At 41.3% G+C, this 72,089-nt stretch overlaps 1 long non-coding RNA gene across 1 annotated transcript; it reads right to left on the bottom strand.

The window, feature by feature from the left end:
- Positions 1-46,465: 46,465 nt before the first annotated feature.
- Positions 46,466-70,171, bottom strand: LOC135980864 (uncharacterized). Its single transcript, XR_010597769.1, has 3 exons — positions 67,871-70,171; positions 53,053-53,298; positions 46,466-50,668 (listed from the first exon to the last, which is right to left on the bottom strand). It is a non-coding gene; the product is annotated as an uncharacterized LOC135980864 (long non-coding RNA).
- Between the last annotated feature and the right edge of the window lie 1,918 nt (positions 70,172-72,089).

The following is a 72,089-nucleotide window of genomic DNA, read 5'->3' as shown; positions in this document are numbered from 1 at the left end:
AAGGTGGTCAGGGAAAGTGTGGGACCCTTACTGAATGGGGGAGGTAACCTAGTGACAGATGATGTGGAAAAAGCTGAAGTACTCAATGATTTTATTGCCTCAGTCTTCACAGACAAGGTCAGCTCCCAGACTCCTGCACTAGGCAGCACAGTATGGGGAGGAGATGAGCAGCCCTCAGTGGTTAAGGACTGGTTAAGGACTATTTAGAAAAGCTGGACATGCACAAGTTCATGGGGCCAAATGCAATGCATCTGAGGGTGCTGAGGGAGTTGACTGTTATGATTGCAGAGCCATTGGTCATTATCTTTGAAAACTCATGGCAATCGGGAGGTCCTGAATGATTGGAGAAAGGTAAATATAGTGCCTATCTTTTAAAAAGGGAAGAAGGAGAATCCAGGGCACTACAGACCAGTCAGCATCACCTTAGTCCCCGGAAAAAATCATGGAGCAGGTCCTCAAGGAATCAATTTTGAAGCATTTGGAGGAGAGGAAGGTGATCAGGAACAGTCAACATGGACTGTTGGTCAAGTCATGCCTGACCAACATGATTGCCTTCTATCATGAGATAACTGTCCCTGTGGATATAGGGAAAGCGATGATATACCTTGAATTTAGCAAAGTTTTTGATATGGTCTCCCATGGTATTCTTGCCAGCAAGTTAAAGAAGTAAGGATTGGATGAATGGACTATAAGGTGAATAAAAATTTGGCTAGATCATCGGGCTCAATGGGTCGTGATCACCAGCTCGATGTCTAGTTGGCAGCCAGTATCAAGCGGAGGGCCCGAGGGGTTGGTCCTGGGGCAGGTTTTGTTCAACATCTTCATTAATGATCTGGATGATGGGATGGATTGCACCCTCAACAAGTTTGCAGATGACACTAAGCTGGGGGGAGAGGTAGATATGCTGGAGGGTAGTGATAGGGTCCAGAGTGACCTAGACAAATTGGAGGATTGGGCCAAAGAAATCTGATGAGGTTCAACAAGGACAAGTGCAGAGTCCTGCCCTTAGGACAGAAGAATCCCCTGTACTGCTATAGCTGGGGACTGACTGGCTAAGCAGCAGTTCTGCAGAAAAGAACCTATGGGTTACATTGGACGAGAAGTTGGATACGAGTCAGCAGTGTGTCCTTGTTGCCAAGAAGGCTAACAGCATATTGGGCTGCATTAGTAGGAGCATTGCCAGCAGATTGAGGGAAGTTATTATTCCCCTCTATTCGACACTGGTGAGGCCACATCTGGAGTATTGAATCCAATTTTGGGCCCCCCAGTACAGAAAAGATGTGGACAAATAGGAAAGAGTCCAGCAGAGGGCAACGAAAATTATTAGGGGTCTGGGGCACGTGACTTATGAGGAGAGGCTGAGGGAACTGGACTTATTTAGTCTGCAGAAAAGAAGAGAGAGGGGGATATGATTGCAGCCTTCAACAAGGCTTTTTTTTTTTTAAAACAACTAACAAAATCATCCAAAGCCCAAGATTTGGTGGTGATGGGGGACTTCAACTATCTGGATATATGTTGGGAAAATAACACAGCAGGGCACAGTCTATCCAACAAATTCTTGGACTGCATTGCAGACAATTTTTTATTTCAGAAGGTTGAAAAAGCTACTGGGGGGAAGCTGTTCTAGACTTGATTTTAACAAATAGGGAGGAACTCGTTGAGAATTTGAAAGTAGAAGGCAGCTTGGGTGAAAGTGATCATGAAATCATAGAGTTTGCAATTCTAAGGAAGGGTAGAAGGGAGAACAGCAAAATAGAGACAATGGATTTCAGGAAGGCAGATTTTGGTAAGCTCAGAGAGCTGATAGGAAGGTCCCATGGGAATCAAGACTGAGGGGAAAAACAACTGAGGAGAGTTGGCAGTTTTTCAAAGGGACACTATTAAGGGCCCAAAAGCAAGCTATTCCACTGGTTAGGAAAGATAGAAAATGTGGCAAAAGACCACCTTGGCTTAACCACGAGATCTTTCATGATCTAAAAAATAAAAAGGAGTCATATAAAAAATGGAAACTAGGACAGATTACAAAGGATGAATATAGGCAAACAACACAGGAATGCAGGGGCAAGATTAGAAAAGCAAAGGCACAAAATGAGCTCAAACTAGCTACGGGAATAAAGGGAAACAAGAAGACTTTTTATCAATACATTAGAAGCAAGAGGAAGACCAAAGACAGGGTAGGCCCACTGCTTAGTGAAGAGGGAGAAACAGTAATAGGAAACTTGGAAATGGAAGAGATGCTTAATGACTTCTTTGTTTCGGTCTTCACTGAGAAGTCTGAAGGAATGCCTAACATAGTGAATGCTAATGGGAAGGGGATAGGTTTAGCAGATAAAATAAAAAAAGAACAAGTTAAAAATCACTTAGAAAAGTTAGATGCCTGCAAGTCACCAGGGCCTGATGAAATGCATCCTAGAATACTCAAGGAGCTAATAGAGGAGGTATCTGAGCCTTTAGCTATTATCTTTGGAAAATCATGGGAGACAGGAGAGATTCCAGAAGACTGGAAAAGGGCAAATATAGTGCCCATCTATAAAAAGGGAAATTAAAAACAACCCAGGAAACTACAGACCAGTTAGTTTAACTTCTGTACCAGGGAAGATAATGGAGCAAGTAATTAAGGAAATCATCTGCAAACACTTGGAAGATGGTAAGGTGATAGGGAACAGCCAAGATGGATTTGTGAAGAACAAATCATGTCAACCAATCTGATAGCTTTCTTCGATAGGATAACGAGTCTTGTGGATAAGGGAGAAGCTGTGGATGTGGTATACCTAGACTTTAGTAAGGCATTTGATACGGTTTCACATGATATTCTTATCGATAAACTAGGCAAATACAATTTAGATGGGGTTACTATAAGGTGGGTGCATAACTGGCTGGATAACCATACTCAGAGAGTTGTTATTAATGGTTCCCAATCCTGCTGGAAAGGCATAACGAGTGGGGTTCCGCAGGGGTCTGTTTTGGGACCGGCTCTGTTCAATATCTTCATTAACGACTTAGATATTGGCATAGAAAGTACGCTTATTAAGTTTGCGGAGGATACCAAACTGGGAGGGATTGCAACTGCTTTGGAGGACAGGGTCATAATTCAAAATGATCTGGACAAATTGGAGAAATGGTCTGAGTTAAACAGGATGAAGTTTAACAAAGACAAATGGAAAGTGCTCCACTTAGGAAGAAAAAAATCAGTTTCACATATACAGAATGGGAAGAGACTGTCTAGGAAGGAGTACGGCAGAAAGGGATCTAGGGTTTATAGTGGACCACAAGCTAAATATGAGTCAACAGTGTAATGCTGTTGCAAAAAAAGCAAACATGATTCTGGGATGTATTAACAGGTGTGTTGTGAGCAAGACACGAGAAGTCATTCTTCCGCTCTACTCTGCTCTGGTTAGGCCTTAGCTGTAGTATTGTGTCCAGTTCTGGAAACCGCATTTCAAGAAAGATGTGGAGAAATTGGAAAGGGTCCGGAGAAGAGCAACAAGAATGATTAAAGGTCTTGAGAACATGACCTATGAAGGAAGGCTGAAAGAATTGGGTTTTTTTAGTTTGGAAAAGAGAAGACTGCGAGGGGACATGATAGCAGTTTTCAGGTATCTAAAAGGGTGTCATAAGGAGGAGGGAGAAAACTTGTTCACCTTAGCCTCTAAGGATAGAACAAGAAGCAATGGGCTTAAACTGCAGCAAGGGAGGTCTAGGTTGGACATTAGGAAAAAGTTCCTAACTGTCAGGGTGGTTAAACACTGGAATAAATTGCCTAGGGAGGTTGTGGAATCTCCATCTCTGGGGATATTTAAGAGTAGGTTAAATAAATGTCTATCAGGGATGGTCTAGACAGTATTTGGTACTGCCATGCGGGTAGGGGACTGGACTCGATGACCTCTCAAGGTCCCTTCCAGTCCTAGAACCTATGAAACAACCTTAAGGGGGGGAAGAGTTGCAAAGAGGATGAAGCCTGGGTGTTCTCAGTGGTGGCAGATGACAGAAGAAGGAGCAATGGTCTCAAGTTCAGGTTGGATATTAGGAGGTCCAGGTTGGATATTAGGAAAAACGATTTCACTTGGAGGGTGGTGAAGCACTGGAATGGGTTACCTAGGGAGGTGGTGGAATCTCCATCATTAGAGGTTTTTAAGGTCCAGCTTGACAAACTTTTGGGATGATTTAGTTGGGGTTGGTCCTGCTTTGAGCAGGGGCTTGGACTAAATGATCTCCTGAGGTCTCTTCCAACCCTAATCTTCTATGATTGTATGAACTCCAGCATGGCAGTTTGACAGGGATGTACAAGTGTGAGAATGGGTGCACGACGGTCCCAGAGAAATGTACATGACTTTCCTTGTGCCTAGCTGGATGAGGTTTACAAAACCTGGTCTGCACATTGTTTTTCTGTCAACCAAGAGAGATTTTTGTTGCAGGAAAAGTACTTTTTAGCTATGACAATTTTAGACACAATACCAGACATTTCATATCTAAATCAGAACAGCACAAAAGGCTGAAATTTGCCTGGTTTCCTTCAGCAACGAGAAATGGATATAGCTCTAGTAACACTTCCACTGTATCAGGTTTTGCAGTGCCTTGTAATGTGGAGAGTTTAAGGGTAGTTAAGCTCTGGAATAGTCTTCCAAGGGAGGTTGTGGAATCCACATAATTGAAGATATTAAGCATGTTAAACAGTCTGGGATGAGATAGGTTTATTTGGTCCTTCTTCAGCACAGGGGGCTGGACTCAATGACTTCAAGGTCCCTTTTAGCCCTACACGTCTATGAAATTGTAGTACAGCTTGCTGGTATTATAAATTTCGAATGCATTCACAAGCTGTTTGGAGCTTAATGTTCAACTTCTCCATACCTGATTGGTGAAGCATGGTCAGGTGATCAGGGCACTCATTAATCAGGGACTTGGCACAGACTTCCCAGGAGACTTTTAGCAAGTGCCTTTGTCTCTCTCTGCCTCAGTTTGCTATTGTAAAATGAAGATTATAGTACTTCCCTGCCTGACATGGTATTGGGAGGACAAATATATTGTGAGGTGCTCACATCCAATGTTGATGGAGGGCCAGATTAGCATTATAACAGATAAATTTACCTACAGATTCTTATTATGGTTGCCTGATCCTGCAAGCCTCCAGAAGGAAGATCTGCAAAGTTAAGGTGGTGTTTCGTGTGGGGAATCTGCTGTATTGGTTCCTTAGAAGAAGATACCCATTTACTGTAGTAACAGGGCACCACTGACAAAATAAAAATAAAATGTAATGTTTTCCCCAAATTGGGAGCATATACAAGGAACCCTTCTCTCATGAATAGTGAGACACCTCCTGAGGGTTTGTCTACATTGCAATTAAAAGCCCATGGCTCGCCCAGGTGTGCTGAATCAGATTCACGGGGTTGGGCAAAGGGGCTGTTTAATTGCAGTGTAGACGTTCGGGCTGGGGCTGCAGACTGAGCTTGAATGTCTACACTGCAATTAAGCAGCGCCTTTGCCTGAGTCCTGCGAGCCCAGTCCGCTGGCACAGGCCAGTTGCAGGTTTTTATTTGCAGTGTAGACATACCCTTAGATTCAGTGTGAAAAGCAATCCGGAAACTCGTTTCCTTCTCACAGAAATGCCAGACTAAAGAGACCTATCTTGCAACAGCACCTACGCAGTACAATTTAGGATCTGGTAGTCTATCCGTGGAAACAAATTCTATGTGAGGATCCTTAACAATTTGAAGTATGAAAAAAATTAAATTCTTTACTTCTCTGTATAATTTTCCACTTCTCTTAGATAGAAAGCTAGGACAATACTAAGAACACCTTGAAGTTCAGGCGTATTTGATGCTCATGCCAGTATCTGCTTGTAAAGCTGCATATAGCTGGGAAGCCTTTGACAGTGCTATAAAAGCTGATTTTCTGGCATTGCCTTAGCTCATTCCTGGAAGAACTGCTTTCCATGGTACAAGCATTTAATATGTCTGAGCATAAAGCTTTTCAAAACACTTCACACAAGATGAAATCCAAGAAAGATATCTTAGTTCAGGGCATAATTTGATCAGATTTAAACATTCACCTATTCTCTAACATTATACTTTCAGAGACACACACATACACACACACTCTGTTCAAAAACTGCCTGGGCAAAACAACTGGCAAGGTTTTCATATAGAAAACTGTATATTCATAAGAACAATTATGAAATAACTCAAAAATATACAGATACTCTGTCACACCAGTTTTTAATTACAGTGTAAGGTACACTTCTTTAACCTTGCCCTTTCCACTACAAACACACAGCACAGCAAATGCATTATAAACAAACTACCAAAAAACACTTCCCTGCACACAACTTTCCCCCTAGGGAAAGACTGACAGATAAAACAAACCACACATGACAGACTTTAGTCATATCACTTAATATGCTGTTGGAAGGCACTTAGATACTATGGTGATGAGGGTGGTATAAGACTCTGAAAAGACAAAATAGGGATTACTGTAGATATATCTGGCAGGGAATGTTTAAATTGTCCTCAAGGGCTAAAGAGGGGCCAAAGTCACATGACTCAACATCTGGACTTATATTTGAGCTTTCCAAACATTTGGGATGTACAGTTCAGGTCCTTGTCTAGTAAGTACTCAGGGAACACCACAAAAATGTCAGTGTGCCTGCACTTTCTGTGGTTCAGTGGCTCTTTCTGACAACCTTTAGAGGTACCACAATAAAAACAAGAGTTTCAGGATTTTCACTAGCCTAACTGTCAATTGTACATGCACTAAGTTGTTCTTTGAGGGTATCTTTGCCATTGCTCATTTAAACTTTGCAGGGAATAGAAGGTTTTCATTTTTGTCTTAATAAGAATGGTTATAAAACTTTCTGCTATGAAATATTAAAGCTAACGTTGCATCCTTAAACTCTGTTCTCAGGGGTAAGTGTGTAATTAAATTCTAGCAGTTAAAGTCACTTAAAGGGTAACATAGTATGGAGGACAGGAGATGAGCTTTCCTGGGGCCTGGCCTTAGACTGGAGAATGGACTCCTCCAGGAACTAAGGGCCATCACAAACCTCAACGCCTCCTAGTCTAAGTTCAAGGCACATTTCTTTGACCTTACTTTCTCTAGCATAAGCATATAGCAACATGTGTATATGTATTTAAAAAACCCAATACAAAAATATTCCAGTGCACACACCTCTCCCCATAAAGAGGGAACAAATAAGTGACAGATGTTAGTCACATTGCTTAATGTACTACTGTAAGGCATTCAGATACTGATGTGATGAGGGTGGTATAACAACCTACATAGAACAGCACAAGCCTGTAGATGGCATCAGGATCATTCAGTTGGTCCTATTTCTGCCATGACCCATTGTATTGAATTTTCAGCAAATGGCTAGTCCATTGTTTTCTAATGCCTGACCCCAGCGGGCAGCTGTTCTGCTCTTCATTCATGTGGAGCTCAGCTCCAACAGAGCATACCATTTATAGGGACTTTACTGTCACTGCTGACAGTGTGCTCTTATGCAGGGTGGCTCCCTGATGTGTCTAATTATGTTTCGTTTTCAGTTTTATGAAATCTACTGCAAACAGCTCTTAATGCTTCTGCCTGTTTTCTGGTGTTGTGCCTTCCCTTTCATGTATTAAGTGTTTGCAAGTCTTCTATTAGATGTTTTCTACTTTAATTAGATGTTTGCAAGTCTTCTGGCTTTGAGCTTTGTAGGCTACAATCAGGAGGAAATGCTTGATTTTTCCTTTTTTTCTGTCAATTTTCTCTCAAATGTGCTCGAGCAGTTTTTGGAGCACACATGTAACTAGACTGTGCAAACACAGTATGTTAAGGAGTTCCAAATTAACAAGGCACACTCAAATTATCATGAATTGAACATGCTCTTTGCAGGCTATTTCTTCTGAAAATAAGCACTCACAGTGCAAATGTAATTTGGAGTTACATTATGGCCACAAATAAGGGTCTGCTTTGCACACGTTTCTTTGATAATAATTTTGTACACACACTTTCCAGTTCCTTAGCATACCAATTCCATTGCCTCAGAAAGAGATCCCATTTTATACATGGGTTATTCTTTGTTGCTCAGATACTTTTGTAACTAGAGTTCTTAGTTACATCATTATGATTTGGACTCCACTAGCACTAACTTATCCTCATCTTTTATAGGCACAGTGACTGTTTCCCCAATCCTTAGACAACTCAGACTTCACGGAAGAGATGAGCCCACTGACTTCAATTGGATTACTGTTATGAGTAAGGCTGAGTTGTATAGTCTAGTAAAAGGAATGAGAATTGGTCAGGAAATGGTACTGTACACAGAACAAATTTTAAAAATTCAAACAAAATCTCAACTCTTCCCTTCATTGCCTTACTTCTAAATAACGCTCTTTATAATGACCTGGAAAAAATATCAGCTTAGGAACCCCACATTAAATTAAAAAATAAGTAAGAGATATTAGAGGTGGTTCAACTCTACAATTGTACACAATCTTTTAGGAAAGTAGTAAATATAAAACTCAATCTAGGCAGAAACTGCATAGGAAAGAGACCTTTACACTGCAAAGCCAATATACTGCAAGGAAAAAAATAAACTGATATAGCAAAGAGATGGGAAGAGCCCTTCTGGAACAGAATGGGGAAGAAAAATGTCACAGACCCTTGATATGCAAGAGTCCGTTTAACTGGCAGTCCAAAGATTAGCTATGGCATGGAAATTTAAACATAATACTGTATTAAGGGCTGCATGTAAAGAGCTATATGCAGGGAGAAATTTGCAGTATGCCATCAATCAGTGTTGCCATCAATCAGTGTTGCCTCTTGTTGCTCTGCTATGTAATGCTTAATGCAGGTGAATATGAGCTCTCCAGGCCTTTTGTGAGAAGAGCAATACAGGCCTGAGAACCAGGGAAGAAAAAGGAATGGCACAGGGGAAGGTATCCAGTAGTAGGAGCTGGGCAGGGGCTGTGCTCAGGAAAAGCAGAGAGAAGAGGGATGCAGAGAACCAGGCACAGAGTAGGAAATGAGATCAGTGCCTTGGGAAGGGAAGATGTTAAGAAAGTGTCCCACCTCTCAATCGGAAGTAAAAGGGAGGAAGTCCCCCAACTTGCGTATTTTTTGTGCATCTCAGGTTGAGTTTCCTGAAATGCTCACTCACAAAAAGGGGCAATGCCCGCCAAGTATTTAAAAATCAGAAAACAAACCAAAAAGCAGTGTGAGAAGAAAAACAAACAAACATTCCACTGTTTTTAACCCATTATCATGGATTTGGGTTTTTTTGGTCCGTCAGGATTTTTGACCTTGTGAAGGTGGCTATTCCTGCATACCACCAGGCTAGATTACACTGTTCTACAGCCAAAATGCTTCTGAAATAAATGTAGTCAAACTTTACTAATTCTGGGTCACTGAGAATGAAAATGATGCTTAAAATTGTTGATTGGCTCTAGTTTTCAAGATATGCTACTGGGTCAGTATATACGACCCTTGACTTGGGAATGGTGGAGGATAAGTGAGTTATAAAGGGAAGGGATCTCAATTTAAACCAGAAATGACTAAAATACATCTTTGACTGGATCTATGAATAAATCTATGACTGGGTTTGGACAGTACTTGCTTTTTAGGCAAAACAATGAATGATGCAATCTGAAGCTGGTATTGCATCATACATGATATGAATTGCATCATGTTATTCCTTGCAGTCATGGATGATGCAATCATAACGAAGCTTACATCACTCTGCTGAACAAATTGCCCTATATCAGCTCTAGAAATTATACAGTGTCATGCTCTCTTGTCAGTGTTTGATTTTGCAAAGGGACACATTTCTGTTTAGCCAAAGTGAGCAGAGATGCCTCGTACTTGTGTGAACAGTGCAGATAACTTCTGCTATGTTTGTGGTGAAGTGACTTTTGCATCACAAAAGCGCAGTATAACCACTATGGTTAAGAAAGCCTATCACCTTTATTTTGGCTGCAAAATTGGAGATCAGGACAAGAGGTGGGACCCACACATATGCTGCAACACTTGTGCAACAAATCTTCGCCAGTGGTTGAACAGGAAAAGGAAATCTATGCCTTTTGCAGTTCCAATGATTTGGAGAGAGCCAACAGACCATACCAGCAATTGTTACTTCTGCATGGTGCCTCCAGTTGGGAAAGGTGTGTCAAAGAAGAAAAAGTGGACTGTGCATTATCCAAACATTCCATCAGCTATACGCCCAGTACCCCACGGAGAAGGACTGCCAGTTCCTGATGCACCAGAATCATTCTCACTTGAGTCAAATGAGGAAGACTCAATCAGATTCACGGGGTTGGGCAAAGGGGCAAACTTCTGGTCCTGAACCATCAATGTCACAGGACCCTCATTTTGTCCCATCCTCCTCCTCTGAACCACACCTCATAACACAAGGTGAACTGAATGACCTTGTCAGGGATTTGGAACTACCCAAGAGTAAGGCAGAGCTGTTGGGCTCCAGACTACAGCAGTGGAATCTCCTGGCAGGTGATGTTAGGGTTTCCATGTTCTGTGACCGTCAAAAGGATCTTGTCCCATTCTTCTTCATGGAAGGTGATCTTGTAGCCTGCAACAATATCGATGGTGTGATGGTAGCCCTCAACATTGTTCACGATCCAGATGAGTGGAGACTGTTCATTGATTCATCGAAGACGAGTCTTAAAGTTGTTTTACTGCATAATGGCAATGTTTTGCCATCAATTCCAGTTGGTCATGCAGTCCATATGAAGGAAACCTATGACAATATGAAACAACTTTTGAGGTGCATAAACTATGACCAACATCAATGGCAGCTTTGTGGCTATTTGAAAGTTGTTGCTCTCTTGCTTGGTCTGCAGACTGGATACACAAAGTACTGCTGTTTTCTCTGCAAATGAGATAGTCGTGCAAGAGATTCCCACTACAACAAGAAAGATTGGCCACTCCGACAGTCATTGGAGCCTGGGAGGAAAAGTGTTCAGCATCCACCACTTGTTGAATCAAGGAAGATTTTGTTACCACCCTTACACATCAAGCTGGGTTTGATGAAGAACATTGTCAAGACCATTGACAAAACACAAGCAGCTTTCAAGTACCTCCGTGGAAAATGTCCAAGGTTAAGTGAAGCTAAGATAAAGGAAGGTGTCTTTGTTGGTCCTCAGATTCGTGAACTTCTTCAAGATGATGCATTTGACCATGCACTGCGTGGCAAGGAAAAGACGGCATGGAAAGCCTTCCAGTTAGTGGCAATAAATTTTCTCAGAAACAACAAGGCAGACAACTACAGGTTGTTGGTGGAAAACCTCCTCAAGGCATACAAAAGCCTTGGTTGCAACATGTCACTAAAGATACATTTTTTGCACTCTCATCTAGATTTTTTTTCCACCGAACTGCAGAGTAGTGAGCGATGAGCACGGCGAGCGATTTCACCAGGACATTGCAACAATGGAGAAACGCTATCAGGGCAAATGGAGCCCATCAATGCTTGCAGACTATTGCTGGACAGTGACAAGAGATGCTCCATTTAATGAATACAAGAGACAAGCCAAGAAGCACCAAGTAGACACTGAATAGGACTAAACTATGTACATAATAGTTTTTTGCCTTTTGTTTCATAATAAATTTTATTTATATAACCCTTTTGCTGATTTTTAAAGTGTTACATAAACAGGACAGGTGAAATATTATCATGTAAAGCAACCATAAACACATGAAAAGACCTAGGTTTACAATTTATGATTAAAACTCTACTATCTACACAATATACATAGACATAAAATGTAAAAACTTAAATATCTTAGAAACTGTAGCCAATCAGTTGTTTTAATTGTCATATTTGAATTCAGCACATCAAAATACATAATAAATAGCACATTTTATCTCTGAAGCAGACGACTTCTCAAAAATTGTAGACCAGTGTTACAGCAGCACTGGTACTGTTTGGATATTTTGTTTTTTCTTATCCTAAAATACTATTGAAATATGTCTAATCTCACTGACATACCACATGACCCATTGCTTCTTCAGCAAACCCTGCCCCAACTGTCAGAATAATTTAGCAGAAACTTTGTCAGGGTCATCTCTCTCTGAGTTTTCCTTCCCTCAGTCCTCCTCTCTCAGGTTCTACGACAGACTGGTACAGTCTGACCCAGAGTTACAAAATCTCCCAAAAAAAGCATTTAAGAGAATTGTACACATTTTTCATAAGGGTATCATTAAAGTGTCTAGACAGATAATCTGATATTACAGAGAGGACAATTCTCCCTCTTACATTTCAGTAAAAGTTATTTAGATTCAACTATCTGTCACTCTCACTGTTCCAGTGATTCCCAAATACATAACCATGTGCAATGTAAAGTTATGTCCATAATTGATCTTTCCTCTCTTCCTTTACCACAAAATCAAAATAGGTGATGTCTTTCAATCTTTTCTGGAGAATGAGAGAGAGTGCAGACACTACAAATGTTCTTGGCAGTTACTATGGTTATAAAATATGTGTTCCTTTATCAAGCTCATTGTACATTTTGGGGTCTAAGACAACAGAGATAATTTTTCTGTATCTATGAAGTCCACAGTTTGATAAAGGAAGAGGAGAGACATTGCATTATTAATCGTTTATATTACACTACGGGCAGTAAAAAAATCTATTAAATTCAAAGGATTTCATGACGCAGTCCCAATATTTAATATTCACTATGATCATCCATCAAAGGTCTGTGTCAGATTAAAATAAAAAGTCAATCAGTACAGATAACAGATAAAATTCTAAAGAGTCCTCTCTCCTGCTTTCATCTGTTTTGCTACCTGTCCCAGAAAATAAAATAGTTTATCTAGATCCGCTCAGTCCAGAATGTCAGTCATTACTCCAGAAGATACTTTTAAAACTGGAAAAGTTGCAGCAAATCCAAGATTAAGTGAAGGGAAGAAAAAATAGCACTCCAGCAAGAAAGAATCTTATACACTATCTTCAGTGAATAAACTGTCAACTTCTATATCAGATCCAGCTTGAGAAACTCATGAATTAGCTTCAGGAAATATCATTGTATAATCAAAACCATAAAATAAATACCTAGCATCTTTCCAAAATATACACCATTTTGGTAAATGCAAGATAGCCAGATCAGTTCAGATTCAAGAAAATTCAGAATTAAGAAACACCTACCTAAAACAAGATATAACTGGAAACACAAAAACCCATTAAGAAAAAGATTATTTTCCTCACACATTTCAGAAAGAATGCAATCACTTTAAACAACTGATGGGAAAGCAATTGAGTTCTGATCTGATCTCTTTTGCCCTTAAGTACTGTACTGTGAAGTTTGTATATTTATCTGTGTATCAGAGGTATTTTTTAAACTCGCAGCGGTGGGCTAAATGTTATGTCAAAGAAAGTCTCTAACAGTTTAGAAATTATTCCTTCTACTGGATTTAAGCCTTCCACATATTCTTTGAGTTCCCACCCAAATCTCAAGTGTCTGCTCATAGCATTGTTTGTTTTCTAGTAAAGCGTTTCCTTTCATTAAAGTCCCATTACAAACTCTTCATTTCCACCTTTCTCTGCTGAGTGCCTATCAGTATCCAGATTCTACATTTTTCCTCCAACGCCTCGGTCGCCTTTCAACTTTCATTATCCTCATTGGAAACACATCCATATTTTTGCTTTCATCTTTTCCTTTAAGGAGTTGAAGGATGACAAAACAGTTTTCAAAGAGAGCTGGGTCAGAAGCATAAGACATTTCTGATAAGATTTCTGTACCGTGCAAAACAGAGCAAAACAGGAAACAAGAAGCAGCAAACTAGGGCTGTGTGAAATTACTATTTTTCCTTTCACAAATTGTTTTCTGAGAAAAAAAATCTTTTTATGCAGCCTGGTGAGCAATTCAGAAAATATTTCCAATAGGAAATCTACATGAACCCACATTGTTCCAGTAAGAATCATATAGACTGTAAGCTTTTTTGGGCAGGGACCATATCTTCCTATGTACACCAATTAGTACTGTGGACCCCTATCCTCATGGAGGTCTCTGGGGTCCACTGCAGTATAAATACATTTTGCAATTTTGTCCCGCAAAAGGAGACATGTTTCCAACTTGCTCTACCACATGAACGTTGTGAATTTGCTAAGTCAAAAGAGACTAGAGGAGGTTCAAAAATTGCCAATAACTGCCTATTATTATAGTGAAAAAGCCAAGAAAATGGAGGCATACACCACAAACATCCTATTTTTCACAAATCCAGTGTCAACATCATTTGTCAGCAGTTTCACTGACTTTGTTTCTGTCTAAATCTACCAACCTATGCGGAGCTTTAAAAAGCTCAGCATTTTTGCTCACAGTATCCAGGTCATAGAAACTGTTCCGATGTTGTTTGTTCTCACATCATTCTTTACCTTCATTTGCATCACTTTTACTCACAAAATTATAACAGGATACTGTTTTGCTAAAGCGTAATTTTCTGACCAGAATTCTGAAACTGAAGATTAACTACTTGGTACTCTTTTAACGAGGAATCAGGCTGTAAGAACATAAGCCAACATTTTCCAACATGATTGCCAAAATTTAGGTACATAAAATCTATATTTAGACACTTTTAAAAAGTAGATTGATATTCTGGTATGGAGCACTTGTAGCTATCATGTACTCAATGTGACCAGTGGACACTTAATACTTGTATCCCTGCCTCAGTTTCCTTACCATTCCAGGGTATATTTTGGGTTCAGGTCAGAGTCCCTTGGGTTTTCCTGAGTCCTTCTGTTTCAGTGTATGGCAGGGATTGGCAACCTTTGGCATGCGGCTCACCAGGGTAAGCCCCCTGGCGGACCGGGCCGGTTTATTTACCTGCTGCGTCCGTAAGTTCGGCCGATCGTGGCTCCCACTGGTTGCGGTTCGCCGCATCAGGCCAATGGGGGCGGTGGGAAGTGGTGCGGGCCGAGGGATGTGCTGGTTGCCGCTTCCCAGCACCCCCATTGGCTTGGAACAGCAAACTGCGGCCAGTGGGAGCCGCGGTCAGCTGAACCTGCCAACGTGGCAGGTAAACAAACTGGCCTGGCCCACCAGGGGGCTTACCCTGGCGAGCCGTGTGCCAAAGGTTGCCAATCCCTGGTGTATGGCATGTGGGCTACAACATGGAGCCTTCTTCCCCATCAGGTCAGCTTGTTTCCCTTACCCTTCACCAGTCTGATCAATCCCTTTCTTCTTATTACCTGGCCCCTGTTCCAGTGTATTAATAGACATATACAATCATGGAAATGTAGGACTGGAAGGGATCTCAAGTCATCTAGGCCCGTGGTTCTGAACCAGGGGTACGAATACACCTGGGGGATATGCAGAGGTCTTCTGGGGGATATGTCAACTCATCTAGATCAGTGTTTCTCAATCTGGGGGTCAGGTTTCAGGATTGGCTTGGGGGGCTCACAAGTGCAGAGCTGGTGTTAGGGGATGGTGAGCAGGGCAGTTGCCTGGGGCCCCACACCACAGGGGTCTCCCGTGAAGCTAAGTTACATGCTCCAGCCCCAGGCAGCAGGCCTCGGGCTTGAGCCTGAGGTGGCGGGGTTCAGGCTTCAGACTCCTGAAAGGGGTACAATAGTCTGGAAAGGTTGAGAAACACTGATCTAGTCTACATCCCATGCTGAGGCAGGACCAAGTGTACCAAGAGCACCCCTGAGAGATGTTTGTCTAACCCATTCTTAAAAGCCTCCAAAGATGAGGATTCCACAACATCCCTTGGAAGCCTATTCCAGTGCTTAATTATCCTTATAGTTAGAAAGTTTCTCCTAATATCTAACCTAAATCTTGCTTGCTGCAGATTAACCCCATTAATTCTTGTCCTACCTTCAGTGGACATGGAAAACAGTTGCTCACTGTCCTTTTTCTGACAACCCAGATGAATATATAGGACAGAGAATTGGACAACATCTTCAATTTGTGTAGCTCATAAAAAATATTTTATAAATTATTGTATAAATGTCATTTGACTCCAGTTAAGATCCATCATAATTTTGCTACTAGTCAGGTACTCTGTTGGAGGGGTTGTGGGGAAAGGAGAACATATTTGCACATGTTGTGGTTATGTCCAGGAATTAGACAGTTTGGGGAGGAAATTATGAAAGTGATTCATTTTATGACAAAATACCAGCTTCCTGCATACTTAAAGCTCCAGCAAAGGAGCTACCTTTTAAATGGAACAACAAATTAATTTCTCTTTTATTGTTATCAGCAAGAGTTTGTATTGCACGTTATTGGAAAAAGGGTCTCCTCCTCCTCTGGAATTGTGATATAGTAAAATATGGACTGTCCTTGTAATGGAAAAGTTTTCACACCAAGTACAGTACGCAAGAGAAGTGCCAAAAAGTGAGTAGGTACTTAGAATTTGGTCACCCTTTTTAGCGTACTCAAAGGAGGTTTCCCCAGCCAACAAGCTAGAATATTTAGCCAAGTTCTTTGAACATTAATCTGATCCTGAATAAGTAATGTATGATATTATATGTTAACATTTATTGTAACTTTGCCTTAATAAAAAGTTTTTTTAAAAGTACACTCCAGCATGATATTAGCCTTTTTTTTAAACTGTATCACATTGTTGACTCTTGTTCCATTTGTGATACACTATATACCATAGATCCTATTCAGCAGTATTACTGCCTAGCCATTTTGCAGTTGTGCATTTTATTTTTCCTTCTTAAGTATAGTACTTTGTACTTGACATTATTGAATTTCACCTGGTTGATTTCAGACCAATTATCCAATTTGTCAAATTCATTTGGAATTCTACTCCTGTCCTCCAAAGTGCTTGCAATTCCTTCCTGCTTTGTGTCATCTGCAAATTTTATAAGCATACTTTCCCTTCCATTATCCAAGTCATTATTTAAACTCCCCCAGCTACCTTTTTTCTGGTCCTAGTAAGTTTCCACTGCTCTTCCCCTCCCTCCCTTCAGGGGGTCAGGATAAATTAGTTTTCTAAGGATGCAGCTTCTTTTTAGCATAACATTTCTGAGGTCTAAATACTGTTGTTAACATAAAATATTCCCCACTGTCCATGTCTCATGCAAATAGATTTCCAATGTTTGGGTACTTGTAGTCAACTACTCTCTATTGTTTATCTCTGTGTTGAGGCTCAGCCCAACATGAAGGCAAACGGGCAATAGAGAAGGCAAAAAGCTCCATATTTAAAATGGTATTTTCAGTCTGACACAGATACATAGAATTCAAAATTCATACATTTTACACACAGATTCCCAAATCATCACACCCACATCAATTTTTTGGGCCCTAGATCTAATTAAATTTTGCATCACTCTGCACCAAACCAAGTTTTTTCTTCTCTCAACAATACCATCTGCCCAAGTCCCTCATCAGTTGTGCACCATTCAACAGCTTAGCCCCACATCTTGCCCCCTCACCATACCTCTGCTCCAACTACAACTACAAGGGCTATTTACTCTCCTTCTTCCAGCCCTGAAGCTTCAGGGAAGAGGACAGAGAAGATTAGAGAGAGTAGCTGGAGGATTTTGGGGGGAATAGAAGGGTAGGAGGGATCAGAGCTGCCTGAGCTTCTGGGCTTTCTGTTCCCCCCCCCACCACTCCCCCAAAATGTCTTTTGGTTCCTGGGAGGCTGGGGGAGAGCTCTGACTGCTACATCTAATTGGTTGCCTTCCCCAGGAAGTGGGGAAATGAAGAAGTCTGTCAATTAGAGGCAGTTTTCCCATAGACTGATGGGGCACATAGGAAGGTCTGAAAACCATAGCCTGTGGAAAACCTCTTGTGTTGACAGGCCTTCACATATGTATAAAAATAATAGCACCATTGTGATATTCAGAATTACCACATCAGAGTAACCACATGCTCTTATAACTGTAACCTTTGGCTTTCCCCATATAGCTGCTTAATATTACATATCAAGATTGTAAACTCTTTTGGGGCAGGGACCATGACTTTTTGTTACTCTTGTAAAGTACCAGGCACACTTTTAGGTGATATACAAGGACTATAAATGATTCTAGCTGCAGAGAGGTCATGTACCTAGGAGTAAATCAGTTGTGGGCAACCTGCTTTGTAAAGCTGGGTTTACAGCTGCTGGACCTGGGTATGAAAAAAAATCACATGAATGCGTCCATTCTGCACCACACAGACCTTTTGACTTAGGTCTGTGGCTTGAGCTGCTTCCACACTGCAAACTGATAGGGCTTGGACCAGAGTCATAGTGGGACTTGAGGTCAGAACCACCTCCACCCCCTGCAGCAAGTTCTAGGACCTGGGTCCAGATTGTTTGCTGGCGCACGTCAAAAATATTTGTGTGTTGGTGGCAGGAGGGTTTGGTCTCAAATCTGAGTTTGAGCCCCGTTTACAATGCTGTGTAGACATACCCCCAGTGTTGCTCTGGCACAGCTTCTCAGACATAGTCTGTTCACTAGGTGTCAAGTCTCTGCTACACAATCAATGCTCTAATCCACACTGAGGGTTACAATCAAAAACAGCTTTAAAAAATGGAATTTGTAAATTGTAAATGTATTACCTCAAATATATCCCCCAAAACCATTCTGAATTTTGACTGGAGAAAAAAGCCAATAATGTCTCGCACAAAATAATAATATTGATAAAATAGTATTGATTCCCTTATGGGACAATCCAACATTGAAATTCAAGATAGAGTCAGATAAAAAAAAAACATGAGGACAGAAAAACAAATATATGATGTAGTAAAGACTTATATACACACATGTGTAACTTTTTGCACTGTGATCCAGAGACCATTTAAAACCAATGGGAGCTTTTTTATTGATTTCAGTGTGCTTTGGATTAGGCCCAACAGAACTACTCGAAGTACAGAAAGTTACTCATTAGGGTAATTCTTCACAGTATTGCAGCCTTCATTACTCACACACAAAAATTCACTTATGTGGGTCACTACATTCATTTATACAATGGCAATTAATTCAGCAAAGTCCTATGTCCTGTGTTATACAGGAGGTCAAAGTAGATGACAAAAGTTCTTCTGGCTTTATAATCTACAAATCTGTGCATTAGGCAATACATGGGGGGGGGGGGGAATCTCACGACTGAAATATTTTGTTAAAAAGTTAGGTAATAAAGTACATATTACAGGCTATACATAGAAATGGCTTAACTCTTTGTCATATTCAAGGTAAGAGATAAATGGGAAACTGAATTACACATGTCATTGTCAGAGTACGATTAAGGAGAATATGGCAAAATATCAGAAAAGCAACCAGATCATTATCTCTGATTTTCCCAGAACAGATTTAACTGGATGCCAGAGTCGCTGCATCAAGCAGCTTTAGCTACAAGGTGCTGCTAACCGTTAGTAATCTCATCCATATAATTTGTTTTTGTCTATAAATTACAAAAATAGTGGAGCAAAAAAATGCAAAAGTATTTCCACAGTTCTGAATACAATGATCTGTCACTCTCCAAAAATTAAATCTTCCAGCTAACATTAAGAAATGGGTGCTGATGTGTCTATTAGTAGTAAAACATATAATACTCAGAAAATGGAAATCTAACACATTGCTAATCTATGCAGCATGGTTGAAAGACCTGTCAGTCACAGCTTTGATGGAGAAAATAACTTTAGATAAGCAAATAAATTGAGAAAAATATACTAAAATGTATACTAAAATCACTGCAGGTGCAGTGATACAGTTGTGATATAACCTGGTTCATAAATGCCTTTGCAAAAACATTTTTTGAATTGCATTTGTAACTAGTACACACTGACCCTGTCACCATGCATTGGCCCTTCCTAGTATCCGTATCTGAAACCATGGGGAGGCTGGCTCCCCCTCTCCCTTGACGCCGTCAGGGCCTCAACTCCAGCCGATGGCCTGGAACTTGGGGCACCGGCCAGGGGCTGGGGTGGCCAGGGGCAGCTCCGTCCAGCTGGTGGAGCTGGGGTGGGCCGTCCGGGCTCCTCCAGCTGCAGGGGGCGCTTGGGGATCCTCCAGCAGGGGGAGGGGCAGGCAGCAGGGCCTCAGATGGAAGGAGTGGGGTCAGGAGGGTAGCCTCCCCAAAGTGGGGCTAGCCTCCCCAAAGTGATGCCCATGTTTGAAACTAAATGCAAACAGTAGCTAAATTCAAAACAATACACTTCTGTATTTGCATTCGTTTGTTGTGATGCTTGTAACGTAGTATTAATGAAAATGCTTTTGCTTTTTTGTTTTTGTATTTAAAAAATAAATAAACTAACAACAGTGTCTGCAACTAAAATACTAACAACAGTGTATTCAACTAAAAATATTTGTACGGTAACTCCTCACTTAATGTTGTAGTTATGTTCCTGAAAAATGCGACTTTAAGCGAAACGATGTTAAGCGAATCCAATTTCCCCACAAGAATTCATGTAAATGACGGGGTTAGGTTCCAGGGATTTTTTTTCCACCAGACAAGAGACTATTTTATATATATATACACGCACATACATAAACACACACACACATATACACACACACACACACACACACTGTATAAGTTTTAAACAAAAAATTTAATACTGGTACACAATGATGATTGTGAAGCTTGGCTGAGGTGGAGGAGTCAGAGGGTGGGATATTTCCCAGGGGATGCCTTACTGCTAAATGATGAACTAGTAATTGGCTGATCCTTAACTCTCACACTCTACAAGGCCGCAGGAATGGAGGGAGAGAAGACAGCATCGCAGACAGAGACAGAGACACACACCGTGTGTGTGTGAGAGAGAGAGAGATACTCATTTCCCCTTTAAGTACACTGCCTTGTTAATTAGATCAGCTTGCTGAGACCGCAGCTGCTGCCAGCAAGCTCCCTCCGTCCTGAGCCCTGCCGTGTGTCCCCCTTGCTCTATGGAAGATGGGGTAAGCGGGGTGCAGGAGCAGGGGGAAGGGGACACCCTGACATTAGCCCCCCTCTTCCTCCTCTCCCCCCCCCCCCCACAGCAACCAGGAGTCTTGGGGATCAGCTCCAAGGCAAAGGGCAGGAGCAGCACATGGCAGTGGTGGCAGGGACAGCTGCAATTGCTAGCCTACTGGGCAGCTGCTGCACAGGGAACTTAAGGGAGCAGGGAGCTTCTGGGGGGCTGCTGGTCCACCCTGGTTCCAAGCCCCCACCAGCTAGCTGCAACGGGCTGCTCTTCCTGCAAGCAGTGGACAAAGCAGATGGCTACCAAACGACATTAGCAGGGAGCATTGCACAACTTTAAATGAGCATGTTCCCTAATTGATCAGCAACGTAACAATGAAACAACGTTAACCGGGACGACTTTAAGTGAAGAATTACTGTATTCCACACTATGAATTTAAGTAACTTACACATGATTTTGTTGGGATTTTCCTGTGCATTTACTATAATTCTTTGACTTTTCATAAGTATACTTTTACTATTGATTGTCACCTCTAGTGACCTAAGGAAAGTTGCTTAGAAGAGGAAAAGTGTGAACACCCTGAACTCTAGCAGAAAGAACAGCCTGTCATTCTAAGAGTAGATTAATTAAACTACAATGGATGGATAATTTTAATGATGCTGAAAAAAGAGAAAATTTGAGAAGTTTTTATGACCATTACTAGACACTGTAAACTACCTGTGTGCTGTTTTGTAGCCTGTTGTAACCATTAAACTTCATATACAGTTGTTCAGAAATCAGAATCTCCATAGTTTCATAAATATCTATTTTTTGGTGTAAATAGCACTTTTTGCAAACACTCCACGTGGTCTATTAATCAATCTCATTTACATATATTAAGTGTCGTTCGTGCAAGCACCCCCGGGTACTGTGAAGATTTAATATAAAAAGAAATACAATAAATATTTAAAAGGCTAAATCAAACAAATACAGTTTTTAGTTCAGCCTCACAAATGGACAGTAATTTTGGAGTTTTCATACATAAAAGAAAATAATTCTATGGCTGGGGAGAAGAGCATAGAAATGCATATGATCTATGAGTAACTGTTTGAAGCGTGGTATCAGAGGACCCAAAAAGCCTAAAGAACACGGGTCTCATTTTGGCTAGATTCTTTGTGTAGCAGTAAAGCCAACCAATTACATGGTTAATGCTGTATAATATAGGCTTCTAAAGAAAGCTCAATATCACCAAGGTCACAGTCATTGTTTGAGGGGTAAAGAAAGCTGCCACTTACAGATACCAGCATGGATTACACCTGAGATATCCACATTGAAGAACCAATCAATAGCAACTCAGTTTTATCTCTGTTAAATTCAAGAAATTTTGAAGACATCCAGGCTTGAATATCACACAAGCAATTATGCAAAACATCAGGCGGTTTCACAGGATTTGCAATGACTGGAACAAATATATCTGTGTATCATCTGCACACATATGACACTCCAGGCCATGACAACTAATAATGTTACTCTGTGGAAACATATAAATACAAAGCAAAAAAGAATCGCAAGTAGATCCCTAGGAAATTCTGAAACTAACTCGGATGAGTTGAAACATGAATTCCCTGGAGCAATCCCAAAACACTAATTCTCTAGAACAACACACTGAATGTGTCAGGAAAAGCAAGATCTAAACCAATCTGAATAAATAAAAATAAAGAAATAAAAAAAAGTCATAGTGATAATATCAAAGACAGAAAAAATGTGTTTCAACAGCAGCAATTCACTCCAATAAGAAAATATGCATTTTTCATTGCACATCCACAAGAATATCAGGGTAATGAACTGTTGAACACCAAACAGCAGGGGGACTGCCAGCTCCCCCGGAGTCCCAGCTATAGCCATGGCTCTTTGGGCTACCTCGCTAGAAACCAGGGACTCCTGGCTGGAGTTGGGAGCACAGTTAGCAGCTGAGTGAAATTGAGATTCTTGTCAGTTTCACTGCAGCTGTCTGCTGAATAGCAAGCGAAACTATCAAGAATGTCAATTTCACAGATTTCTTTGGGAACACTGTCTTTCAATGTTTTTAAAATGACATTTTTTGGAAGGGTCTGGGGGGGTGTCTTAGTTCATGATAAATTTTGGTAAAATTTGCTTTTATTCCAAACTGGACAAAAACAAATTGAAAATACCAAATTTTCTTGCAAACCATAACCAAGTTTTGTCCAGTTCTAATTAGTGATGTCATCAGCTCTTGAAGGAGACACATATGCTGTCCTCTAATGGCCACTTAGCAGTTCTGAACTCATCAGTGATGAGCTCATGATGAAAGGATTTTAGCAGCTTCTTTTGGGGAACTGTCTCTACAGCACTCTGACAGAACGCTGAAAAGTTCTAGGTAAAGTACTAGAGAAGAGGAGAAAGAAGAAGTTAGTGCCCAGCTACCTGTCCCTTTCATCTTATAGGCTCCAGGATGAAGACTATGTTTGATCAACAAATTCATTCCTCTGGTACAATGGAACGCTTTACAACAAAGGTAAAGCTTATCTGTGCAGGAGACAGAACTTTCTTGGGGGCCGATCCAAGACTGTGGAATGAACTTTCCTTATCCATCACAAGCCTCTCCACCTTTCACTCTCAGTGCAAGGTGCATTTCTTTGACCTTGCCCTATCGTGTGTGTGTGTGTGTGTGTGTGTGTGTGTGTGTGTGTGTGTTTGTGTGTGTGTGTGTGTGTGTGTGTGTGTGAGAGAGAGAGAGAGAGAGATTAAATAAATCCAAAACAAGACATTCCACTGCATACAATTCTTCTTCTGGGAAGAGAAAGAGAAAACAAATATATAACAGATGTTAGTCACATAGCTTAATGCAGTACTGGAAAGCATTCAGACACTATAGTGATGAGCCCAGTGTAAGAATCTACATAGAATAGAATCTGAGAAGTTAATCTGAAAGGTTAATTGCTTAGAAGTTACAAGGGACCCTTGTATTTCTGTATGTTCCTCTAAACTGACACGCTTGTTCCTCTTGTACTGGCACAGATTATCCTAGGTGGGATTTACAGAAGACCCTTGCTCCTTACCATCTGTGTTGTGTTCTGCGTTGGTTATTACCTTGGAGCTTATTCCAGCAATGATATTTATATTTAGTCAGATAAATAATTGGTAGAGATGTTTGGGAATTTTTTTTTCTCACTACAAATTTTGACAAACAAAAGGACTCATCTTTGTTTCTCTGATTGGTTAACAACAGTCTTTCTTTATGCCTTTATTTACCAGCCATGCCTCATTTCCTTTCTCCAGATTGGTAAAAAGGTCATACAGTTAGTCTCATGACCAATCACTCATTTGTTTTTGTCAAAACATTTTTAAACTCATCAAGAAATGGCAAATGGACAAGGTTTATATTTTCTGTTTTGTAAGCTATGTGCAAAAGCCTTTAAATAAGCCATTTATATCAAAAATGTTAATGTTCTGGTGTTGATAACTAACATAGCAAGAGATTAAAATCCTTGACTGTAAAATAGCACAGAATCTTTTCTGACTGATACAGCAATATAGAAGCTAGATAATTCTCACATATTGCTGACAGCATAGTATTAAAATAGAATTCTCTTAAGAAAGGGTTATCTTCTCCCCTATGCATTCTGATTAGAAATCTTATATCTTCATTAGTCACAGATATCCTGTTTTATCATTTTAAGAAATTGCAACTTTTTTTAATATGTTGGACTGACACAAAGTCCCGGAATAATACCAATGCAAAATGCATCTTGAACACTAAACAACTATTCCTGGAGCATGGGATTTTCTTTTTTAAACAAATGCTGCATTAACAGTCAAAATAAAACCCACAGCTCTTATTTTGTTCTGACTTTTTCCACTGATTTCTTTTCAATAAAATATTCATGTCTATATGCTCTGAAGGGTTTATTACAATTCACCTCAATTAACATATCTTTATCCTGCTATTTGATGAGTCCCAAATTATAAATTTAAACAAGCTAACACAGAAAAGCCTTTCATGGCAAACAAGCACCAGTGCTGCTGGCAGGCTAAGGCCCTTGAAGCATCCCCCTTGAAGCTGTGTATGCCTCGAAGGTGCCCATCTGGCTGTTCAGTCTCTTCTTAAGAAAAGAATTCATGTCTCTTCCCATGGGGAGCTCATTTCGGTTGTTAACAGCTTTAGAGTAATTTCCTCATTAAGTAATAATGTAACCTGGTCAGGAGCCTTTGCTAGACAGTAACTGTTTAGTTAAAATTAATTAAGAGGTTTGGTTAATATTTAGTTAGAATGGAAGAGTGGCTGGCTTATGAGATTTGTAATGTAATTCAGAGCATTTAACTTCAAGGTCAAGCAGTTCGAATCCAGCTCAGGATAGTGGTAGGCAAAATGCTTTAGCATCTGATGACTATTCAGTGGTGTTACTATATAATATTTTTAAGGTATCTATAGGTGCTCAGTGTTCTTACAGGACACAAGATGAAGACAATTTCTGCTCTAAAGTATGTAAAAGCTCCAGTCCTGCAATTTGTTGCACATAGGTGGACACCTGTTCCCACACGAGGCCCGACTAATGCCGATAAGACTCTGGATGTATGCCATATACAAGCTGTGGGTTTGAAGCCTGAAAGATATACACAGAGAGAATAGCATAGCTATTCTCAGTCCAGTGCCTGTGGGACAAGGATCATGTAGCACTACGTTTGGCAGTATCACTAGAAAAGTCAAGGGTGGACGGTCACGGACCATGAACTATTCTCTATCCTAGAGATGGTTCCTCCAAGTCACTGAGTCTCATAAGCAAGACAGTGGGGAGGAAGCTTGCACTACCATCACCTGTGCCATACCCATGCTGCAGATAAACAGAGAAGACAGATCTGAAGGCCTGTCAATCTGGCATTATTCACAAGTACTAAATTCAGATTAAAACATTAATCATGTTATTTTAATTAGTTAAAACACACTGGGGAGGTGGGGTACTGCTCTTCTGGGCAAAAAGCGAGTTAGTTCCTCATGTTGTTCTCAAGCAATTTCTTCTTGCCTATCCCAGAAGCACTGAATGAGTCAGAACCAGCACTTGTTCATGGACAATTAATGCAGGACATTTGAGGGGGAACTTAAAGAGGAGAAATGGGAAGATTTCCCCTTAGGGTTAAATATTAATGAACCCTCACAGCATTCCTATGTCAGGAGGAATGAATTCAGGGTTGGAAGGCAGATGGCCTTGAGTTGTAGTCCTGGCTTTGCCTCTGACTTCATACGTGAGTGTGCAAGTCACTTCCTATTTTTATCTGACATATTCACCTATCTCACAAGTGAGTTGTGAGGATCATTTTGTTAATATCTCTGCAGCACTATATTTGTACACACAGAGCATTTCTTCCCATGCAGTATTCATACCTGATTTATAACCCAGAAAAGCTATCCTAACCACCCTTAGGTAAGGTAGGATTTACTACTGTACCTGCAGTTAATAATACAAAATAGAAGTCATCTATTCAAGTCTCCGTAGTGACACTTTGGAATCACAGCTCTTTGACTTCCCCTTATAATCCATACATTGCAGAGTTTTATTTAAAAAAAAAAAACACTTCACTGGTATTTGAATTAAAGAATGTTGTTAAAATCTGAAGCAGAATAGAGCCCCCAGGGAAATGATTTTTTTTCTTTGTTGCCTGTGGAGTATATGGCCCAATTTAGTACACATTTATTTTGAAAGTCACAAAAAATGATATATGATAGTAATTTAAAAGAAACAGATTGGGTCTAAACTTTATATAATGGTATATAATGTACCTGGGAAAATGGTATAGTAGTTTCATAAAGAAAGAGCAGTTAACAAGGGTGCCAGTTAGAAACTATAGAAATTCACACAGAAGCAATTTATTTGAGTCCCCCAAAACTTAATAGCCACATCTATTGTTGATTTATTCACTGTTACAAAGTCAGACACTAAATGTGTAACGGAGGTATGCATGTTTACAGTCGTAACAGCTAGAGATGGGCTGAGGCCAATACTCCCATCTAATTACCCATCATATATGTATATATACACACACAGAGAGAGAGAGAGAGAGAAATACTGACTGTCATGGACTGTGTCCAATTTAGCACTGTTCCAGAACCTAAATATCCATCCACACACTCACTCAGTCTCTGCCTAGTCTCCCATCAGGTTATTGTCTCTGTCTTTCCTGATGGGAATGAACAGAAATGGGAAGGAAAGAAGCCCACTGAGTAGAGCTGTGAGAAGAGAGGAAGGATAAATTAACAGAGACTAATACAGACTTCTGAATTTTGGATTCAGATGGATGCAAAACCCAGATCCAGTATTCCAGATCTGACACCCTCAAACTTCAGGAGCACTCCACTTTGGCACCATTTATAATATTGACATTTCATACTATGCTATATTTTTCCATATTAAGATATTGTGTTTTGCATTACTGGTAAAATTGTAGTCTGACATATTTCATAATTTTACTTTAAAGCCCAGACTTCGGGAATCCTTGTTTGAAACTGTTGTTCTAGGTATCTAAAGTCAGGTCCCTGAAAAAGGAGACTCCCAAAACTGGAAGCCATATTTAAATATGGGAGTTTGTAAACTTTATATGCTGACTTGTGTAAATTAACTTACTGAGTGAGTGTGATTGTAGCATGGTCCCCCAAAATATCAGGTCCATTAAAAGATATTACCTCTCCCACCTTGCCTTTTAGAAATCATACAAGCATCCAAGGCTTGGTCCAGAACTAATGCAGCTAATTCAATCCTTTCCTCTCAGACGTTTCAAAGTTTTGGTGGTTGTACCTAATTTAGATTGACTTCACCAAATTCAATCTTAAAACATGAAAAGGCTACCAGAGAATACTATCAAACAAGCATAGATTGGTTTCAACAGCAATGTTCAGATCTGATATTTCCTTAATTTTGGATATGTTTGAATCTGGCTTTTGGGTTTGGCCCATTCTAAAGCCTTGACCAGCTGTAAAGTTCAGATCTTGATGGAAGATTGGGTGTGAACTTTGAGTGATACCTACCTCTACTTTCAATATACTTTCTGATTTCTCAGATGACTTAACAATCCGCACCTCTCACCCAAAAGGGGTAGGGCACGCAGCTAATTCCCAGTACAAATTAGAAACAAAAAGTGCCAGTTTAGCTTTGCTTGAGATGAGGGTATGTCAGTCAAATAAGGGTACATCAGAGCTAAGCTTATTATTTATCTAAGGTCACTACTGAGATTTTAAGTAATGCATTATCTAGTTTAGGTCCTTAGGCCCCCATTAATATAATATCTGAACACCTCATAATTTTTAACATATTTTTCCTCACAATAATCCTGTGAAGTGGGAAAGACCTATTATCCCCATTTTACAGATGGGGAACTAAGGCACAGAAGGACAAAAGGGCAGATTTTTAAAGGTATTTACCAGTGGCACCAAGTCAGGAGGTGTGGGGGAGTTCCAGTTCCCTCCCCCTCTGGGCAGGGACTCCACTATGGTGCACACACCGCTGAGACCCCAGATCTTCTTGGCTAAGGAGTCTCCCCCCTCTCTTTGCTGTACAGTGCATGAGCCAGTGCCGCCAAGTGTCTAGTTCTCAGTAGACTCTCCTGTGCTCCACTGCATAGGAACAGACTCCCTGTGTGCCAGAACATAAGAATGGCTATACTGGGTCAGATCAAAGGTGCATCCAATCCAATATCCTGTCTACCAACAGTGATCAATGCCAGGTGTCCCAGAGGGAGTGAACCTAACAGGTAATGATCAAGTGATCTCTCTCCTGCCATCCACCTCCACCCTCTGGCAAACAGAGGCTAGGGACACCATTCCTTACCCATCCTGGCTAATAGCCATTAATGGACATAACCTCCATGAATTTATCTAGTTCTCTTTTAAACCCTGTTATAGTCCTAGCCTTCACAACCTCCCCAGGCAAGGAGTTCCACAGGTTGACTGTGCGCTGTGTGAAGAAGAACTTCCTTTTATTTGTTTTAAACCTGCTGCCCATTAATTTCATTTGGCGGCTCCTAGTTCTTATATTATGGGAACAAGTAAATAACTTTTCCTTATTCACTTTCTCCACACCATTCATGATTTTATTTACCTCTATCATATCCCCCCTTAGTCTCTTCTTTTCCAAGCTGAAAAGTCCTAGCCTCTTTAATCTCTTCTCATATGGGACTCATTCCAAACCCCTAATCATTTTAGTTGCCCTTCTCTGAACTTTTTCTAATGCCAGTATATCTTTTTTAAGGTGAGGAGACCACATCTGTACTCAGTATTCAAGATGTGGGCGTACCATGGATTTCTATAAGGGCAATAAGATATCCTCTGTCCTAATCTCTATTCCTTTTTGAATGATTCCTAACATCCTGTTTGCCTTTTTGACTTCCGCTGCACACTGCGTGGACGTCTTCAGAGAACTATCCATGATGACCCCAAGATCTCTTTCCTGATTAGTTGTAGCTAAATTAGCCCCCAACATATTGTATGTATAGTTGGGGTTATTTTTTCCAACGTGCATTACTTTACATTTATCCCCGTTAAATTTCATTTGCCATTTTGTTGCCCAACCACTTAGATTTGTGAGATCTTTTTGAAGTTCTTCACAGTCTGCTTTGGTCTTAACTATCTTGAGCAGTTTAGTATTATATGCAAACTTTGCCACCTCACTGTTTACCCCTTTCTCCAGATCATTTATGAATAAGTTGAATAGGATTGGGCCTAGGACTGACCCTTGGGGAAAACTACTAGTTACCCCTCTCCATTCTGAAAATTTACCATTTATTCCTACCCTTTGTTCCCTGTCTTTTAACCAGTTCTCAATCCATGAAAGGAACTTCCTTCTAATCCCATGACAATTTAATTTACGTAAGAGCCTTTGGTGAGGGACCTTGTCAAAGGCTTTCTAGAAATCTAAGTACATGATGTCTGCTGGATCCCCTTGTCCACATGTTTGTTGACCCCTTCAAAGAACTCTAATAGATTAGTAAGACATGATTTCCCTTTACAGAAACCATGTTGACTTTTGCCCAACAATTTATGTTCTTCTATGTGTCTGACAATTTTATTCTTTACTATTGTTTCAACTAATTTGCCTGGTACTGACATTAGACTTACTGGTCTGTAATTGCCGGGATCACCTCTAGAGCCCTTTTTAAATATTGGCATTACATTAGCTATCTTCCAGTCATTTGGTACAGGAGCTGATCTAAAGGACAGGTTACAACCCATAGTTCCACAATTTTACATTTGAGTTCTTTCAGAACTCTTGGGTGAATGCCATCTGGTCCCGGTGACTTGTTACTGTTAAGTTTATCGATTAATTCCAAAACCTCCTCTAGTGACAATTCAATCTGTGACAATTCCTCAGATTTGTCACCTACAAAGGACAGCTCAGGTTTGGGAATCTCCCTAACATCCTCAGCAGTGAAGACTGAAGCAAAGAATTCATTTAGTTTCTCTGCAATGACTTTATCATCTTTAACGGCTCCTTTTGTATCTCGAGGGGCTGCCCCTCCCTCTGTACGGAGTGGACACCTGGTCAAATTTCAGTGGCATTATGACCATGCAGCTGGAGCGATGCTCTGGACTACTCCAGCAGCAGCCACACACTAATTTAGTATGGGACCTCAGCTTAAAAGTGATCAGGCTGTTGCCTCCCCCTGCCACAGCCCATGGAACTTTCAGCAAGTGCAAAAACCTTCGGAGGGTATTAACACACACACACACACACACACACACACACACACAGAGCTTTCCCTTACTGGTGCCAGTGGTATTTAAGAACCCAACAATGCAGCTAGATGCCTAGGGGGATTTTCAAAAGCATCTAGGTACCTAATTCCTATGGACTTTTAAAAATCCCAGTAGGTGCCTAGCTGCATCTTTTGGCAACTAAGTACCTTTAAAAATCCAGCCCTAAGTGACTTACCCAAACTGACACAGGAAGCCTGGGACAGAGCAGGGAACTGAAGCTAGGTTTCCCTAAGTCCTAGGCTAGCAGATCAGCCCTATTTCTCTAGTACAACACTCACTAATGGCCCCAAAGTGCTTAAAAACACTTCTATAAACTGTACTTTTTTAAAAGGAATAACCAACACTATTCCTTAATCAACAAATGCAGTGCAAACAGTCTGTTTGCTCCAGGCCTCAAGAGATCAACTTTGTCACCTCTAAGAAGTGGTTTTCTTTATTATCTTTCCTTAGCTAGTTTTATTTTGTCCTTACTTTGTAGTATAGTGAAAGTACAAAAAGAAAAACAATTTATGAGTGGCAATTATGTAGACCTCCACAGCTATGTTTCTCATTACCATCTGGCATCTCTTATCCTTATAAGTTAGACAGTAGAAAGATAAGCAATAGAATTCAATGAATAAATCTTTTGTTGATCTTCAGAAAAAATGATTGTATCATTATGAAAATGGTGCTTCTTTTTAAAATGTCACACATAATTGTGCATAGCCAGAGTTAAATGAACCAGTAAATGGATTGGCGTTAATAATTATATTGGATATGCATGTGATTTCAAGTATTAACTAATAAAAATGATTGATATTTTTTAGATAATTGCATTTAAGAATATGAAGGAAACGTTAACAAAATGTGATGTGAAGCTTTTTAGAGAAGTTAATTAAATACATGTTAAACATAATAATTTATTATATCCATGGGATTTTGTGAACAAAATAAAATACAAAAGACAACAATAATCTATAACTTTTGATAACAATATGAGTGCCACAGGCCTGTAAACATCAATCTCAATTTCTTATGATTGTTCCTCACTTCTGTCCATACTTTCATCCTGACTCCTGAAATTCTTTACGGTTTGACATCCATTAATCTACAGAGAGATTTTTGCATTCCTGCCTCATTATAGGCTTGTTGATTAAAAAGGTGGTAACAATGATGACAAAACAAAAAAATCCTGGAATTACAGAGCACTTTCAAGGCTCCTGACCCTGAAGCTTTATTAAGACACTCGATAAAAGGAGGAAGAAAGCGAGAAGACAACTTTCATATTGTAATGAAACAAAAAACATCATTATCGGCTTGATCTATCAGAAGCTGTTAAGAGTCCAGCTCAGTAATCTCAATTTGGAGAAGTAATTATTGCATCAAATAATAGCTCTGATTTCCATGGGCTATAACACAGTTCTAATACATAATTTCTAAGAAGGAGGGGGGAAAGACGCGCACCATACAAAGGATAGGTTTTAAGATTACAAATAAAGACTGATGAATAAAGATACAAAGATCTAACTCTGAAGTCCTGTATCAGAGTTTCATACAATGGACCAGATTGTGGCCAATTGTTGTACGAGTAAACTGGGGTGTGGTGGGGAGAGGTGGGAGAAGGACAAAAATAGCCCTTGCTCCCTTTCCTGCCTTTCCTTACACAGAGAACTGCACAAGTATAGTTCTTACTCTCTCCCTGCTGGCCTTCTAGTGCCATAAACCACCACAAAAGTAGCGGAGAGGAGCCCACCAATGGACCTGTCCAAACCAAAATTGGATGTTGGTTGGCCACAGATCAAAGTTTATAATGCACATTATAGAGTGTGGTGCAGTGGACATGGTTTCCCCATGTACCAAGAAGGTCTAAGAGACATCAGGCTACATTCACAAAGTAATGTAAGCAAGGCGACTCAGTGTTGCCACACCTAATTTTTTGGTACCTAGAAAATCACTGGGATTTCACAAAGCCTGAATTAGGTGCTTACCTATATACCCTATACCTTGAATGAAGGGAGATATGTACATCAGAATGGGATTCACTGAAGACAGCACACAACCCAGCTCCCTGCCCATTTTAGTCAATAGGAGATGCCTAGGAGAAGGGGGTGTCCTAAGCCCCAGCCATCTCAGGGAGTTCAGTGACTAGCTGCAAACCTTCCCTTGGAGTTAGGCATCTACCTTTATTTGAAAGAAGCTGGGGGGGGAAGGGGCTGAGGAGGAGAAGGATCTCCTGGGAGGGGAATGTTCTGTAGGTGGACACAGACTCTTCTGCCTGCTTGCCCTTTCTGCCACATTTCCTCCAACCTGTCCTGTCTCTTTTTCCACCCCGGATCCTTGTCCAAAGTACCATTCTTCTTGCCTAACCAGTCCCTATTACTACTCCTCAAGTTTCTCCATCCTAGATCCAGTTTCCATGTCAAGCCAGTACCTGTCTCCCCGCTACTGCCCCAACTCCTTATCCCTAATCTCCTTGCTAGTGAATCCCACTTTCCCCTCAGGTCTTCATCCAATCTCTTTCTCCTCTGACTCTCCCCTTGCTCCCTGTCTCATCTTCCCTGGGCTTCTCATCCAATCTCAATCTCTCCCACCAACTCCTCCCTGGCTCCTTGGCCCAGTCTCCCTCTCCAGTCAGTCACAGTCTCCTTCCTCTCCCCAGCTCTTGATCTAATCCAGACGTGAAAGTAAGCCAGTACGGTCTGGAATGACATACCAGCAAGAGCTGGTACGCCGTACTGGACCGGCTTCCCCAGGCGGCGATTTAAAGGGCCTGGGGCTCCTGGCAGCAGTTGGAGCCCCAGCCCTTTAAATTGCTGCTAGAGCCCTGCTGCCGGAACACTGGGGGTAGCGGAGGTGGCCAGGAGCCCCGGGGCTCCACTGTGGTAGCAGCGGCTGGGAGTCCCTGGCCCTTTAAATCGCTGACACTACCCCAGGGCTCCGGCAGCCGGGATCCAACGGCGATTTAAAGGGCCAGGGGCTCCGGCCGCCGCTACTGCCCCAGGCCCTTTAAATCGCCACTGGAGGCCCGCTGCCAGAGCTGGCGTAGATTTAAAGGGCCCAGGGCAGTAGCTGTGGCCGGGAGCCCCATGCCCTTTAAATCACCACCGGAGACCCTGGCCGCTGCTAACCTGGGGCTCCGGCGGCAGGGCTCGGGCAGTGATTTAAAGGGCCCGGGGCTCTGCTGCAGTAGCAGCGGCCGGAGTCCTTTAAATGGCCCCCGAACCGCGGGGCTCCCAGCTGCCTCCACAGCTGGTAGCGTCGGCGGTGATTTAAAGGGTCCAGGGCGTCCAGCCACCACTACCGCAGCCAGAGCCCCGGGCCCTTTAAATCTCGATTTAAAGGGCCTGGGGCTCTAAAGGCCCCACTCCTTCCACTTGAGGCCCCACCCCCTGCTCAGGACTCCGGCGTACTGGTAAGTCCTTTAAATTATTTTCACCCCTGATCTAATCTCATTGTTACCCCCAAACAAATGGCTACTAGTCCACCTCATCAGCTTCTAGTAGCAGTCTCTTTGCCCAACCAATCCCAATCTCCCCCCTTCCAAGTAATTCAGGCTTTATCTCCCTTCTGCAGTTCTAGTCTCACCAGGCTCCTTGTCCCATCATCCAGTAAAACCCAACATTTGCAAATGAAGTTAGGTGGAGTTTTTCAAAGGCACAAACTCAGGGGGAGTTCAACTCCTAATCCAGTTTGGGTCCTTGAAAAAAAATCTCCCCCCACCCCCACCCCCCCTTTTTTTTTTTAATTGTAAGGGCTGAGATAAAATCTTTTCTGGACACTTAACATTACCAATCTTCTAAGTATATGAGCCACATTCTGTTTTGTTATTTTGGTGTAAATTTCCACCAGAGTGACAAACAGCAAAGTCAGGTCCATATTATTAGCTCTATGGTTAAATATTTAAGAATAATAAGGTTATATTATAGTAGCGCCCAGAGACGGCAGCCTGCACTGGGTCCCCATTATGCTACATGCTGTGCAAATACATATGAAGACATGCTCCCTGCCCTGAAGAGTTCACAACCTAAGAATAAAAATAACTAGACCATTATTTTATGTTGCATTTTGATGATGCAGTTTAGAGCCAAAGCATAGTAGCCTTTAACAAGAAATCACTGTATAGAGTCTGTGAAGAGGTTACACCAGATGGACTGAATGGAATTGTGTTACTGCTGCAATAAACGGAGAATGAAATGAATACAGATTTATCATTTTGAAGTAAGATCAAGGACAGTTCTATTGTGAAACGTTTTTCTCTTAGCAGTGCATAATGAAAAGGATTTGCATTATGTGAGTGCAGAAAATATCTCTACAAATCAACTTAAATGCAGATCTCAATATAAGCCACAAACAAAAGGCAGTTAGAGGATATATTGTGAAGACTGTGTAAGCCAGTGGTTTTGACCTGTAAGAAGTTATATTTCTTTAACATGTACCAGCTTTTAGAAATGAGTCATTACTCAACCCAGTAATTATGTTACCAGAATGATGTCATTTCAGCTGAGTGCTGACAGATGACCGTATTTAACTTATGACAGACTTATCACTTAGCAGTTTTTGCTGTTTCACTTTTTCCCTTAGTTACTTGCCTCGATAAAGCATAAGAGTAAAATGTTAACATGAGTCTTGAAAGTTCAATTTCCACCTCATATAATGCATGTGGCTCAGAAATGACACATACTTGGCACTATTCTACTTCATCAGTGTTAATCATATTTTCCTTCAGATTATCTTCAAAGATTTCATATGTCTTCTACAGTCAGTACTTCTGGTTTCAAAGTCATTTTCACTTTCTTATCTTTTTCAAATTCTTACTTGTTGGTTATTTAATTTTTTTTAACATTGTTAAATAGGATTTTAGAAAGCATTTCCCTAAAGAAATCTAATCCATATATTATAGAGTTCACCTTCAAAGCATATTAGATCACCCTGTACTTTTTGTTACAGAACATAAAAATGTAAGGGCAAAATGACTAAATTGTATTTCAATCAGGATTGCTGCTAGAAAGTCAGAAAAGTCCATCATCATTACTAAAGTAGAGTTAGCAAGGCAATGGGAAATTCAGTAAGGTAATTTTTAAAGGATGTATTTTTTTGAAAATATACAGTACAATAGCTAGTATAGTATTGATCCAACCAGGTATTTGGTGGGGAAATAATTGCCCTTAATTTTCTATTATATGATGTATGATAGTCTGAGATCAAGTACACGGGAATTTCTAAATGTCAATGTACACAGCATTCTGTAAACAAGAAACACAGCCAGAAAGTCTGATAGGTTTCTGGAAATGATCCCCAGCTTCAGATGTCTGCAAGGGAGAGCTGCCATCTTCTGTCTGAATTGCAACTACTATGAAGGAGGAGTATTTATTTGTGATTAAGACTCGATTGGCTTGCTGGGCTTAAAGATGATTAGCAGGGTTTATGTGGGAGCATACAAATCAATGTAGGGAGACTGAGTTGTTTTCCTCATGCTGCAGCTAGTTTAACAGCAAAAATAAAAATAAGCTAGACAATATTTTACAAGATATATACACAAACCAAAATCCTTGGTCATGTCCAAAACAGCTCGTAGACATCACTGTTACAAATATTGACAATCTATTTGAAGCCTATTTGAATAGATGCAAGTGAAAATAAATGTGAATGTCAATATTGTAACAGTGATGTCTAAGAGCTACCCTAAGAATGCTTTGTTTCTGAGGAAAAAACTTGTAGGTTCAGCCATAACCTGTTCACTGGACAAATGCTGCCACACTCTGTTGAGTGTAGGTCAATTAGTATCAAACTGAGGTTCTAGAAGAATCCATATTCACACAGGTAAAAAGAAAGTGTCATTTCTCTAGGGAAGGTTTTATGGACCTGCTCTAATGGCCAAAGTCAATAGAAAGAATCCCATTTACTTCACTGGGAGATGGATCACGCCCATTGCTACTTCCACTACTGGCCATTCCAATGATGTTGTGCATAATAATTAATGACCCACAGTAGGGTGACCAGATGTCCCGATTTTATAGGGACAGTCCCGATTTTGGGGGCTTTTTCTTATATAGGCTCCTATTACCCCCCCCCCGTCCCGATTTTTTACAGTTGCTATCTGGTCACCCTAACCCACAGTGAGTGTTACATGCTCCTCTCTAAATGTGATGCACAGAAGATGAATCTGTCAAATCCTGAACTAGAAAGTCTGTTTGTTAGCTCAAGCTGCACAGACTTGCTTGCAGGTCTGGAGGCATGGTTCAATCCCTAGTACCGGCCAAGATGGTGGCTATCACAAGATCACCCCTTAGCATGATTGCCACATGACTAGAGCACTAGAAGACTGCACAAGTTGTGAAACTAGTAAAATGTTATCACTGGGTAGATTTCAGTATGTGACACACAATGTAAATAGTCTTCTGACTAACCTGGAGAAATAAAGCTGAGACTAAGGCAGCAGTTATGTCTTCCTTTGTGTTTGTACAACACATAACACAATGGAGTTATGAGCCTGACTGGTGCCTTTCATCACCACCACAATCCTACCAATATATTTTTGGTAGAAAGGATGGGTCAGTGTGGTATTCTTAGTGGAATGGGTCCCATATGAGGAGAGATTAAAGAGGCTAAGACTTTTCAGCTTAGAAAAGAGGAGACTAAGGGGGGATATGATAGAGGTAAATAAAATCATGAGTGGTGTGGAGAAAGTGAATAAGGAAAAGTTATTTACTTGTTCCCATAATATAAGAACTAGGGGCCACCAAATGAAATTAATGGGCAGCGGGTTTAAAACAAATAAAAGGAAGTTCTTCTTCACACAGCGCACAGTCAACCTCTGGAACTCCTTGCCTGGGGAGGTTGTGAAGGCTAGGACTATAACAGGGTTTAAAAGAGAACTAGATAAATTCATGGAGGTTAAGTCCATTAATGGCTATTAGCCAGGATGGATAAGGAATGGTGTCCTTAGCCTCTGTTTGTCAGAGGGTAGAGGTGGATGGCAGGAGAGAGATCACTTGATCATTACCTGTTAGGTTCACTCCCTCTGGGACACCTGGCATTGGTCACTGTTGGTAGACAGGAAACTGGGCTGGATGCACCTTTGGTCTGACCCAGTGTGGCCATTCTTATGTGATGAACTATAAGGCTACTTATAAGTCCTGCAAAAACCACTGTATTGGTCCTGAAATAATTGAGATAATTCACCCAGTTTCATAGTGGCCACTGGAGTCCCTCTGTGACACTAAATTTTCACACTTCCCCCTCAATAGTGGAGGAGCAAAGCAGTCAACAATTAAGGGCCATACTTTCTCTTGTGTTTTTACTGTTACATTGCGAGCACTACCAGAAAAAGAATGAACTATTATAATAGTGGCCACAAGGGGCTGCACTGCAGAACCATAACTACCCATTAGTTAGGGTGATAGACTTTTATCCTTTGTTTACCCCATGCAGTTCTATTTACATATACATACATACACATGCAGTCCATTAATTTAAGTTTAGGGAAAGAGTGGATTTCACCCATGGTATACATAGGAAGCCTTAAATTATAAATGCAATGTAAAGGTAAATTGAAACCTGATTATAGGGCTCTCCATTTCTTTTAGAAAAATATGCAATATCCCCAAATATCTAGAGTAGTCAGGGAACTGTATCTCTTTACTGTGCTTTAGGTATCTGTGATGTTAATTTTCACAGAAGCACAGAATTCTGAAACAGGTCATGGCAGGTAAATAAAATGGGGGGCAGGTGGAATAATTTTTACTTGAAAATCCATTTTTGATTTTAAATCAGCCTATACAATCTGTTAATAGATTATGCTCTAAATTTTTTTTTATTTAGAAGAGCATTTTAGTTCACTTCAATGTTTGCCCATAATACTATGTCTACACCTACTAATGGAAAAGCATGGAAAAAAGGTAGAACTGGGTGAACAGTGAAAACAACTGATTCACATAAATAATTGTGAATATAAGTGATACATTTTGCTCACTGTGATTGTAGTCATTATTCAGACAGGTACCCATGAAAGTGTCTAAATCCCCAAAGGTTCATTAATTTTACCAAGGAATGGTCTTATCTGCAAGAGGATAAATGGACACAAGTCAGATATCAGGAATGGCAATATACAAAAACCTGTAGGAGAACATTTCAACCTCCCTGGCCACACAATAGCAGATGTAAAGGTAGCCATCTTACATCAAAAAAACTTCAGGACCAGACTCCAAAGAGAAACTGCTGAGCTCCAGTTCATTTGCAAATTTGACACCATCAGATCAGGATTAAACAAAGACTGTGAATGGCTATCCAACTACAGAAGCAGTTTCTCCTCCCTTGGTGTTCACACCTCAACTGCTAGCAGAGCACCTCACCCTCCCTGATTGAACTAACCTCGTTGTCTCCATACTGATTTATACCTGCCTCTGGAAATTTCCATTACTTGCATCTGAAGAAGTGAGGTTCTTACCCATGAAAGCTTATGCTCCCAATACTTCTGTTAGTCTTAAAGGTGCCACAGGACCCTCTGTTGCTTTTTAGAGATTCAGACTAACACGGCTACCCCTCTGATACTAAGTTCTCAGGCACCCCATATGGATATAGCAGTATCCACAGTGCTGATCAAGTCAAAAGCAGCTGCGAAGTCTATAAAGATGATAACTTCCTTTTGTTGTTTTAATCATTTTTCAATAATATTCCAAACAGAGCATGGATCTACAATCTATGCTATACCTGTGCCGGAACCATTCTGGCTGTCTTTCATTTTTCGATTGAGACAGTATTTCAGTCAGTTCAATAGCATGATCATAAACACCTTCCCTAGGACAGAAAGCAGCTCTAGTCCCCTACTTCAGGGGTTCTCAAACTTCATTGCACCACAACCCCTTCCGAGAACAAAAATTACTACACGACCCCAGGAGGGAGGACTGAAGCCTGAGACCAGCTGAGCCCCACCACCCCAGCTTCGGAGGCCAAAGCCCAAGCCCCACTGCCTCAGGTGGGGGGGCCAAAGCTGAAGCCCAAAGGCTTCAACCCCAACTGCCACCCTATTTGATCAAGCTGATCACTTGCTCTCCCACCTCCCCAAAAAAGAAAGGAATGATGCCGCCCCTTTTCCAATCTTCTGGAGTGCAACTGGCTTCCCAAACTTTTAAGACAATACTATGAAGCCGATGAACTAAACCTGGGCCTCCACTCTTTAGCAGTTCTGATGAAATATTGTCAAGATCAGGCCTTTTGTCATTTTGTAACTGTTTGACTACAAACATCACTTCCTCTAATACCATTGGCCTGTTTTCTGCTGGGTTTATTTTTTGATTCAGTTGTAGTTTACACCTTGGTGAAGATTCCCAACAAGATGTAAGAATAATGAGTATGCTAAACCACCCCTTTAGTGCAGACTGTGATACTAATTAAGTAGAGTAAGAGTATTTTACACAACCTGTAGTCCCACTCATCAGTGAGACTGCCTGTGAAATAAGGTACCACAATCTGGATCATTATGATGGCCTTTCCAGCTGCACCACCACTGAAAAGTGGTGCATTTTAAAGAGACAGAATAAGCAAGCATTTCTGATGGTGCAATGTCTTTCCAGCTTTTGTGTGTGATATTTCCAGGAAGGTGCTAAAACTATGATGGAGGCATTGGAAGCCTGAGTGAAGCAAGATTACCCAGCATGTGTGTGTATGTATTACTGAGTGAATGATGTCCTCTACTGCCTGACCCATGGAGAGGATAATTGACCTACTGCCACTACAAGCTAAAAGGCTCTCCTTTTTACTCAGGTAATAGAGGCTTGTATTTTTCAGGATTCTAGATCCATCTGCCCAACAGTATATCATTTGTAGAGTAACCATATTTTGTGGTTGCAGCACATGGATACGTTACACCCACCTTCCCTACAAGACTGCAAATATTTTCTGCATCTCCTCATTGACACTGAGTTTATATTGATAACCCTGCATTTAAAAGACAATTTTATTCTTCTTTTCTGTTACCAAAACTATGTTCTATTCAGACTGGTATGACATATCAGGATACAATCTAGACTAATGAGCAGCTGTGTCACCCCTGCCCTGTCACCTTGGGTGCCTTACAGAATGAATTTCCACCTGGGCTGCTCACAAACAGCCTTCCAGCATGCAAGCCACAGTCAGTGCCTGTATGCAACTGCAGCCTGACAACTACACTCAGATTATATTCTGGCTCTCACCAGCTTTGGTTATACTGCAGGGTGACCCGAATACACTCCCAGTCTTCGGATTTCCCCCCAGAAATGTATGTCTGTACTGCCCAGCCCTCTCCTGGACAATAGCAATAGAAAGTCTATTATTTCTTTAATAGAAATAATATGCACACAACTTGCCATCCCAAATGGAGTTTCCCAGACTGAAAATTTAAATTTAAGTGAGTTTCAATTTAAACACACTGGATTAGATAAAACAAGAAAACAAGTTTATTAACTACAAAGAGACATATTTTAAGTGAGTACAAGTAGTGAGCCATAAAGTCAGAAATGGTTACAAGAAAAATAAAAATAAAATGCAACTGGTGCCTAACTTAAACTATGTTAAATTCAAAGCAAAGTTTTCTCACTGCATACTCTCAGCAGTCTTTCTGACCAAACTTCTTAGGTCAGGACCCATTCTCCCAACAAATGCTTCCTGTGTTGCTTCAGATGCCATGATGAGCAGAAAAAGAGAGGCATGCCTTGGGTGTTTGCCCCTCCATTTTATAGTCAGCCCCCCTCTTGGAAATATTTCCAGCTGAGATTCAGGAGGCAGAGTCTACAGGGGAGAATGCTCCCTACTGCTTTTTCCTCACCTGTTGGAGTTTCCTGTGTGTCCCTTCCTGCTGGATGACTCTTACTACTTAAATGCAAATTAAGCAGAGCACACATTCCTTTGTTTGAGACAGACCTGTTTGCTAACTTCAATTTGGTTAAGAATACCATACAGTGGAATCTTATAACTTCACATACAATGTTGGCATACTCATTTTATCAGGACAATGACCAGCTAATTATTTGTTTTCAAAAGATCTCACAAAGCATACTTTGTACAAAGATTATTACAATAGTGTGTAGGGTGTGGACACAGTGGTATATTCTGTCACAACAGACCATTACACTAGGTGGTCCCTCAACAGATAATACACCTCTTGTAAAATCCACTCTCAAACTGACCAGATAAATAGAACAGTCATGATGAAAATTAAGTTATTTATGAGCTACCATTTAAATAACTACCACCATTCATATAACATAACCGGCTAACTCTATCATGTTACTTCAACAATTCTCTGTTCTGACCTTGTGAAGCAAATGATGTTTCTTAAATTATGAGATGTATTTTTTGCTACCAGCCTTGTATATGGGAGAACCAGGGCAAGAGCATTTGAAAGAGTAGGTGATATAAGTCCCTCTTAGTCTTTTTCTGTGAATTGGTTCTTTACAATTGCACTTATTGTACGTCTTTCTTTCAGTACCGTTTATCATTTCCAAAACATTTGGAGCCAAATTCATCCCTGCCGCAACTCCACTAACTTCAATGGAGTCACATAAGGGATGAATTTGGCCCTTCATACTCACCTCAACACTCAATTATCACTTTAACTCAGAGCCATTTGTTGGATTAAAAGAATTCTTTTCCTGTAAATCTCACACCTTTCATAATCCTGTCTGTGACTCTGTTTCTCAATTGTATGGAATGTTATCACATTCTATTGACTGATGTTCTTTGTGATGTGTTTTAAATGTATTAAATCTATTAATCCCTTGGCAATTATGCATGTTATAATTCCCCCAGGCATCTAATGTGTAGATCTTTCTTTGTAATAAATAAAAAGCTAAATTCTAAGAATGAGAATAATATTCAAAGAGCTCATCTTAGTGCTTTTCTGTTCTCTATTTGATGCCTCTCCCCCCTACCTCCCCAATAACTCCTCACGCATATTTAAAGGGCCACAATAACCAGGATTGTAAAACAAGCAATTCTTTGGAATAATAATAATAAAAATAAATCAGGATCCTTTATCATAGTGTTTCCACTTCAGCTGCTCTACTGAAAACAGACATATTTCAATATCTTATTTGCAAGTCCTTTCTAATCCAACTACACACACACACAAATAGTTATAACCTTGATCTATGAAGTAATGCTTCCTCCAACTATATTTCTGGTTTATGAACTAATGCTTCCTCCAACCATATTTTTATTCTCTTACATTGGCTCTGATTCTCTGCCAGCCACGCCTTTCCTGATCTTTGAGCCTCTCTGCATCTGTGTCTTAGTTGCTGCCAGAGAAAAAGAGCAATGCATCAAGAGAAGAACAAAGGAAAACAAAATTGGACAGAGAACTCCCCATGAGAGAAATCCACAGCCAGAGTGAAGGAGTGCTAACCCTTTCCAGGCCCGTCACTCTCTCCCCAGGTGCCCAATTGCATTTTAAAGAAATTATATTGGGAAATCCTCAACAATTAGATGTCAAATATATTTTTTCTACAGATAACTCTATACTATACATTTCTTCCTTATTATTTTAATAGAAAACTATCAGCTAACAAAAATTAACTACATAAGATAAGCCCAGTATTTACATAAAAGATGGGGAAGTGTTTATAAAATACAAACAGAAGCACAAATCTTAAATCATAACTATATAAAGAACAAACTCTTATTTTAGAGGTCTCCAGTCTACATGTGACTAAAAAAAATGGGAAAAGCTAATGTAATGTCTTTACTTGGGTTATTATAATAGGCTCAGACTTGGTGGGTTTTACTGCTGTGTTAAGGATTGTGGGGTATTTATGCCCTGTGGTTACCCTAATAGTGCCAGAGGCAGGAATTCTTCCCAGCTGCTGCTGTTCTTCTAGGGGCACAAAATAGCCCTTCCCCTAAAACATTATGGACTTGAACAGGGAAAGGGAGAGCAGTTGCAGTGTTCCTTAACTTGGGCCTGCCTGCCTTGAAGCAGCAAGAAATGTCCCCTAAAATCCATGAGAAGGGGGCAGCCATTTATAGCAAGGAGTCAAAGAGGGTCAGGTCACTGCTTCCCTCTCCTTGAGGATGGGGCCCAGTGGGACATGGCCAGAGGATCCACCACTGTACAGCCTGTCTGGTTTTTTTACCCCAAAGATGGGTCATATTACAACCCTGAAGGACCACTCCAGCATCTGAAGCCTTTGTAGAAGGATTCCTACTATCACCCTCCCCTTGCAACTGTTTACTTAGACCAGCTATCTGTGCTTGGCACTGAGCTGTGCATTTGTCCCTTAAGTGTTTGTCTAAAAAGTCATCTGCACTAAAACTATTATTTAACATGAAGCATGAAAGACTAATCCTAGAAATAACCTGATCTATTGTAAAGACCTTCATCAGTTTCCTGAGATTATATGACCAGATGATTTCAATGCAGGGCACCCCTATTTTTCCACACTGTGTTACACATATTTTATGTTCTTCAAAACCAGAGGTCGGCAACGTTTGGCACGCGGCTCGCCAGGGTAAGCACCCTGGTGGGCCGGGCCAGTTTATTTACCTGCTGATGTGGCAGATTTGGCTGATCGCGGCCCCCAGTGCCCGCAGTTCACCGTCCCGAGCCAATGAGGGTGGTGGGAAGCGGTGCGGGCGAGGGATGTGCTGGCCGCGGCTTCCCGCCGCCCCCATTGGCCCAGGACAGCAAACCGCGGCCAGTGAGGGCCGCGATTGGCCGAACCGGCCGCATCAGCAGGTAAATAAACTGGCCTGGCCCGCCAGGGTGCTTACCCTGGCAAGCCGCATGCCAAACGTTGCCGACCCCTGTTCAAAACATTTTTAGATCCAAACTGACCTTTTTCCCTAAACCTCATCAATTGGCTTTGGAAATTGAAATAATGGGTTACAAAATATACCATGCCATGTTCTTTGTTATGTTTACCAATTAAAGCCCTAATCATGAAGTTTAGGCACAATCCAGCATTGGAGGTGGCACCTCCCTAGTGCACAAGGGAAATTTGCATATTATGAAACATTATTTGTATAGCTGTAGCACAGAGATGCTACATGGTGAGAGGCACTGTCTCAACACATACAAAATATTCCCCCTACCCTGAAGAGCTTACAGTCTAAATAGATAAGAGAAGCCAGTGGTGGGAGAAAGGAGTATTATCTTAATTTTATAGATGGGAAGATAAGGCACACAGAAAGTAAATGTGTTACCTAAGATCACATAGGAAGTCCACGGCAGAGCCAAGAATTGAACCTAGATGGCCTGAGAACCCAGTAAGTGTCCTAATCACAAGGCCATCCATTCTCTCAGTACTATGCTGTTTTGCAGAGCGTATTGTATTGCCCCTCTGAAGCTGGTCAGCTCTACTGGCTGAGGCATACGGGAGCAGAAACATTCCTCTGGCTATTGCGCACCCATCATTCGCCTCCTTTGGACTGCCATGAGCCCTCAGTGGAGTAGGAGGAGGAAGCAGTCTGCTCCCCTTTGAGAATTACTGAAAACAACTTCAATTTGTAATAGACCATCACTTAAGAGCTAGTAGACTGGTTTTGATCACAAGTAAAATGGTGGGGAGAGGGGGCCTATTTTCAGTGTAAGTCACATCCATTTAACTAGAAGGACAAAATGTTCCTAAGCAGTATTAGGGTTTCCAGTTTCAGGATTACACAGATGTCACAGAGTTCTCTACCTTGTAGTTGTGTCTGGATAATAGTTCCACCCAGTCTGATACCCACTTCTGTCTCCCCTTTGCACTGCAGCCCTTATTATACTCCAGGAGTTGTAGGGCTTACTCTCCATGGCTTGGCCCTCCGGCCACATCATTATGTGTTTTTCCCCTTCTGCAGTATCAAAATCTCATTAGACTGGCTATCGTTCCTAGCAGTCCTCCAATCTAATGCAATGCCTCTTCTCCAGTGGCTGTTAGGGGAACCCAGCCCCGCCCACTACTTCAGGATCCAGCCAAGATCTGCTCCATTCCAAACCCTCTACCGTTTCCTGAGCCTTTTCCTATTTCACCTCTATCAGGCTTCCACTCCACCACCCTTCTGAGTAAACTATTCCTTCATGGCATGGAGCTCAGAGCTTCTACTCTCCCCCTGGGTTTCCTTCTTTCCCCCTCTCTAAGCCCATAGAGTCACTGCAGTCTTCTACACTGCAGCACTTTTCTACCCTCTCTACCTAGCCTTATACAAGCCCTATGTGGTCCTGATCAGCTGAGCTCCATCCTCAATTAGGAATTAATTAAGCCTAATTCTCCCTCAGGTTAAGTGGCCCCTTGTGAGCTTCATTAACCCTATCCAGACTAGTGTGGTATGAACACCCTATCACAACAGACAAAACCCCAGAACAGCAAACTACCTAACTAACTAAAGAATGGATCATTCAAAAATACCTGAAAGTTTTAATTTTTGTAGTCTTAGAAGTTGCTTGCAAATAAAGCCAGGGTTTTTTAAAGATCTCTAGTGTTTATTAGGAGCCTATAGCTAGTGCGTGAAACTCTAATCACTGTTCATCTCCAAAACAATTCAAGGAAAACAATTCTTAAAAGGTGAAATGACAATGATTATCTGCTACCAAAAGTGGAGGACAGCTGATACTAACCATTCCTGGACCAACCCTCAAGGCTGCCAAATACAATATTAATGCACAAGTTTAACTCCCAGATAGCTGTTGATTAACAACCAAACATTCATCAAAGAGAGTTCTTTATTGTGTAGAAGCCAACTTCATCATCCAAAGAGTACAGACTTCAACCAGAAAGCATAACATCCTATATCTACTGTTTACTGACAGGAATTGCTCGAGGATGTAAGCAAGATAGAAACTTGTAACCAACAAGTTACTATAATTCAGCATATTAAGAAAGTTTTATAATGTGGCCAAACATGATTTATTTAAAACAGAATTACAAAATTAGCAGATGAAAGGTGTGCAAATGTGCCAGTTCCCCCAGGACTAATAAAGGGCAAGATGGGAGAAAACAGGTATTTACCATCTAGAAGAGAGAGAAATGTAACAAGCAATAGCTAGGTGCAAAATGATTACTTTAGGACTCCAGATCTGACAAATGTAAAGGGTCAGCTCCAGAAAAGCATGCTGAGGAGTGGGGGACTTCCTATAAGAGGGCAAACCTGTTTGCGACTAATTAGTAATAACTAGGAAGCCACCAATGAAAGTTTTCATAGGCATATGTTTGCTTGTGTAGTGTACTATATTCACTGTGATTGACCTAACATATACTTTTTGGATTTTAATAAAGTATTATTTTTATTTTAAAACTCAGCATCAAAGAACACTAACCAAGAACTTTAAGGGCCCTTGACACAAATTTAGAAGCACAATAAAACAGTTACATAATCAGTAGCACATAATCTCATTCTCAAATGTCATTCAAATTGGCTCGGAACGCTGTCATTTGGACTGATTCGTGTCTGAAAGGCTCTGAGGTAAGGATGATGATAAATAGCAATGCCTTTCTTGGTGATTAGTGACATCAACGGATAAGTAAATGGTAGAAGCATAGGTGTTTGTCCTCTGTTCTTGGCCTTGAAAAGGTCCTTCAGCAGCACCACCAGAGCTATCTACATGATCTATCACTATCTGAATCCTGTTTGTGAAGGGTCCTGGATATTTTCAGAGATCAAATGTTGGAGCATTCTGTATGCCAGCTTCTGAATTGTGCCATGAAGGAGAGATTGGAGATGAGAAGGTAGCTAGTGAATTCTCTGACTCCAAGTAAAATTTATTGAGAACTAGTAAGGTTACTGCATGCTCTAGGGTAGCTGGTGGATTGTGCTCTCTGAAGGAGGTATTGATGATCTTGGTCAGCTTTGAGTCTAAACTAGCTTACATAACCTAGATGGGTAAGGGCCTGTCTTTAGGGTGACGGCCCAGACATCTTTCAGTGTTTTTAAGGCCTCCACTTGTGTGACTGAGACAAGGGCTAACAAAGAAAGTGGAATGGTCATTGCTTTCTGGATATTTGGCTTACACAGGAACAGCGAGATTGTCACAAATTCTTTTCAGCAAAGTAAGATAACAGCTTCTCATAGTGAGAGATTCTGCAGCTGGGTTATCAAGATTTAACTTGACAATGATTTGCCAAGATAGGCAGGGGAAATCTTAGTTGTAAGTGGCAAAAAATATATCCATTTATTTCAAGAGGTACTGTTTCCAAACCTCATTTCATTAGATGAAGTCTTGTCATGAAAAATACTTTAGTACAGGAATTTTTTTTTATTGTATTTATTTATTTATTTACTTTGCAATTCAGTTCTCTTGGTAGGCGGCACAACTCACCCATAAAAAAGAAACTGTCTTATGAAATGGATACACAAATAAACTTACATCTTGTGAGGTTTTAAAGACACAAAATGGCTTTCCTTTAGGTAGATTTTGCCTGAAGTTTAAAACTTAGCAGCTGCTGTCTGGTACTGCAAGAAAGATTGTACATAATAACAAGTTGTTCTCAAATGAAAGGTTAAAACATATACAGTTTAAAGTTTCATACCGGAAGATACACTCAGATCTTTTATATAACTACTGTATATATACACTGTCAGTTTATATGGTACCTATAATATCTGCATCATAAATGTACATGGTGTTTATTTATTTACTGTGGTGCTCGGTTGATTTAAGAGGGATTATTTTTAAATCTTCATTGTTTTCACTGCAGTTTAAAAAAACCTTGCACTTTAACTTGATTCAAATTCTTTTTTACCATAAAGAGTAAGCCACCAGAAGAATACTTCTGCAATATATACATGGTAAGTGTACCTACATTATTTTACATAGCAAATATATAATGCAATAACAAAACTACTTTTCTGTGCAAAAGAGATATTCTGCTCTATAATTTCAGAGTATATTTTTATCTTTCATTTGGGATAGCTTTTATTACATCCCTGATTTTCTACTTTTTTCAGAAATAAAAGGTTATATTTTTAGCCTAAAAGAGACTTTCAACTAAAGTTTAATTAAAAAAAAAAGAAAAATCTGGATAAAAGGTGAAAGTACATATGTGACATTGCACCCCATAATGCTTTATAGAAATATGCTTATGAGTGTAAATATGACATAACTGGAATATGTTTTATGCTAGATATGCCATGTAACATATCTTTGCAAAGGTTATGTTCTGTTGAATATATTCATCCTATTTGTATGCACGTATCACTTTTATATCTGAAGTTATGAGCATTGGCTCTATGCTTGTATTTAAACTGTTTGCTGCAGAAAGCACCTAAGGTAGATTTGGTCAACATAGTGTGAAGGGGTTACTTAAGTAATTGGGAGTACTTGGCTAACAATGGACCTTGATAGACACCAATCCACATCTGAGCTTTCCTGGGAACATTCGGGCTAACATGTGGGCAATGGCGTCAGCCTGTAGAGAACCGAGTCATGCATGGACATGTGACTTGCCCATGTGACTCCAAAACTCCATCTTGTAGCTGTGATTCTACACAGGGGGAGAGAGGTGTTTCCACCCACAAGAGAGAGACTATATAAGCCCCTGGAAACCCCTCCATTTTGTCTTCAGCTGGTTCAAGAGATAGCCTCTCCACCCCAAAGAGATGCCTGAAAGAAACTGGAACAAAGGACAGTAACTACAGGGGTGCGAGTGAATGCTGGACCCAGACTAGGAGGAACTCTATTCTGTAAAAGAAGTTTATTGGAACATCTCTGAGGGTGAGATTTACCTGCATTTAGTTTCTTACTGTAATAGGCTTGCGTGTTTTATTTTATTTTGCTTGGTAATTTACTTTGTTCTGTCTGTTATTACTTGGAACCACTTAAATCCTACTTTTTATATTTAATAAAATCACTTTTTGCTTATTAATTAACCTAGAGCAAGTATTAATACCTGGGGGAGCAAACAGCTGTGCATATCTCTCTATCAGTGTTATAGAGGGTGAACAATTTATGAGTTTACCCTGTATAAGCTTTATACAGAGTAAAACGGATTTATTTGGGGTTTGGATCCTATTGGGAACTGGGTATCTGGGTGCTGGAGACAGAAGCACTTCTTAAGCACTTTTCAGTTAAGCCTGCAGCTTTTGGGGGATGTGGTTCAGACCTGGGTCTGTGTTTGTAGCAGGCTAGTGTGTCTGGCATAACCAGGCAACGTACTGAAGTCTCAAGCTGCCAGGAAAAATGGGCTCAGAGGTAGTCCCAGCACATCAGGTGGCAGTCCCAAGGGGGTTTATGTGACTCAACCCATCACAACATAGTACACTGGCAGTGCATCAGTCCATCTCCCTGCCTCTTGGATATTTAAAAATGCTCCCACTTCCCAGTTTAACTACACCTTCCCCACAAAAAATACTCCCCATCCCATAGTCCCACCCTATCTCAGGCCTTTCCTTGAGATGATGCCAAGTTGTTTTCTATAGACTCAAACTCTTCTCCATAAAAATCTCTTAATTTAACTTCCACAGATCTTGAGCCATTCAACACTCTATATTTTATGCACCCTTTTTTCAGATAGGTCCAGCTTGCAATTAGCTCCCTCAATAGTAAAACATCCTTATCTGTACTCTACCATAGGCAACGTGTCATCAACCCTTACTGGCATCTGGCAATTTCCAAATGTCTGTGTCTTTTGAAAGATGGCATATACTATTTATATATAAGAAGTTCTTCCTAGTGTGTCTTTTGAAGAGGGTACTATACTCTAATGGCTTATCTACATGGGGTGCTATTCCTGAATAGTTATTCCTGATTAACTCCCTGTGTGGATGCTTTTATACCAGGGTAAGAATGCCTTATTCTGAAATATTTTAATCATCTTCCAAAGTGGATTAAGCTAATTCAGGCCTTGGCTACACTTGCAAGTTAGAGTGCATTAAATAAGCCCTGGGCACCTTAACTCCTGAGGGGTCCACACTGGCAAGGCACTTAGAGTGCCTGGACTCTGCGGCTGGAGCACCCCTGGTAATCCACCTCCATGAGAGGCATAGAGCTTGCTGCCCCAGGGCTGAAACGCCTGGGTGTCAGTGTGGACGACGTGTTGCATTACTGCGCTGTGATTGGCCTCCGGAAACGTTCCATAATCCCTTGAAGTCAAGTGGCCACTTTCATCATTGTTTTGAACTCGGCTGCAGGCATGCGGATATCCCCTTTCAAAGCGCCGTTTCTGACAGCCGGCATGCTTATCTGTTCTGGGACACAAAGCAAACCATTACTGTGGAATGCTCCTGCTGCAGAGGCAGGCATTTGTGCGTGTGTGTGTGTGTGGGGGGGGGGGCGGGGACTGATATTGGGGTTTCCCCTTCCCCCTGCCACTGTCTGAATTTACAAGACAGCATGCTGGCACACTCTCTGCCCCCCAAAACACACTGTTTCTCCCACCGTATACACACAACACATATATTTATCATTTCAGATACAAAAATGATACATGCATACAAATAGGATAATCATATTCAGCAAATACACACAACACACTCCCTGTCACACTCCATCCACCCCCCATTTGAATAGCACGTGGCAGCCACTTTCACACTGGGATAGCTACCACAATGCACTGCTTGCAGCTGACAGTGTGAACACACGGCAGGGCTTTCTCTGCTGCTGTCACTTTACCTTAATCTGCATTAACTTCCTTGTCTAGATAAGCCATAGATAAGACAGTCAGCAAATTCTTGATCCTTTTGTTATAAGTAGTTTTCAGACATTTGTATCCACAGCCTAGGAGTCAATTGATGGTTTGTTTGTTTGTTTGTTTTCATAATTGAAACAGACCCTTTTTACACTGTATGTTGGGCTTTCTTCATAAAGAAGGTCCTGGTCCTGCAAACATATGTGAGTAATTTTATGTGCTATTCACTGAGTAAAGTTGTTGTGATATGTAAGTATTTGCAGGTTCATGCCATTGAACTGTGCACACAGCCCTGCAAACTTCATCCTATACTTGATGGTAGAAATTGAGCTCACTAGAATGGGCTAAAATAGTCTGTCATATGTGAGAAATAATGTCTAAAATCCACATACAATATAGTTAAAATCCTCTTAATAATACTAAGTACAGAATGTCTGCTTGCATATTTCCATGAATATTTGAAGCAGTATGTATACAAAGCCCTTGGATGTTTTTCTAAATCCTAACTAGCATAATCCTGATCACAAGAAGATTAATCGTTTGCAGAACACTACAGTTAGCAATCAGCATGTGTTGCAGTGAATTGCTTATGGCCAACTCAAGATGTGAAATGATAGTAATTAAAAACCAAACAGTTAATAATCAACAACTATATGAAATGAAATTTTTAAATGAATATTTCTGTCCCATTAACTAGTTTGTAAAAAAAAAAAAAAAAAAAAAAAACCACTGCACTTGGGAAAGTAAAGGACTTTTTTTTAAAATTGTTGATTCTGCAACTTTTGCCAACATAAATACATCTCAATCACTATCATGGTTTTTGCTGGGCTGTCGTTCCTCTTAGTATGGGATATTTTGCAATTCCAGTGTATCACATTGGAAAATTGAAAAACATGGGACACTGTCCAGGACCCACATACTTGACAGTGTGACACCATCATTTAATGGGGCCGTTTAAGAATATACCATTTTAAAAGGCAGACCAAGCAGTAGCCATAGTGTGAATTTTACACACAGATAGGGTGACCAGACGTCCCGATTTTATCGGGACTATCCCGATATTTGCTTGTTTGTCCCGCATCCCGACCGATGTTAGGTCGGGACGCTGGACAAACAAGCAAGGCTCCCGCAAACAGGCGGAGCCTGGAAGGGCTCACGCTCCCCCCGACTCCGCCTCCTCCTCCCCCCATTGGATTGCTCCCCAAATCCCTGCCCCCATCCCCGCCCCCTCACTGCCCCATTGGCTCCCTTCCGAAATCCCTGCCTCTTCCCAAGCACGCCATGCCCAGGAGATGCAGGTGAGCGTGGGGCCAGGGTGAGTGTGAGTCCGGCCTGGCCCCGAGCAGGCAGGGCTCGGGCGCGATACCTGGAGGGAGAGTAGGGGGGAGGCCCCGGGGCAGAGGCATCGACAAATTTGAGTGAGCTGCATGAGGATCACAGGAAGGACCAATGCACATTGCCCAAAGAGAGAGTGATGTGCAAGATCTCACATTAAATAAAGTTTGAGCTGTTGGAAATAATATACATTTTATCAAAAGGGTCAAATTGGACCTATCTATGTAGGTTCTTATATCACACTCATCACTGGGTTATCTGAGCAACATTCTTGGACTCAGATGGATGTGGTCAGGACATGATTTCGTCCACTGAATTCAAGTAGAAAAATATTTTAGACCTATTGCTGCAAATCATTACTGGCAATAAACCCTGCAGATCTGTCTAGTCTATAAAAGAAATAACCAATAAAAGTCTACAAAAATAATAGGAAACCACAGAAACATGTTTTCAAAATGAAATAAATGTGTGATATGAACAACATTTCCTGCAACTTTTGAGGGCCCTCTTTTGAGCTCCAGACTTTTCAGCAACTCATAATTTAATAAGCAACAACTAAGCAATAAACAGTATGTGAATGATGAATATTTGAAATTAAAGTTGTATCACCTGATGCTGTAATAGTACCAAAATGCTGCATGTTGTAGAAACCAGCTGTATCATTCATTGCTCTGCAGTGACCCTTTAGATAAGAAGCATTTGAGGTGAATTTCCCCCTTGGTGCAGAGGGTCATGCACCACCTAAGTCCCACTCAAACCCTATTTTGAGGACATCACTAGTGCATAGGCCTTAGGCTGGATCACTCTGTCCTCCTGGATCTCTGTCTTAAACCAAAAATGTGTTGATTGCAGCAACTGCAGAAAATAGAAAATAGAAAGAAAGTGTTAATCTTGGCCCTGGTCTACACTACGAGTTTAGGATGAATTTAGCAGCGTTACATCGATTTAACCCTGCACCTGTCCACACAATGAAGCTGGGGTTTTTTTCCGACTTAAAGGGCTCTTAAAATCGATTTCTGTACTCCTCCCCTGACGAAGGGATTGGTGCTGAAATCAACATTGCCGGGTCGAATTTGGGGTAGTGTGGACACAATTTGACGGTATTGGCCTCCAGGAACTACCCCAGAGTGCTCCATTGTGACCGCTCTGGACAGCACTTTGAACTCAGATGCACTAGCCAGGTACACAGGAAAAGCCCCAGGAACTTTTGAATTTCATTTCCTGTTTGGCCAGTGTGGCGAACTCAGCAGCACAGGTGACCATGCAGCCCCCTCCCCCCGAATGTTTATACGTTCCACCTATCATCTCCATCCCTGAGGTTATCGCAGATTAAAAGGCAAAAAAAATGCACTTGCGATGACATGTTTTCCAAGCTCATGCAGTCCTCCCACACTGATAGGGCACAGCGTAATGCATGGAGGCATTCAGTGGCAGAGACCAGGAGAGAATTGCTGTGTTTGCTTAACAGCAAAAGTATCATGCCTCACTAGCGATCCTGCCCGAGCCAGGTCGCTATGTCAGCCTTGGGCGGGGGCATGACCGCTTTGTGAGCAGGAAGGCCATAGATATAGACATTGCATTAGGTAGCTTCTGTAGCTAGAGAAAACATTCCTGTGCATTTGGCAAAGTCTGTGTCAAAAAAAGAGAAGCCCTGTAGTATAGTGGTTATCGTGTTCACCTAACCTACGAAACGTCACTGAGTGGAAACAGGTCACTGTTTCGTTTTCTGACTCCCCTCCTGCATTTTTAGTCTTAGAACAGACCGTGCTGTGAAATTTTACTTTTAATTATATCAATTATGAGTTAAATAATATGGAAGCTCTCTCTCAGTTATAGTCCCAGGTTCCTTACCCTTTCAGCTGCTCTGATAAATTAACATTTTTGTTAGGGGCGGGGGGAAATTTTCATGAAGCCTTTTATAGGGACTAATGCTATCTAGGACTCTGAAATAATCTTAACGTGGCCCATAGAGTGCAATCCTTTGTTCTGGATTTGTTATTCTACAAGTTGAACTGCTCCTTACTACTGTCCAGGCTTCATGAGCCATGGGAGCAAGGGGCAGGCTGGGGTAGGTGCAACTGCGCGGTAATGCCAGCTGGGAGAGCAGCCTGAGGCAGGCAGGACTGAATCTCCATGAGACGAAATTTAAAGAAGAGAATGACCTGGAGTCACTCCCATTCGGTGCTCTAAAAGGAGGATAGCCATGTCTGTACAGGCACCCCTGATCAACCTCACCAAGCTGAGTGGGGCTGAGCGGGACCCCAGCTGGCAGGAGCCGGTGGATGGAGCCCCAGACCGGCAGCGGGCTAAGCCACTCACCCCGCTGACAGTCTGCTGCTCCGTCCGCTGATCCGTTCAGCCCACTGCCTGCCTGGGTTTCCGATCATCCAGGCAGGCAGCAGGCTGAATGGGTCCGGTGGACAGGACCCCGGAAAAAAGGGGTGAAACTATTGTCTGCCGTTGCTTTCATGGAGGTTTGGGGGGGGGGCTGACGACATGTACCCAGAACCACCCGTGACAAAGTTTTTGCTCCATCAGGCACTTGGAGCTTAACCCAGAATTCCAATGGGTGGTGGAGACTGCGGAAACTGTGGGATAGCTACCCACAGTGCAACGCTCCGAAAGTGGATGCTAGCCTCCTTACTGTGGATGCACTCCGCCGAATTAATGGTCTTAATGGTCTTAAGTGGGGACACACACAATCGACTGTATAAAATCGATTTCTAAAAAATCGACTTCTATAAATATGACCTAATTTCTTAGTGTAGACATACCCTTGGATATAAACCAATGTCATCAGCCTTTTGACACTTCAGAACTTTTTAATCGTGGCTTAATGCCACATTTTCCTTTTGGCTATACTACAGTTCAGTTAACGTATACTGTAAATGCTGTGTTGCTCTGTTGTTTACAATACATATAATCTGCTATTTGATTAAACTTTATTGTAATGTTTGGAAAATGTAGCTGTTTTATTTAATTGTGTTTTTTTTAATTACTCCCGATTAAAGGTGTGGGTTTAACTGCTGAGCAGACTGAGGTCTTCTATTTATATGCAGAACAGATGCATCAGGGATCGAGGCAATGCAAACTTCCCCACTTTGTTCCACCAAATATGCCTTACCGCTGATTTGGTAGGACCATTTGTACAGGTAAGAGGTAACGCTGATTCAGCTGGTGGCTGAGATTGGCAACAAAGGTGACAATTGTGATACTTGTTAAGTGGCCACTTTAGCTATGCCAGGACTACCACTCATTTCACAAAAGATAAATGAACAACCAACTGAAGCTAATAACATTTAATCACTGACCCTATCTCTCAGGGATGTTGTAAAGCTTAACTCATTAATTTTGTAAAGTTTTTTGAGATCCTTGGATAGAAGGTGATATACAATGGTAGCCATTAAAATATTTCACATTAGTCTCCAAGATAAATTAATGTTACTGTGGTATTACAGATATTCTGTATATGACCCTAACATTGTCATGATAGTCACAGTAAGCGCTAAATATTATTATAGTGATAACCTTTACTAATGACCTTAGATGTCTAAACAATATATGCATTTAGTGTTACTGTTCTAGCCTACATTAAGCATTCAGCACTAAAAAAGCAAATACTTCAAATACTGAGGTAGGTGTGATGGGTTACCCCCTGGAATTCGGGTACTAATGAGCCCTCACCAGCCCTGGCTCCCTCTCACACTGTGGTGCTGTGACAAGCTGGAGACCCGCTCTCCGTCCTACACTTCCACCATCATTCTCAGGTAGGGACACACCGAGCTGCAGTTACCTGCAGGCTCTCTGATCAGCCACTGCATGAACCAACAATAGAGAGTCCACAGCCAAGATAACCCACAGCTCTGCAGGCACCTCCCCGACCCACCCAAAAGTATATCCAAAAGTATACCATCTTATGCTGCACAGAAAACTATACAGTATAAGTTCAGAATCTGCCCCTCCCTCAATGTGGAAAGGAATATGCAACATCCCCCACCTGTTGAGCTACAAAAATATAGATTTTAAGTTATTATACGTGATAGCAAACAGATCAAAGCAGATTACCCAGTAAATAAACAAAAATGCAAACTAAGCCTAAGATACTAGAAAGATAGGATATGAATTAGCAAATTCTCACCCTGGCTAATGATACAAGCAGGCTGTATCTCAAGGCACACGTTGCACTTGCTTTACAGCTTGGAATCCCCAGGTTTTTCATAAACAGGCTAGAAATCCCTTTGGCCTGGGTCCAGCAGTTCCCCCAGTTCAGTCTTTGTTGATGAACCATTAATACTGTCTGGTTTCTTCATTGTTGTATCTAAAAGGCTGGCTCTGGGTGTTTTCCAGAGTAAGCCCATTTGAAATACAGATCCATAGGCAATATTTATAACTTCAGATACAAAAATGATACATGCATAAAAATAGGATAATCATATTCAGCAAATCATAACTTTTCCAATGACACCTTACATGCCCCATCTTGTACAAAATGAATCATAATTATGCCACAACCATATCATAATAATATTTCTGTGAAGAATATGGGGTGTAGTGTCACAGTAGGATTATCAATTTTGTAGGGGGAAAAAGCCATATATTTAAGGGTCACTACTGAATACATAATTATTGTAGTTTTACCTAGGTAGGTTGGATTCATACCAGCAATCTAGAAGCAGAAACCATATCTCATTACTAAACCTTTGATTGCTCCAATTCCCCCTTAGATACTTTATTAAACTTTCAAAAACTCTTGTTATACTTTCTGATCATAATCCTATTCTGGAACCAAAGACACCTATGATCAAGAAAAGACTCACGGTCTTGCTACTGAATTTAAATCAAAATTAAAAGCTGGGAAATCAGTGACAAAAGATGTTGCTTCAAATGTTGAAAGGTAATTTGATTAAAATAATGAGCACAGTTCTGTTTGGTAGTTATTGTAGTTGCATGAAAAGTCTATTGTGCAAAGGTGATTATATTGGACAGTTTCAAAGGCACACTTTGATTTTCTACACTTACTGTGTTTTATAAAGTAAAATGTTAATGATATCTAATTACTTTTTTTAAAAGGGGTGAAATTATATTGTCTGAAATATTATATAAGCTCCAAGATCCTCTTCCATTCAGCCCATGAAGTGATGCCCCAGGATCAGGAAGGGGCATGGCTTAGAGAAAGAGTGTGTGGCCAATAGTGTCTCTGCACTGCCATGATCCCTGGTAACTAGAAAAAGTGTTGAAGTTGTGGGCAACAAGCCTAATACAGAGCAGCCTTTAGTCCACATTATAAGAAACCAGTTTAGTGTCCACAAGAATAGGGAAAACAAAGATGGCTAACAGCCACCTTAGTGATCTCTGCAGAATGAAGAAACCTGGATGCCAGGATCTGGCTGTAATAAACTGAGAACCCTATGTTCTTTGTCATATATTAAGGAAGATCCTCAAATCACCATGAGAAACACCTGTGAGAGACATTTAGGTTTCCTAGATGGAAACTTTCCTTCATACCTGGGCAGTACTGGGTTTATAATGATGCCAGTGGCTTCATGGCACTGGGCCCACACTTGGGAAGGGCCCATAATCCCGGGTTGGGTGTGTGTGCAGGGAATGAGGGCAGCAGCTGTCTGCCCTGAGCAGAGCAGGCAGAGGCAGTGAGCATACAGAGGCAGGGTGGTGTGTCCGGCCCCACCTCTCCCCAGCGGCTCATACTATTTGGGGGGGGGGGCTTGGTAGGCCAAGGCCAGGGGTTCATGGCTGCTGCACAGGCAGCTGGGCTCCCCAGTGGCACCTGCACACAGATCACGTGGTCTCCGCCTTGTCCCTGTGCTCCTGGGTCCCTGATGGGCCTAAGGTTGCCAACTTTCTAATCCCACAAAACTGAACACCTCTGCCCTGCCCCAATTCTTCCCCGATGCCCCACCCCTGTCCCACCCCTTCTTTGAGGCCCCGCCCCTGCTCATTCCATCCCCCTCCCTCCATTGCTCGCTCTCCTCCACCTTCAATCACTTTCACCGGGCTGGGGCAGGGGGTTGGGGTGTGGCGGGTTGAGCACTCCAGCTGGGGGTGCAGGCTCTACGGTGGAGCCTGGGATGAGGGGTTTCGGGTTCAGGAGGGGCCTCCAGCCTATGGCTGAGGGGTTCAGAGTGCAGGAAGGGGTGCAGGCTCCAGCTGAGGGCATGGGAATTAAAACCAATAGTAAAAGGTTCTATAGCCATATAAATAAGAAAACAAGGAAAGAAAAAGTGGGAGCACTAAGCACTGAGGAGGGGGTGGAGATTAAAGATTATCTAGGCATGGCCCAACACCTAAACAAATACTTTGCCTCCATTTTTAATGAGGCTAATGAAGACTTTAGGGGTAGTGACAGGATAGCTAATGTCAATGAGAACGTGGAGGTAGAAATGATCACATCTGAGATGGAAGTCAAACTCAAACAGCTTAATGGGACTAAATGGGGAGATGTGGGGAGTGGAGAGATAATCTCCATCCAAGAATATTAAAGGAACTGACACATGAAATTGAAAGCCCAATAGCAATAATTTTTAATGAATCTGTAAACTGAGGGGTCATACCCTATGACTAGAGAATTGCTAATATAGTTCCTATTTTTAAGAAAGGAGAAAAAAGTGATGCAGGAAACTACAGGCCTGTTAGTTTGACCTCAATTGTATGCAAGGTTTTGGAACAAATTTTGAAAGAGAAAGTAGATAAAAACATAGATGTGAACGGCAATTGGGTAGATTCTAACAAAAGATAGATTGTGCCAGATCAACCTGATCTCCTTCTTTGAGAAGGTAACTAATATTTTAGACAAAGGAAATGCAATAGATCTAATATACCTGGATGTCAGTAAGGCATTTGATACAATTTCACATGGAAAATTATTAGTTAAATTGGAGAAGATCGAGATTAATATGAGAACTGAAAGGTGGATAAGGAATTGGTTAAAAGGGCGACTACAATGGGTCATATTGAAAGATGAACTGTCAATCTGGAGGGAGGTTTCTAGTAGAGGTCCTCAGGGGTCAGTATTGGGACCAATCTTATTTCACAATTTTATTGCTGACCTTGGCACAAAGAGAGAGAGAGAGTGTTAATAAAATTTGCGGATGACACAAAGTTGGGAGGTATAGCCAATATGGAGGAGGACTGGAATATCACACAAGAATATCTGGATGACCTTGTAAATTGTAGTAATAAAAAATGGGATGTAATTTAATAGTACAATTGCAAGATCATACATTTAGGGACTAACAAGAAGAATATTTTGCTACAAGTTGGGACTTATCAGTTAGAAGTGAGAAAGACCTTGGTGTGTTGATTGATCACAGGATTACTATGAGCCGTCAATGTGATGCGGCCATGAAAAAGGCTAATGCTGTCCTAGGTACATCAGGCAAGGTATTTTCAGTAGAGATAGGGAAGTGTTAGTACCATTATACAAGGCACTCGTGAGACCTCATCTGGAATACTGTGTGCAGTTCTGGTCTTCCATGTTTAAGAAAGATTAATTCAAACTGGAACAGGTGCAGAGAAGGGCTACTAGCATTATCTGAGGAATGGTAAGCCTACCTTATGAAAGGAGACTCAAAGAGCTTGGCTTGTTTAGCCTAACCAAAAGAAGGCTGAGGGGAGATATGATTGTTCTGTATAAATACATCAGAGGGAAAATAGCAAGCAGGAAGAGGAGGTATTTAAGTTAAGCACCAATGTGGACATAAGAAGAAATGGCTATAAACTGGCCATCAAGTTTAGGCTCAAAATTAGGTGAAGGTTTCTAACCATTGGAGGTGTAAAGTTCTGGAACAGCCTCCAAAGGGGAGCACTGGGGGCAAAAATCCTAACTGGCTTCAAGACTGAGCTTGATAGGTTTATAAACGGGATGGTATGATGGGACTTCCTGCGATGGCATGTGGCAAATCCGTAATTCCCAGTAGCAAAAATCCCCAGCTGCTGGAGATGGGACACTAGATGGGGAAGGCTCTGAGTTACTACAGAGAATTCTTTTCCAGGTATCCACCTGGTAGGTCTTGCCCACATTCTCAGGGTCTAACTGATCATCATATTTGGGGTGGGAAGGAATTTTCCCTTCGGTAAGATTGGCAGAGACCCTGGGGGATTTTCACATTCCTCTGCAGCTTGGAGAGTGTGGGACTTGCAGGTTTAAACTAGTGTAAATGGTGAATTCTCTGTAACTTGAAGTCTTTAAACCATTATTTGAGGACTTCAGTAAGTCAGCCAGAGGTTATGGGTCTATTTCAGGAGTGGGTGAGGTTCTGTGGCCTGCAATGTACAGGAGGTCAGACTAGATGATCACAATGGTCCCTTCTGACCTTAAAGTCTATGAGTCTATGAGCAGTTTCTAGCCAGTCACAGGACTATTCTGCAACTAATATTAGAATTATTGCAGTAAAGCCAGAACTAGTGCTGGGAGCATAATCCAAAGAGTGATTTGTGAATATTTTTACAGATAAATATGTGAGTTCACTTTGCTGTTATTTCCATATGTTATTCTTTGTTTCTGAGTATTTTGATGACAGCTGGTTTACTTGTGAAAATGTTTGCAAATCCTAAAGGTTTCATGAATTTTAGCACAAACTATTTTCCATCCAAAAGTTCATTTACTCTGTCATTAATTATTCTCCTAGTTAGAAAATTTCAGTCATCCAATCAGGGAGCAGAGATTGTGCCATGTGACTTAAGTGACCAATCACATACCAAATGTAATATACTAATAATATACAGGCGATGCCCTGATACCATGGTAGTGTCTCATTAGAAATACATAGCTATAAGGATAGACAGTAACCTAAACACTCCTGTGAATGAGGGCCAATTTGTGCTGTACCTATTGTAGCCAGCCATGGGAGATTCTCCCCAGCCTTAGGTAGCATAGAGCAGATATAACAACTTTTACACCTTCATTCCTTCCTGTGGCCAGCATAGGAGGCATGGGCAGGTGAAAGGGGGAATGACTAGACTTCTTTGTACACTGGTGATCCCAGGCTTTTGTAACAGCCTCTTTGGGCTGCTACCAGCCCTAAGACTTCTGTAACTTATGCAAATCATATGTGTGTGTGTATTTTACAGTGAGGAACTGGTAGTGCCACCTACTAAACCTATCCTGCCTTCCATTATAAAAGATGCTGTGATATTTTCTTTCAGCAATTCTCAGACCTCCACTGTATACAGCAGGTCTTTGATGTTTGGCAGAGGGGAAGATCTCAGGTTGGATAAGGGCCTTCTCTTTGTCCCATGAAATTCCATGCCAGCCTTTGCTGATTGCCATTTCCCTTCCTCAGGAAAACGTTGGCAGTCTGTCAAAGTAATAACTAAGCATTAATGTTCCAAGGCCGGACTGCTACCAAAGCACCACCAGCCACACACACACATAGTACTGAGAATGCCTGGGAGCCACTCAAGCAGCTGGAGGGGATGGAGGAAGGGAGCAGTCTGGGCTGCACACTCCAGGCTAGGCGTATAGTCCCATAACCCTACCTCTAAGGCACTGTATAAGAAGAAACATCCCACCTTCCACTGAAGGAGAAAGAGAGAGCTGAGCCGGGTTCCACATACTCATGAATTCCCTCAAACCCAGGACATAGTCCCAGTAGTCCATTACCCCTGAACTCTCATGGCTATCACCAGAGCCAAGCCAGAGGTTTCCCAATTCACAGAGAAAAAGAGAGAGTGAGAGCGCATGCCAGACCAGCATGTCCCTGCAGCCTGCTGCTTCTTGCAGCTCCCGTTGGCCGGGAACAGTGAACCGTGGCCACTGGGAGCTGCGGGGGGCCGTGCCTGCAGACGGTCAACATCAGTAAAATGTCTCACGGCCCGCAATCAGATTATCGCATGCGGCCTATCAGGGTAATCAGAGTGACCAAGAATGCTGCAGCCCAGGACTACAGGACAAAGCCAGACTTTCCCTTTAGTAGCTGCTTCCAGCTGCTTTGGAATGGAGTGGGTCTGGGCACTGGAACTGAGAGCAGGGAGCCTGACTTTCCTGTGCTCTCACTGACCCCCCTCCTGGTACCCAGGCAGCATGGAGGAGGAAGCTGTCTGGTTTGAATGAAGAGAGGTGAAAAACCAGACCAGGGAGAGGGAAAGGAGTAGACTGGGACAAGAAGTCTGGTGATACCGGGACTGGATGTGTGGAGGAGAGGAACTGGGACTGACTAGGAGACTGGGTCTGGGATCCAGGGGAAAGGGAGGCAGGAACTAGGAGACAGTAGTGAGGAGGGGAGGCTGGAACTGGTTGAGCAAGGAGACTGAAATTGAGCTGGGGAGAGATGGGGACTGAGATACTATTTTTTCCACGGAACCTCTGCCTCATTCAGTATACAGGAAGGAATTGCTCTGATGAATCAGGGTTGTGTATTAAAGAAGCTGTTGTTGCCTCATTTGTTGCAGAAGTTGGAAGGTGTGTAGTGAATATGGTGGGGGACTGCAGGAAGGGAAAAGATGGTCTCATGGCTAAGGCACTTGAATGCTGCCCTGGAAAATCTGAATCTATCCCTGCCTCTGTCCCAAAGCTCCTATATGATTCCGGGCAAGTTACTTAAACTAACCTTGTCACTGGTGGCCAATAATAGTGTGCTCCTCATCTTCTAGGTGCCCAACTTGAGTTGCTGGGGTCTGATTTGTAGAAGGACTGAGCACTCACAGCAGTAACTGAAGTCAGTAGGAACTGAGCTTTGAACATTTAAAATGCAATATAATACTAAGTATTCTGAAGACTCAGGTCCTAGGTACCTCAAACAGGGCACACAAAATTAGTGGAGACATTTGATCTTTCTCTGTGCCTCAGCTCCTCATCTATAAAATGGGAATAATACCACTCCCACACTTCACAGGAGTGTTGTGAAGATAAATTAAATAATGTTTGTGAAGCACTCAGATATTATAGTGATGAGTGTCATTGAAAAGCCCTTGAGAAAATTAATAATTCTGTCTTCAGAGCAGGGTTTGAATAGCATGCAGTAAATGAGGCCTGTGGCACCCACATTGAACAATGAGGATAAAGCAAAATATTGAGTAGCTGCTCATTAAATAAGCACAAACTATACTGTTCACTGAATGAAGTAGGGGTCATGTAGAAAAAATAGTATATAATCATGTAATTAAAGACTGTATCATAATGCATATGCAAAAAATGGCCAAATTAAGGTTGCAAGGCAACCTTAATTCTGGCATTTGCTAACTTCTGAATTCTTTACTTTGCTATGTTAATCATGTTCTTTTAACTTGGATTTTTGTGTTTTATAGATAGATAGATAGATATGGAACATAGTAAACTATTAAAGGTAGAAAGAAGATGATTTAATGAAGGTGGTACGGGTATATGGAAAAGAGAAAAAGGACAAGAAATTCCCATTGTGGAATTGTACAGAGAAAGCATCTTAGCACAAAGGGTAAAGCACCACCAGAGAAAAAGCAAATTTTGACTGGAAAACATTGAACTCTGACAGGAGAGAATCAGAGATGTCTGTCTAGCTATGGACAGGAGGACAGAGTGAGCCACAGAATTAAAAGATGAACGGCAGTCAAGGAGGATGAGGGAAAAGGGCAAGATAGAGCTTGTTAACTAGATGAAGAAAAGCAGTTTCTGTACTATCCACAGAACTGTACTCAGACTGAAATCAGTGCAGATATTGTCACGAATAGTGATTGGAGAGATGAGAAGAGCTATTTTGGTTGGTGATTGGAGAGGTGAAAAATGAGATGAGAGTGATGAAAGAAGCTTCTCTGATTGGTGACTGGAGATATGAGATGCCCCCTTTTCAAGCTCTTTGATGAGAAAATAAAGGTCAGGGATTAAGTGGTAGAATTTTTAAGGTAGGCTTTTTAAGGAGGCAGATGAATAGTTTCACATTTCAGAGAGTTGCCACCGGCAAACAGGTTATTTTCAGTGATGGTAATGTAGTGAACAAGGGTAGGAGGACAGGATTAAAATACAGGAAATGGAAAGGGATCAAGATAGTAGGATTTTTTTAACGCAAAGGCTATCAGAAAGTTAAAAGGCCCCTGGACTAGAACCCCAGTCTGCAGAGCCTGAGATGCCTGATGTTCTCACAGTACCACCAGGAAGCCCTGCAGAGCCACACCCAAGGAGCACTTTAGATAGCCGGCACTGCAGGAAGTACCGGCCAAGAGACCCAGAGTGATGGTACCTTGCGGCCCTCTGATTGGCCAAGTGCCCTATTTAACCCTGGAGGGCAGCCCAAGAAGCTGTCTGGACAACCACAAAGACTTTGGGCCTGCTGTGACTCTAGACTTCACCTGATCTCCAATCTCCAACTCCAGCCTGATCGTGACCCTGATTCCTACCTCCTGAGTCTAACTGGTACTACCTCTGGTCTCCAGTCTCTGATCTCGGCCTGACTCTGACCTGACTCGTGTTTATTGAACTTGCCTCTAGTGATTCCTCTGACTCCAGCTCGCTAACTAGCATAGCGAGATGCTATGGGGTCCTGATGTGTGGACCCCAGCCCAGCTGTGACCACTAGCCAGACTGCCTATGCCCCAGTCCCTTACACAAAGGAGGGAATGAATAAAGAGGATGAGGTGAATAAAAGGAAGAAAGTATAGTTGAGGGAACAATTAAAGGAGCTGTTTCAAGTTGAGATGACATTGTTGCAAGTTTGGGCATCTTATATTAACAGAATGAAAAGAGTTCATCACCTAGTCAGAGAAAGTGTGTAAGGAAAAAGGGAACTAGACAAGTAGAGAAAACAGTTAATGTTATTGGATAGTTAATGACTGCTAGTACCTTTTGAAAAATTTAAAGCTGAGTAGAAGTTAGACTTTGTGATCCAGAGGGATGCTCTGTAGAGCATCACACGATACATCCATACCATGTAGAGAACAGAGAAAATGCTAGCATGAATTTTCAATAATATTATCCAATTTCGATGTTAATGCCCATTTGGCACAGCAATTTTTTGCATAGCATTTACCAAGTCTGTCAACCTTGCACTGTTCATGTGCACTATATTCACTTGAAAAGATTAAATATTAAAAATGTGTGTGTGTGTGTGTGTGTGTGTGTGTGTGTGTGTGAATAACCCTTCCCAAGTTGCATTTTCACCCCAATTATATGTATCTGTATAATTCTTTTTTATCTGTAACATTTTCAATTTTTATCAAGACAAAATTCAGACATGCTCAATATAGATATTCAGCTGTTGAGACACCAGATAAAATATCCAGTCTCCATTAAGGAAAAAGGAATTGGGCATATCAGTTCTATGCTAAATACAAAGTCCTCATTTTGGTATTGAGAGACAGTGTATGCTAAAAAGGCCAATGATCCATCTAGTTCTGTGGCCTCTGCCCGATATTTAAAAGGAAGACAAGAATGCCTCAGTTAGAGCTGATCAAAAATGGAATTTCCATTCCACAGGAAATTCTGATATTTTGGCATTTGTTGTCATTCCAAATTGAGACAAAGTTGAAATATTGAAAAGTTTGGGTAACACAAAACATTCTGAACAATTTCCACTAGGAAGAGTTGGAGCATTTCATTTTGGATTGGATTGATGTTAAGCTACATCTGCCAGAGTTGCTGTGGTGCCTCATCATGCCCCCGTTCTCCTGTATGGGTTTGGCTTCCCACTTGAACTACTTCTCTTGTGATACACCACAGTCAGTGGACTCCCATGATGCAATATATAGGCTCAGCCAGAGAGGAGGTGATGCTGCATCTTGGGAAATGTGGAGCCCAGCCCCAAAGGGAATGAATTTACAAGACAACCAAACAACAACTCCTATGAGGCAATGCAGTGGCTCAGGCAGACGCACATTAACGTTGACCTAAACTGAAACTACATATTTCACTTTTATCTTTCCCAATGGAAGATTACAAAATTTCAGCTAAATCAACATTTTTCCCACAGAAAAAAATTGACTGCAGAAAGCATATTTTCCTTTGAATGATCATTGATGGAAAAATCCTGACCAGCTTATTAATAATATATTTGGTCAATTTTCCACTGCTACAATATGGCCTCAGTTCAGCAGGGTGCTTAAGTAGTACCTAACTATAAAGCTGGCATGTGCATAAGCACCTTGGTAAGCCAGGGCCTCTATATATCATGAATGAAAACTTCTTCCATGCCCCCAACTCGGGGCTCAATTTTTTGGCTCGAGGTATGGGGATTGGCAGCTGCTATTTTTAGGATTTAACGTATTTATTTTTGTTTCTCGCCAACTATGTGCTTGGCACTGTACAAAACATAAAGACATCCCCTCCCCTGGAAGACCTATCTTAATCATTTCAGTACCATAATAGCTTGTGTAACTTCAGAGGCTTCTCTTACTCCTATTCATCTAATCCAGTTTTGACCCTTGCCAAGCTTTCTGTTTCAATGCTATCACAAGGCAGTAAATTCCCTGGGTTATTTTCTTAAAAATATTTCCTTTCATCTATTTTAAACTTTATGGTATTGTGATTTCATGTAACATCCCTTTGCTTTTGTACCATGTGACTAAGTAAACAGGAACCTGCAATTGGCCGTCACTAACCTATTCATTCTGCTATTTATACGTTTGCCACACCTCCTTTCCAAACAAGGTGGCCCTAGCATTTTTAACCTCCCCTTGTACGTTACCCACTCATGCCTCTACCATACTAGACTCCAATTCTAAAATTAGCTTCTGTCACCAACACAGCAAACACTATGCAGTACAAATAGACCAATAAGCTAAAGATAAAAGATAAAATTGCATATTCTCAGCCCATAATGAATCAAAATAGTAATATAATTTCATATAAAAAGCTGGGCATGTCCAATATTCTTTTCACTATTTTAAACCTCACAAAAGCAAGGAAGTGGTTGACAATAATAATTCTGCTTTGCACATGTTCTCAACCAGGGTTCTGGGGGCAGGTTTCAGGGGGTCCGCCAAACATGGCCAGCATTAAACTTGCTGGGGAGGAGCAGAAAGCCAAAGCCCCACCACATGGGGCTGAAGCCCACGGTCCTGAACCCTGCCACTTGGGACTGAAGCCAAAGCCTGAGCAACTTAGCTTTGTGGAGCCCACTGTGGCATGGGGACCCAGGCAATTGCCCTGTTTGCTACCCCCGATATTGGTCCTGACTTTTATATGCAGAAAAACAGTTGCTGTGGCACACGTGGGCCGTGGAGTTTTTATAGCATGTTGGGTGGGCCTCAGAAAGAAAAAGGTTGAGAACCCCTGCATTAAAGAACTCAATACAACGCAACATGTGTAGCTTTCACAACTGCACGTGCCCTGCATGGCTGTAGGTGTTGGCTCTGCAGCAGGCTGATCCAGGGGGTTACTGTAGCAGCATAACAGTTTATATCAGCTAATTTCCCTCTTACTTCATAGCTCATAATGTTACAGGGTTTCTTGGAAATAACCCTAAAGAACTCTGACAAAATGAAGCATAGCAAAATAGAAACATACCGTGCTTTCTTCTCCTGTGTGGTATTTTCCAGAGATGTATCCCGTGGGATTTATTCAGCTCAGTTTGCAAGGCAATCTGTGGAGGGAGAGTCCTCTGTCACCTCTGATAGGTTATGTGCACCAAATTGAATATCAAACAGCTTCTTGGCATTGTCAATCAGTAAAAAGGTATCTTTTCTCCTCCATTTGGAGCTTTAATTTCTGCTGGCTAATAAAAGAGAAGCAATCTTAACACCTTTTCCTACAAATCCCTCCCTTACATAAATCTACATAGTCTAAGATGGGTTTTGCTACATCAGGAAAAAAATCTTAGGCCTTGAAATATTAGCTTCCTTTTTCTTCCTTTTTTCGTTGTTATTTTTTTGTTTGCCTGTAGAGAGAACAGTGTCACTTTGTGAAATTAATACAAAAAAAAATCAGAGTAGGCATCTCTCTTCTATAAGTAGATTGATTCACACCTATTTTAACTATAGGTCAGTGTATCTTTGTTGATACCCTATATATGGTATCCACATGCCAAAAGCCCCTCTCAATAAATTGCCCAACAGAATGTCACAGCAGTCTCTTCAAATCTAGAAGGCACTCTGAAAATTCTCCTGCTTTTAATATTATTTCCTAGTTATTCATTTTTAAAGCAAAGTAACTAACAGGGCAAAATTCAGTCTTGAATAAGGAGATGCTATTTTCCTTAATGGCAATGGAAGTTGTCTACTTACACCAAGGCTACATTTGACCCATAATCTTTAGAGATGTTGCTAACTATGAATGTTTCTTACAGTATTAACTTTAGCAACCAGAGACCATGACTCATTATCCGTAGTGTCCTATTCCCCAAATTCTCCACTGATAGATAAGCAGGTTTAGCTGACAATTACTGATTCAAGTAAAGTGATTAATTTACCTTTCCCATTTTTTGACATGCCTTTCCACATACAGAGCTTATGCTACCAGACTAACCTTTTCAAAATTACCATTCCTTCCCACCTTAGGAGCCTCTTTAGAGTGGTGGGAAAGGTAAGATGGTATCTCCTGACACTCCCCACTCACCTTGCTCTCCAGACCTACTCATACTGAATGCTGAACGAACAAGAATTTGCTGAGTGGGCCAATATATGGGGTTTATAGGATAGTTCTGGTCCATTCTCTCGTGCACCCCTGGACACCAACCGTGCTCTGATTATGCATCCTTCAGTCTACCATTCCCTCCATCAGTCGCTATTGTGAGCAGAGCACAACAGAGACATGAAAATGACAGCCTTGTTGGCTGCTGCTTCCTGATTATGATGATGTGTGGGCCCACTTCTCCCTCCAACATCTCCAATTGTCATAGGCCTAATAGCTTCACACTTACCCACCTATCCAGACTCCTGGCACTCATGACCTGAGCCTGCTGACTATTGAGGACCAATAAACCTCAGCTTTGGTAGCTTCCTCCCTCCCAAGCTCTGGAGAGCTGGAAAGACAGCTATCCCAGGCCCCCTCCAGGGAATTGAAAAATCCCCCTGCTTCAACAACATTATTCTCAACACACACACCCCTTTTTTGGTAGCAGTTAGGTTGGCTCTGCCAACCTAGGGTTATCCAGGTTTTCCCAGGATCGTTCTTTTTTAAGTTGGCATCCCAGGAAATCTGCAAATCTTCCCAAGACAGTAAACTCCCAGTTTTTGTCATCTCCCCTTCCCTAGCCCTTGGCCTGCCTTTCCCTCCAGGCTTCCCCTCCATACAAGAGGCTGCCCTGGGTTTGGTCTCCTGTTGATCCGTGCCCTGGAAGAAGGAGGAAGCATGACCCACCTTGGGGGCTGGGGAGCAGGGCCTGAGGGGCTGGTGAGTGCTGAAGAGACCCGAACATTTTCCTCAGGCCTGGGTTGAGAGGAGATGTTGGGCCCATCAGTGGCTTGGCAGGGAAAAGTGGGGCCAGGCCCACCTCATGCCTTTTCAGAGTGTTGCCATTTTAATTGGTAGAATATGTGGAGGATGGAGGGAGTGAGCAGCACTGAACCCTGTCCCTCCCACAATGAGTCCAGACTGACCACTCCCATGTCCCTTTCTTTGTACCTCAGAGGTAGCAAACCTACACCAGACAGACATTTGTCATGCCACAGCTTCACTATTGTAAATCCCTCTAGTGTAGGTTGCCAGGAAAGCATTTTTGTCACTTGCATCTAGTGCAGAACAAAGCAGCACATTTGCTCATTGAGATAACAATTCATAACATACACCAACTGCCTTGCATTGCTTGCACTGACTGTCCCTGTCAATAGAACATATGGATTACATTCTTCCAAATGGAGAGGACCCAAGGAAACAAGTATCCAAAAAGATCCTCTTTCTAATCAAGCACACACAATAAAAAAAAAAAGAGAGAGAGAGAGAGAGAGAGAGAGAGAGAATGTGTGAACAGTTCGTGGAGCTGGGTACAAAACCAATCATGGTGCTCCACACCCACTTTTTATTTTTACAGAGAATTTGACTAGTATAGAGAATCCATACTGATGCAGAAACAAATTTAAATTATTTAAACGGGGCAGTGAAATCCTTCCTTAGAAAATTTGGAAATATTAATGCAATTTCCTGCATAAGATTGTCATGAAGATTCTATTTATTATGTATCCTTCTCAGAGGGAGCTGCTGGCATCAGATCATTTTACTTCTTGGGACCTTATCTCTCTTTTTAAAAGTCTCAGGCATCACAATACGAACGAGCTAGGACCAAATTAGGATGTCTTTACACAGTTTCTACTCATTCCTTATTCCGAGAAGCTCCAATTGACTTCAGGGATTTTGTCTTAGTAGGGACTGAGAAAAAAATGGGTAAGAATTTTAAGGTTTGGCACACTGTGGAGGAATTTTTTCCCCTATATGTGCCTACTGGTTGCTTTTTCTATTTTCTCTTTCTTATAGTTGTTACTGATCAAATTTGGATAGGGTAGAGCACTGTTGTACTCTGCAGAACAATAGTGGGACAGATGAAAATGTCATACTAGTGCTCTACTTTAACACATTGTTAAAAAATTTAATGGGATCGCACCGAAACAATTGAGCTTTTCCGACATTATGCAATACACTGACATATTGCTGAGGATTCAACCTTTTTGTGCTCTACTGTCTAATTGCATTTTCACTTAGTATTGAGCAAAGAAGCAGCTAACGGTACTAAGTTTGGGGGTCAAGTGAAATCTATCCAAATCTTTACGGGTAATTAGGTTAGGTTACAATAGGCAAGTGAGTATTCATTAGTTACAATGTGAGTATTAAGCAGGTAGTAGATATTCTCATTTCTGCATGTTTCTAATCCTAATTTAGAATCAGTATTGACAGAACAACCACATGTTCACCAGGTGGCAATTTCTTATTTTTGAGGGAATCAGTGGTTTGTAGCAACCCTTATTATACACAATGAAAATAGCCTAAAATAGTAGGTGAATCAGAAAAATGAAGTAGAGTTAGCCTCTTCCTATGGTTTAGCTATTGCTGACCTCCCCCCCTCTACTAGTTTAAAGAAAACACTTGTTATAGAAAATTTGGAAGTTTTAATAGTGCAGATATTTTTATTAAAATAAAATTATTACATGTTATAGGGTTTGATTGGAATATTCATGTCTGCAAACTTTATATCTCAAAACTAGATCACAAGTCTTCTAAAGTCTGAAAGTGATTGCCCAGAACATTACAGAATGTATAACTAGAGCACAGATATTTAATTTTTATCATAAATTGCTTTTCATTAGCTGGGCAGCAGACATTTTTCACCTCTTTTAACCATTATCATTTGTGCCAAATGCCATAATAGAATCCATTAGCACCATTTCTGCATTCTACATCACAGTGCCACTAGCTGTACATATTTCCACAGTAAAGAATAATTGGATGCAGAACAGCACAGAGATGATTGTATCAAATATATTGAAGCACCTGAGGTATCTATATGAATAAGGTAAGGCATCCTTTCCTTTCTTTCTGTCTCTTTCTAAACCCAATAAACTGTAAGTAGGCAGGACCCTAATCACAGATATGCTGGTATCCTAATAGTTGCCTATGTGCCTCAGCAACTCACTTTCAAGATCCACGCACTAACAGCTCATCTCTAGCTATACTCACATGCAAGCAAACCAGAATAGCGGAGGGATAGCTCAGTGGTTTGAAAATCTCTCTGTGGTTGCTTTGAGCAGGGGGTTGGATTAAATGACCTCCTGAGGTCCCTTCCAACCCTAACATTTTA

Source organism: Chrysemys picta, chromosome 1 (assembly GCF_011386835.1).
Source record: "Chrysemys picta bellii isolate R12L10 chromosome 1, ASM1138683v2, whole genome shotgun sequence".
In the NCBI taxonomy this organism is placed as follows: domain Eukaryota; kingdom Metazoa; phylum Chordata; order Testudines; family Emydidae; genus Chrysemys; species Chrysemys picta.
This window is presented reverse-complemented; position numbering and strand designations above follow the sequence as displayed.